General features: G+C 41.7%; 1 long non-coding RNA gene across 1 annotated transcript; it reads right to left on the bottom strand.

Annotated features, from left to right (window-relative positions):
* Positions 1-42024: 42024 nt before the first annotated feature.
* LOC310841089 lies at positions 42025-61197 on the bottom strand. Its single transcript, XR_014562341.1, has 2 exons — positions 61117-61197; positions 42025-42141 (listed from the first exon to the last, which is right to left on the bottom strand). It is a non-coding gene; the product is annotated as an uncharacterized lncRNA (long non-coding RNA).
* Positions 61198-72089: the final 10892 nt, after the last annotated feature.

Below are 72089 nucleotides of genomic sequence, written 5' to 3'. Positions count from 1 at the left end.
GCTTGTTTGGGGGATTTTCTAGTTTCTTTTTCTGGTACTTTGCTGGTCAGTAAAAATTTTAGGGAAATAGGACTGGGATAAAAAGGGCAAGGATTAAACTGGTACAAGGTACCAGTTTCTGGGCCTTTGAGAGAACACCTTTCTATGCGGAGTATAATAATAATAATAATAATAATAATAATAATAATAATAATAATAATAATAACAACAACAACAACTTTTTATTTATATCCCGCCCTCCCCAGCCGAAGCCGGGCTCAGGGCGGCTAACAACACTTTGGCTTCACAAATCTGTTTTTCATTGCTATATGTATTATTCAACTTCACTTAAGATTAAATAAAAGGATAGCAACAAACTGTAGGTATCATTTGTCAAGAAACAGGAAAAGGGTGCAGATAACTTTAAGGACGTTTTCTATGAGTTCTGGGTGTGGTTTTCCAGGCTAGTTAGGCACACCTGGTGATGTGTATAAAGAGAGAAGAAGCTGCAGTTTGCAACTGCCTGCAGAAACACATGCTTTGTGTTTGTTCTTTGTATAGTCATAATAAAACTCTTGTTTGAGTATTTTACATCAGTCTCATGGTTCTGTCGTCTGCCCCCAGAGAAAATTTGCCTCCAACACAAACGGCATATAATTAATTGAAGAGTTCAAAAAGACCAAATATATCAAGTGGTCAAATATTACTGTGTTTTGATTGAAGTGGTTGAGTAGGTACTTGGGCACATAGAGATCGGAGGAAGGGAATAGACAGAACTATATGTTCTCAGAGAGGTTCCATACATCTGAAGTGCAAAAGAAGAGGAAACTTTCATTTTGTGTGTTTAGAGTTTGAAATATTGTGTGCCTTATAAGTTTATTTTTTGTGTTAATTTTTTTTTCGTTTTCAATAACAATCTTCCAATTAATGACAAATTAAACCAAATCAATCCAAATTACAATAATAGCAATATACCAAAACATTTTTTTTCCTTCCAGTAGCACCTTAAAGACCAACTAAGTTAGTTCTTGATATGAGCTTTCGTGTGCATGCACACTTCTTCAGATACACAGTATCTGAAGAAGTGTATCTGAAGAAGTGTGCATGCACACGAAAGCTCATACCAAGAACTAACTTAGTTGGTCTTTAAGGTGCTACTGGAAGGAAATTTTGTTTTGTTTTGACTGTGGCAGACCAACACGGCTACCTATCTGTAACAGCAATATACCAATTATATATTCCAATTAAATAAAAAATTTAGGACTTCCCATGTTCCAGGTGTCTAGAGATATCGTCCTCATTCATGTTTCTGCATTTTCAACTATTTTTTCCAATTTAAAATAATTATCCATCCTTATTCTCAATCTGATCAGTCATTGTTTCTGTGACTCACATCTTCTGTAGCATGCTCTTTTGCTTCTGCCTTATAAGTTTAGTTATTTGTTCCAAGTAGTGATTCTCAGATGTGGTGCCTTGTATTTTACTGATAATTGCAATACCTAATGGATACGTTTACTTCAAAACAGCCCATATGGTGGTGTTTTCCCCCCTAGTATTAAGATTTTTATTAGTTTTTCACTAATTTAAATTTAAAGAAAACAGCTGGAAAAGAAAAAAGTTCCCACAAAGGGCTCTCTAATTAGTTTAATTATATGATGTATCAATTCTTGATATTGATTTCCCCCCTCTCTTCTTTAGTATTAATGTTTTCACTTTTCATAATACAGAAATATACAGATAACTAATGTAGATTTTTAAAAATAACCAGAAGGAAAGAGAAAAGAAAAAGGGGGAAGGTAAAAGAAAAGAAAAAAGAAAAGGGAAAAGATGCAATAAAAAAGGTAAAAGGGATTTTTGAGTGGACGTATTTAAGACATTCAGTCCCCTTTCTGTTAAACAACATGTCTCTAAATTATTGTTTCTTTCCCCATGAAAGAAATTCTCAAATTATTAAATGATGTATTAACTTTTGATATTCATCTTTTCTGTACTTTTCTGTACTTTTCTTTCTATCTTTAATAAAATAAAATTTAGCATTAAATGCAAAAAAAAAAAGTACAAGATCAAGGGCCAGGATGATGGCAGCCTCATGTCATGACCATTGCAATGGGTCATTGTTACTTTTGAGGTTCGTGGGGGATGAGTTGGGAGGGCTAAAAAGTAACAGAAAGGTTGAAAGTTCCCCATTCAAACTGGGTTAAAAGGTTACTGGGGAGACCAAAATTATGCACCACTTGCTTCTAGCTAATTTATGAGGCCAAAGCTAAAGCCTGCTGTTTTGAGACAATATAAGGTCTCCTGCTAGCTAGTGCCTGATATATGAGAAGAGATGGGGTCTCTTTGGTCTTTTGATAGGAAACCTGTGACCCTTCAGATGTTCTTGGACTCCCAACACCCATCAGCCCTAGCCAACTTGGCCAATGATCAGGAAGGGAGGGAGTTGCGTTCAGCGACGTCTGAAGAACCACAAACCTTAAAACCTGTTTTCCTGGGTGAAATGTAAGCTGTCTCGAGCTCCTCAGAGGAGAGATAGTTGACAAATGTTACATAATGATAGTTTTGATAAGATATGACTAGTAACATTTCCCCCAGCAGCTTCCATGCATCTGTAGTATCATTCCAAAGGAAACGTTTGCCTGGTGTGCGCTGGAAATGCAGGAATCCTGTCCTTTCTCACAGGACTCAACTATGACATGGATTGCTGCTACGACATGGGTGGGCACATTACATGGATGCCCTGGTAATGCCCAGTCTCTCACATTAAGAAGCTTTAGCAAGAAATTTTATATATGTGGCGTATTAAATGGTTAGTAAAAGGTTTGCACACAAAAATAGTGTATATCAGGATCAGACATTGCCAAAGATAATATTTTCTCAGAAGCATTCCTGGCAAAATGAGTATTTCATCAGGAGTAGAAGTGTGGAAAAAGCAACTTTTTTATCAACAGTAGAGTTACATAAAACATTTTATCAGGAATAGATGTCACTGTGGTTTAATTAAGCTAAGGGCCTACTGAAGGTGGAGTTTTGCTTGAGAAAAAAAATGTTCCATCAGGAGCAGGGCTGTTCCAAAAATAATGTTTTATTAGGGGAGGAGATTGGCGAGAATAACATTTTTATCAAAATGGGAGCGCTTAATGGAAAGATGGATTTAGTGAGAATAATGTGCCAACAGTTCTTAATTTTCAATGTTGGGGGGAAATTGCTCCTGAGAAAACATCATATTCACCTAAGCACTTGGTCTAGCTCAAATGCTAGTTTTGACAAGCTGCAAAGATGATAAAATGTTATTTTTGGCAACCCCAGCTCTCCAAGTGGTGCTTTAAGAAAGCCCCCTTCAAAGGAAGGAGGTGTAAATTGATTAACATACCTGTAGGTGAGCCAGGTATCTCATCTAGGTACATGAGAGTTCCTCTTATTTTACTACACATACAGTACAATCTTATAGATGTCTGAATAAAGAAGGTTTGATCTCATTCAGTGCCACTTATTTCCCAGGTAAGCATGTGTAGGATTCTTGTGTGATGTACTCTGAACCCTGAACTTGGCCTGGGAGCAGATTGGCAGCAAGTACAGATCTTGCAAACAAGGCACTACAGGGGTAGCTTGCTCCCACAAGGAGCCTAGCTGTCATGTTCTGTGCTAGCTGCAACCCCTGGAACAACCTCAAGGGTAACACCACAAAGAGCACATGACAGTAATTCAGCATTAAAGTAGATGAATGCATGAACATAAAAGGGACTCCAAGCCGCTAAGGACACCTGCACTTCCATCCACAGAGCTGGATCTAGGAGCACCTACAAAGCTATGTACCTCATCCTTCCCAAAGATTGCAACCCAGATGTAGAGCTAGCTGCTCCGGAACCTGGAGAGGCCCACATGCAGCGCACCTGGGGATGGGGCTAGCTGCCCACGGTGAGTGTCCCGGGGGGCAAGGCGGTGATGTCAGCCCCTTAGGGATGACACCCGGGGTGGACTGCCCCCCTTCCTCCACCACTGGTGCAACCCACCCAGGGCAAGCAACCAATGAACTTGCAAGACCCAGGAATTGCTCACCCACAGAATTTCCATCTTGTCAGGATCTTCCTTTTCATTCTGCAGACACAAGTCTAAAGAAGTTTACAGTGCCATAGACCTGCTTTGAAACAGTTTTTTAATAATAATAATAATAATAATAATAATTATCAAGCACTTTAAGAGAGCAATGAAAGCTATAAATGGGACTTTGTATGGCTTCAACTTATGTAATTTGTGACCCAAGAAACCAAATGTTGGTAACCAGCAGGGCTTGGTGGGAGTTTTGCAAGCTCACTCCAAGTGGATCCAACAGCAAAATCCAGACTCAGTTTATGAGAGACAACAAGGCTGAGCCAAATGGTTGCAGGTTTTTAAAATTATTATTATTATTTTCAAAGGAAGCAATATTTTCACAGATGTACAAGACATTATAAAATGTTTTTAGATCTTCTTAATGATTTTAAATGTCTTTACATCCTCTTAATTTTAAACTGCATTATTTTGCTAGTTTGTTGTTTGCTGCCATGGGCTCCTTTGAGAGGAAGAGCAGGCTCAAAATGTAATAGACAAACTGATAAATAAATACATACACATTTAATTCAAGTTGAATGGGGATTCAAGCCACATAAGCATGCACAGCCACAGGATTTCAGCCTGGAAATCTTAGGCTTGCATTGTTCTGTCTAGCAACCATCATCACATCTAGATGCAGCCATCAAGACCTCCCTGCTGTGCATATGGGGGCAATTAGCCACTCGTGCCTCTGATCATTACTTTGTTCCATTCCGTTCCATTCTGCCTGCTCATTCTTTATTCAGTTTCTTCAACTATGGTTTCAAATAAGATTTCAGTTGCAGTCCTACAAACCCTTACTCCAACTCAGTGGGGCTTGCACTGTTAAAAGGGACAGATGAATCTCTCAAATTTGTTTCTCTCAGGTTCTTGTTTTTCCAGCCCGTTTCTACACATTTCTGCATCAGGTTACAAGGCTTTTTGTGTTGTTGTTGTTTTAAAGTCCTGACGAGAATCCCTCATTTTAGTGTATTCCACCACCACCCTGAATATACACCTTTTGCATGCTTTTTGTAGGATATATGTATTTTTTATGTCCCCTAATATAATGCATTTTATGTTATTTTCACCAATATGTGCACTTTATCCACACTTTCCCCCAACATTTGGATTTCTGTATGAAGAAATGCAATTTTTGAAGTACAGCTGTGCTTCAGCTCATCTATTGCTTGGGAAAGTCTGTGTTAGGTAGGTTGGCATTAAAACTCTAATGGAAGAGAATTTCTACCTCGTCCTTAACTGTTATTCAGAAAATGATGGTCTGTGGTCTGAGTCAGCCTATCAGATGCCATGCATCAAATGCTATGGTACTTGCCTGCATTGCAGTGGGCTGTGAGTCCAACATTGCACCTCCCAGCCCCAGCTCCCATAGTTAAATATGATTATTCTTTAAAAAAAATATTAAAAGTTTTCTGAAACTACCCTCTCATGCTCCTCTCTCCCCAAGGTAGAAGTGAGAAAAATGATATGTAAAATAGGAGAATTGTTTTAACTCAGGTTCTAACCAAGGGATTGAAAACTAGATGGGAAGAGATGTTGTGAAGGGACACACTTGAGAAAGACGCAGAATGGCACTAAACATTAAAAGGTAGGCATTTGATCACAGCGACCATTTCAGAGGCACAAAGCAGGGCAAGCAGCACTCGATTCACAAACAATATCACCTGGCCCTCCAAAATGTTTTCAGCAAACCCTTAGAACACCAGGACTGCTCCAGATCCAGGGGTTTCTGGATTACAGTGCCTGCATTAAATGAGCACATTTTTCATAGCTTTTTTTTTAAAAAATGTAATTTGTATTAGTTTGATTTTAATGAACTTAGGCTGCAGTCCACAACCTAGCTCCATCAGGAGTACTTCCGTTTGTAACCTCTCCCTTCTCTTGTGAGATCAAGTTGGCTTTCATGCAAGTGGTGTCCTATGGATTGTACTGTGTGAGAGCTAATCAAAGGGCAACTGATCAACATCCAACCTAAACTAATTGAGGTTGAAGTCAAACTAATCAAAAGCAAAGTAAAACATTCCAAGGGAGGTAAATGTGAATTTGAGTATTTGTTAAAGAACACAAATACTCAGAAGTTTATTTATGAATTTGAAAAGCCCTTTTCAGGGGAGCTTTGTTTATTTTGGTTTTGTTCCAAGTGAATTTTTACCTCCTGAATTTCACATTAAATCTCAGGGTTAAGTGAACAAAAAATGTAATATAAATCCCACCTGAAGCTACCAAGCATCACTTGCTTTCACACTGATGCCATATGAAAACCAACTCTGCAAGCCCATGTTTTATACGGTTTCAACTGGAAAGGCATAAATTTGTTCGTTTGTGACTGTGCTCAACATTATGAAAAGGGGTTGTGAAATGAACAGCAAAGCTATCATAAATCCTGGAACAGAAGTTGGGTTCAATCTCTCTTTGCCTGGAAAAAAAAATCTACAGTTTCTTCAGAATAAAGAAACTGATGCAAGCATGAACAAATGGATGTGGAACAATTTTCTCATACCATTCCATCACCTTAGAATTCATGTGAGGATTGAGGATTGTTTGACTGAAAGCATTCCACATCAGTGCCATCTTTTCTGTTCAATGGAAAAAGCTTACATGTTAAAACAGTTGTGCTGGGCTTGGGGGTAACCTGTGAAATGCGGTCCAGGACTGGTCCAGAATCCAAAGGTTCCTCTGGGAGTCAGTCCAACAGGGCCAAGACAGGAAACCAGGCAAGGACAGGTACAGGATCTCAGGCAGGATCTAGCACACAGCAATGTTGCTCCCGCAACCTGGGGTGGGGTCCAACAGCCTTTTATCTTTGTCAGGGTAGTGGCCGGTCCTGATCCCCTGGTGATTCACATCCCTGTTTCGCCCGAAGGCGAGCACTCCTCCTGCGAGTATTCAGGTCTCTCCTTCTCTCAGACCTTAGTCTCTGCAGCTTGGGAGACATCGGTGGGTTACTAGACCTAGGGGCTGCCTCAGCCTCCCCTGACCAAATGGGTAGTGGAGCAGCTGTAAGTGATGGCCTAGCTGAAGGCAACGAGGTCATCCCCTCATCTGGAGCCAGGGCAGGCTCAGGCCCCTGACGCAGCCCAGCTGGTGTTTGTTGCAGAGGAACCTGTGCAGACTGGGACTCTTCAGAATCAGGCCCCAGACTTGGTTCAGATGATGCCTGAGGCCAGCGATCCAGTGCAGACTGAGACTCCTCTGGTTCCAAGTCTGAGCCCAAGTCCCAGGCCATCACAACAGTCTTCTAACATAGCATGTTCTCTAACATGCAAGTCTTGAATGTGGAACAGAACTTCAGCAAGAATTTGGGGATAGTATACCTGTATGGGAGAGCTGTACCATATTTAACAATACCTTGCTTTCAATTTCTCTCCATTTTATATGCATTTCCATGCATGTTTCTCCTAACATTTGTTTTCCATATGTAGTTTTGTCTGGTGCATACCATTTTTGCAAGCAATATCCCCTAATAAAGGATAGTTTTTAATGTATGCATTTTTGGTTGGAGAAATCATACCAAAGTCAGTCAGTGATTAAAAGTAAAATCAATGGAGGAAGGTGCAAAGTAGAGCTGATGAGGGTCATAAATTGGGTGGGTGTGGCCTAGGAAGGGTCTTGAGGGCCAGACTCAAAAATATTTGTAGGGTCAGATAAAGGGGAATTAAATTGAACAGGCGAGTGTAATTGTTTGGCAGTGGTTGCAGCAAAAGCTGAAGAAAAGCAATCTCAGAGCAATGCTGTTCTGTTGCTTTAAGGTGGTTGTCCAGAGCCACTTCTACTTCTGTTGTGATTAACTTAAATGGGAGAGAAGCTAATAGTGGAATCCTGTGCATTACTCACATTCAGCAGCAAGTCACATCGTGTTCACCGGGACTTACTTCCAAGTAATTGTACACAGGATTTCAGCCTTTTAGGCCAAGTTTTCACTGACATTGTAAATCTAAGTCTGGGGCATTGCCGGTTCAAACTGCAGGTGTGGCTCTCATAACTAAATATTCCTTCTGGTAAAAGAAGTTCTCTCAGATAGAAAACTAGACATAAGTGAGAGGATTTCTAGCCTAGCCTCTGCAGTGAAGCATCAGTGGCAGACATTCACGGGTTGCAGACAGGTCAACATGGAAAATGCTTCCTGAATGCACAAAACAACAGCATTTGGCTGGTGTTGGTCTGTTAGCTTTTGTGATCTTCTTTGTCTTGTTCAGTTGGTTTAAGATGGCATTTTGTACGTGTGGGTATATGCTATGAGCGGCTTCTTTTTGGAAAAGTAGTAATGTAAATATTTAAAATAAATACAGCATTGTCATACCTGCTTGCCATATTGTCAGTTACTAAATATAACTGCAGTCAAATAATTGGCTGGCTGAATTTTAAAAACTCAGCTCCTTCTCCTAGCACCACAACTTCTTGGCTTTGGTTGCCCGTGTAAATTTGCCAAGTCACAATAACAGAAGAATCAATACCAGACAGAATTTCATTCTTAAAGCCTAGACATTAAATTCAGCAGCAAGCAGTTCTTTGCTCCCAGTCCTCAATTTCCTCCCACCTATCCACTGTAAATAGTTAATCAAAGAATAATGGGGATTGTTGATTCCGCTTCTCAGAGCCATAATTCTCAGCACCCTTAACTAACCACTATATCCAGGACTCTTTGAGGGAAGTTCCTGGGCTTTAAATGTGCACTGGATGTGCTTTCAATGCCTGGTGTGAATCTGCCCACAGAAGAGCATTATCAGATGCAACAACCAGGACAGGAGGAAAATGATGTTGAACTGAGGACAATTCAGCAGATGCCTAAACCTCAAAACCTCAAGCGGCAGAGCCCAACCAAAAGCCAAACACCACAGGAGTCTCTTCTCTACTCCCAACCCCTTGGCCTTGTGTGCATTAGCAAGATTACTAATTTTACTTGAACTTAGGTTTGGGTGGTTTATATATATGATAAAGAGCTTATTACACAGTGATTCCTGTATATTTGGGTCAGCTGTGGCAGTCAATCAATGGACACTTTGCCTTTGGCAGCACATGCTTCCATTAAAAAAAAGAGAGGGGGGAGCAGGAGAGAGTATAATTCCCTGGCAGACCCCTGTTAGTTAGTAATGACAGAGTAACCTCTGTGTCAAATAATATACTTGATAAATTTTGCATGTGCTGTTGACTGACAGAAACTCTGGCTTCCTGTCGAAGCAGCACACACAAGCTTCAAAGAGCACAGAAACCCCTTTCTTCTCCCCAAGTGAAAAGCCCTAAAATATAAGGCTCAAGTTGAGCTGAGCAGGAACACGGTGCTTCTGAAGGGGTTGGTTTTGGTGGGGGGGCTAAAACTTTCCCACCCCACCCCACCCTTCTTTCGCTGCATTCGCCTGTCACTTGCAATCACTTTGCAACTCGGCCGGGGTTCTGATGGAGGACTTAGCATGTTCAATTATGCGAAATAACAGTCTGATTGAATGATCCTGCTGCTGAACTGGCATAAATCTAATTCACACACTCCCTCACTGGCCGAGGATTCCCTATCTTTTGAAATCGGGAAGGGTGGGGGAGCAGTAGCCCGTTTGTTTAGTCTGTGTGGATATGGTAATTGCGTGCAGCTGGGGCTTCTGCCTGGCCACGTTTTGCTTTGATTCGCTCCTAAGGTAATGCCAGTTGCAGCCCCTTTTGGATGGAGAGATATATGTAATTCTTAAACAATTACGGGTGGCACATTCTTGCATGCGACTCACTGTGCAGCCTACCTTTTTAACATGCAGTGCCGCATGTATATCTTGTGACAATTCCACAGGAACACAGGAAAAAGTAAAGATTGCAATTCCGACTGCAAAATTCAGCTTCCTTGCCTGTCCGTTGTTAAAAAAATGCACCTTGCCAAAGGGCTTAGAGTAACGTATCAGCAGTGACTGCTGACATTTGCAAAGGCAGCAGAGGACTGGCTAGTGAAAAGTCCCCCATGGTTTGGGGCATGTCATCAGCACCTTGCCTAGCTTCTTGTCCTTCTCCAAGGCAAAAATATTCCAGAATAAATTATGCAGCATTTGAGAAATGTGTACATTTCGCCTCATTTCCTTAATTTATAAAAGCAACATAGTTTAGCTAAGCTTACAGTGGATTTTTGGTTATCTGGTGCAGGTTTCTTTTTAAACAGGCGATATTAATTAACCAATTAAGACCAATTCTATAGCATTAAAAATGTTAAAAATCTGTAAGCAGTGTGTGGATGACTAGAACAACAAATGTTACAAAAATACATAATAAAACCATTAATATAGATCACACACACACACAAAGCATTTTCTTATCCTTCCTGTACACCTCCCCACTTAACATCTTTCAGCTTCCTGTCTCTCTCTCAGGGGTCCATACATTGACCCTGAATCTCACTCAGAGCCCAGATCACAGCCAAAATCTCACAGTGAAGAGGAGGGTTCCTGGAAGCTGCTGATTTTATGCAGCACCACCAAGGTTGATTTTACTTTCTAAGGGTGCCTACAGCTGTGCTCCGTTCATCCAGTTACATATTTATATAAACGGTATCGGTCAATTACATTCATGGGGTGCTTATCCAGACCTATAACTTCCGCTACCTGCTCTCACTCACTAAACCACCTCTCAGATATTTACTTGTCTTCCTAGCCCCTAACTGTTCTTGACTTAGCTTATTTCACTACACTAACTCAACCTACCCACAGACTCTATCCCAATTCACTCCCACTCCAACCAACCACTCAGCTCCCAACGAACTGTTCCCTTCGCGCCTCCCAGAGCTGGTTTTATAGTCCCTCTGACTCCACCCCCTGGGTTCTGATTGGGTAACTTGTTTAACTATTTCACCTCCAGCACTCTCATATGTTAACGTCACAGCACTTCTGTCCCAATTTCTAACCTTCCTTTTCTACTGACGCACCTTTTGAGTTATGGACCTGCAGCTTTTTGATCAACGCTGTGCTAAATTCTAAAAGACAGGAAAGAACTGTATACTGCAATTCCATCCCAAGTTTCATCAAGTGAAATCACACTACAAAAGCCCTGTGATTTTCCGAGTTAATGGGGTTGAAAACAGTCCCCCCCCCCCCAGGAAAACAATTAACATGAAGTTGAGCACTAGATTTTCAGAAGTTGCTTTTATATTATGTGAAAGATCACATAAAACATGGAAATTAACAGGTTAGGAAATGCCAGGAAGCTGAAATAGTGCTGTTCTGAATGTCAACTAAGTCACACATTCTGAAACAAGATGCAAACTGAAACACAACCATCCTCTGAAACACAACCTTCTCTGAATTTTGCAGTGGAGTTCTCTAGGCGTGTAATGTGTATAAGGATGCATGCAGTAAGGTAAAGTGGGTATAAAAATGAATATATTTGTGGAAATTAACATACAAAAATGCATTTGCAAAAAAAGAAACTGCATTGCAGAAATGTGTACAGTAAGCAAAACTGCACACACAAATGTGCATATTTGGAGAAATTTGCACTTCAAACAAAATTGCAAACTGATATTGACATGTGGACAACTGAACTTAAGACTGGAAAAAGGAAAAACTTGGAGAAACCAAAATTCACAAATTCACTCATCCTTACTCTTTCCAAATAGAGTAGACTCTGGTGCCTCAATCTTGTGCACACTTGGAGTAAGTCTTATCAACCTGGTCCAATAACATCTGGAAGGTGCAACCTTGGCTATCCCTGACTCATATTGCAACAGTCACAAGAGGAGAGATTTTTGCTTTCTGCTTGAACCCACTTCTCACTGAGGAAGCACTATTTTATAATAATAATAATTTTATTATTTGTACCCCCTGGGTTACCTCAGCCACTCTGGGCAGCTTCCAACATATATAAAATAGCCCTAGCAAAAGAGCACAATTTAACAGATTGGCTGTATGTGGAATTGCAAATGCTACAACTGGTGTTTCAGAGCTCACAACGGCACAATGCTTCTCGACAACAAATAGGCTGGTTCAAGTTTATTTCAAAAGGAACCTAAGCCACACTTATCAACAGATGTCACTTATGGTGCATCAGTCAAAACGATAGTGTTTATGGAAGAAGAAATTTAAAACCAACATTTGTGTTGGAGCACAAACAGAAAATGGCTTCTCTACACCAGGAGCTGAGATCGGTTTATCGCAGAACAAGCTCAAGCCTAACGAAAGCCATATAACTGCATGTTTAAAGAATCTCTCTGTAAAGAGATGACATTTGTTGCTTCTGAAACAGCTAATTTTCTATTCATATAAACACAGGCTAACATAAAGTATGAATTCCTAGGAACCACAAGAGCCAAATTCTTTTTGAGCAATGGCTGCAAAGCATGGAAATTGGTCTCTCTGCTTCCCCCCTCCTTTTTAAAAAAATAAAATCATTTTCTCATTTGTTGCTTTTAACCCTGAAATTTTCAAAGAGAATGCAAATTCAGCAACACTGATAAAGTTGCTATTATCAACTGTCTTTAGTATGAAAGATTATCTTCATTGTATCACTCCATAGGACCTAATTTCTTTAACCCTAAAATTTTCAGATAGTAGGCAAAATAAGAAAAAACTAATACTGATTATTGTTAGGAATGCTGATAGAATTGTTATCAACTGATAGATTGTCTTTATTCAATAGCATTTGTTAGAAGCCATTTATTCATAGCACATTATGACTTCCAGTTTCCGCTTGCGCCAGGAATGGAGGACTCCCTCAACACCGCAGGGAGATAAAGAATGATGGGGAAAACTCATTCTTTGAATGCCTCTCTGGGTGGGAGAGTAAAGGGCTCCCATTTGCAGATTGCCCTGTAGTCTGGCATTTGCTTCCTTTTGGAGTGTGAGGGCAGGCAAAGGCACTGGGTGCATGGAGCACTCTGACTGTTGTGACCCCTTGATCTGTTCCTGGAAGCAGAGGATATACTGCTAATTGGGCTTTAAATGGAGTAAAGTACAGGTGTGTGCTAGAGGCGATGAGATGACAAACTGCGGAACATCTCAGCTACAAGGATTTAGAAGTTGGAATTGAGATAAGGTTTCATTTGGTGCCAGAGATGATGGGGGGAGGGGAGCCTCTGGTTGTTTTTCAAAGCTTTTCTTCTACATTTCTGATTCGGCAACCCTCCCTGGAATGCAAGGTTAAAATATAACATAAAAAGTGAGGGTGGAAGAAACTGGATTAACATGAAATTTAGCATCAAACTGGAACTGTGTATGTGAAAGGAATGGAAAAGAATAAGGGGGGTAGTTTACCCTTTGAAAGGACTATGTTGGAATTTAGAATGAAACCACCCCACTCTCCATTATTTTCAAAGAAATGCAAAGGAGATTGAGACAATTTGTAATGCAATCTAACTGGAAAGATAACGGACTATAATTTTTTCAGCTGAAACAAGGAAAGGAGCCTGCCACATGCAAGGTCAGAAGTTTTCATATTAATCATTGGCGGTTGGAATCAGACCGCTCTATCTGGGTTGGGGAAAAAATAGCTGAGACAGTTTATTTGTTGGAACAGAGGCATCTCTAACAATCTCTTGAATCATGGGGCGAAGCGACACAGAGACTTTTGGGAAATTGTGAGACAGCCACTCATGGTGGGAAATATAAATGGATGAATGAAGGACACAACACCATATATGGTTGGGACAATATCATGGGGTGGGGGAAATTACCACACACAGGAAGGAACAATGATTACAGACTGAGTGTCTCAACTGAAACTTTATAAATTGCATATTAACATGAATCGAAACCATAAGATTGTAGCTGTTGTGTAAGGGATTACTATCTTGAAGGGAATGTATTGAAATTATTAAGATTTTGGAATGCAGAAAATTAAAAAAAAACAAAAACAAAGAGAAACCCATCAAAACTAGCAAGTGAGGAAGTCACTTTAACTGAATAGTATAATTCAGTATACAAATAATTGGTTTTAATAATTGTATTAGTTCGATAAGATTGGCATTGTTATAATGAGACTGTTATTGGAATGATATTGGAAAATCAATAAAAATAATGTATCCAAAAAAATTCAAGCATATTACAATAAAATAGAAGAAAATCTGTCCTTTTTATGATGCTAAAATTAACTAGAGGAAAGGAATTCTGATGCAAATTTCAGAAAATACACCTTCCTCTTCTGCCCTTACACCCAAATCTAGACTTATTATGCTATACTATGGATTTCTAGTATATCCATATGCAGTACTATACTATTATGGTATGGTATGGTATGGTATGGTATGGTATGGTATGGTATGGTATGGTATGGTATGGATTTGCATATATACTATACAGAAATCCATACTGCATTTTAAACCAAGCTGAAGCTGCAGCATGTTTACCTACAAGTAAGTGTCATGGTGTCCATAGGGGATGGAAATTCCTAGTGCTTTTAGGCTTGCAGCTTTAATTATTCAAATTCTTGTGCAGTAAATTTTATGGATTATATCAAAGTGTTCTTCACAGGACTGGAGGCATTCCCCTCCCCTTGCGGGATGAAAGTTTAAACCAACAACAACAACAAATACTGAAAAGCCTAAAGAAGCACACAGTGAAAAACAAAATAAAAACAAAACACCTACTGGCGCATACATTTCATATTGTATAATCCTCACCCAGTCGATGTGGGTTTTAACATATTTCCATAAGTTTAAATAGGAAAACATCTTAAAGCTCAGCCCCTGGGAAACCCAAGCCTGATTAGTTTCCCCTTTTTACTACAGCCTGCAGAGTGTAAAATGCAGCACATCAGAATTGAATTTGTCATCTCCAGACCTCACAGGAATTTTAGGAACTAAATAGTTAGGAAGCCATCCCGGTACTTCTCGTTGCTTTAATCATAGTTGAAGTTTCAATTTAAACATTCAGGAAATCTCCCTTATTTAAAGCAATCAACTCACTGCTGAGAGGGGTCTGGCTTTACTGTGTTTAATTTCTTGGCATCAGGCAGAAGTTGATTGGTTGCAGCTAGTGCATGAAAAGGTCCCCCTGCCCTCCCCCAAATAACGTTTAAAAATTCCAGAGTATTGCTGCATCATTCATATTCAGCCCTGCATGGACTTGTACATTGGCAAATCAGCAAGATAGTAACTCAAAACCTCAACTGGAAAATAGACATAATGCTTGAAAGTCTAGGGAAAGCCCAACTGTCAAACAGCTCTTAAAGCTGTAAGTCTTTCGGCTGTAAAAACATGATTGGGCTCCATGTTAAACTTTTTACCCTGTTTGGCAAGATGTGTTCCACTGTGCTATTACAGAGGCGGAGTGTTTTCATGCTTCAGCCAAACACACTGGAACTCACCAGATTGTTGACATGTCCTAAGACCATTAGCATCAGACAAGATGGCGACTGGGTTACTGGCAAGTGGCTTCTCTAATCTTCTTTTTTTTCTGAAATGTATTTGCTGTTCTAATACTAACGGGCCCCAGGACCTAGGATATTCCTAATGTGGGGAAAAAATTATCCCTTAGATCAAGTTATTCCAGAACAGAACAAAAGAAATCATGTGGATTTGCTGGAAATATAATGCTTCTTACAATTTGCTAAGGTACAGGGCATATCACTCTAGCCTTCATCTAATTTCAGATTTTGTATATGCATAATTTAACCACAGTTAAGCACTGTCATGTCCTTTGCATTTCATTGAGTTAATCATGAGTTTAATTTCATTCATTGAAATATATAGCACAATCAGAAGTACCTCTCATTTTTCCTAGGTATGTGTGTGTATAGGATTGAAACCTTGAAGTACTTAAAATTGCCTGGATCATGACCAATATTCATGTATACTTGTGCTATTGACTTACCTTTGCCTTCAAGTAATGATATGATGTGCTGTGTAGTTGTTGTATGGATTGAAGATATTAAATTACTCATAAGAAAGGGGCATCTGTCATGATCCAGGACTCTGACTCCTTCTCCTTAGGACACGAAGCCATGAATTCAGAGGACATAGTCCTAGATGTCCTCTGAGAGGATAATGTGCCCTCACACCAGAGGAGCACATGATGTCAGTGCCTGAACAGGTTGCACTGCCTTACTCACACTCCATCTTAGAGGCAATAGTAGAACCTTGGCCTTCTGCTCAATGGCTTCCAAAGCAGGGGGAACCCCTTTAAGAGCAAGAGGTTCCATCAGTGGGGTGGGACTAGGTGCTCAAAGGAAGCTACAATCCTATTTAAAGCTCAGTTTGGCTTTGCTGTTTTCAATATGCAAGCCCCTTCACTGAGGTTACAGCAAAACATGGAAAGGAAATTAGGGAATTGGAAGGAGGGAGGACATAGTAATGAGCCCTATCTCCAAATCATGAGTTGGAGATCAAGAACTGAAGGTCTGAAGTGGACTTTGATGCTTTTAGGCTGTGGTCAAAGAACGGCAAAATTAGTTCCATATCCCCAAGGGGCGCTTAGAGTTGTCTTCATCAAACTGCAACTCCTTTTGGACCACAGTAGACTGCTTCTAAGACTTAAGGCAGTTTTGAAAACTAGTTATTATATTGCATTGCGATCTGCTGTTCTTGTTGAGGAGGGGGATCCCACTGGCCATGTTTAAAGTGCCTCTTTAGATCTTGGCTCTAAATTATATCAGAATCTGGATCACATTTTTTCCCTTTCTGCTGTCTCTGTTGTATATTATTTCTTGATGGTATCTCATTAAGTCTATTTGCTTTAACTTGTTTGAGATGTTTGAAGCTGTGGGAAATTATCTTTTGAAAGGGAATACGTTACTGTAATCTTCAGGTTTACTATAAACCTCTTCTACCATTTTAATAGAAAAGTGGGATATAAATAACAACAAACTAATAATTTGGAGCCATCTTAGGCTGCCTATTTTGTGGGAGAGATTCAAGCAAATAGTGGAAATTTAGGTTTGTGGATTAAAGCAACTCTGTTGCTTTAGCACAACAAATCCACCTTTTGTAACAAAACAAACCCCTGGACTTTTTGTGGTTTAGAAAGTGATAGGGAAATGCACTGAAAAGTGTGGAATGTGTGAATGGTTGATATAATATAAACACTGCACAAGCAAATCATCATGTTGGCTAATTATTGCATAATCTCCCTGCAATCAAATCAAAATGAATACTCAGCAAAACCAGACATAGGCCAACACTAGATTTCTGGCAGTGTGAGCCATTCCCCTCCACAGGGTCCCTAGCAAAGAAAATTGAGAAGATCCATAATTGAGAAGATCTATTGGGAGGGATGCAAATTTTGGTCTCACACAGGGCGCCATATTACAAAAGATTACCAAATAGGCTTACCACATATTTAAAGCACACTGCTTCCCCTAAAAAATCCTGGGAACTTAATTTTACTCCTTTCAGCACTACAGTTCCCAGCACCCTTAACAAAACACTGGTTCCCAGGGCTCTTTGGGGAAAATAATGTCCATCAAATGTGAGTCTACCCTCCACATAAGCTTTGGGAAAGCAAATCAAGATGAATGTGCAATAAGCCTATCTTCTGGAGATGCCCCCTGTATCTTTGTCGAATCTTCTGGCCCGTCTTCTATAAAATGAGTTGCTGTGTACTGAATGTCAAACATCCTTTTAATATGAGATCCATTCCACATTTTCCTTTTTGCCCTTATGTGTCAGCCAGCATTCATCTGCTGGCTCAGCTTGTTTATGCCTGACCATTCTCCATGCTCACTTGGCATCCATATTCACAAGGAGCGGTCAAAGAGGAGAAAAGTCTTTCTGGTTGTGGTTCACAATGTTTGCAAGACCAACCCCCCCCCCAACCCTTTTCTTTTTTCCCTTTTAAAACCTTTATCCTTTTAGATAGTCTGGGGAAACTTTTTCCACAGCCACTATCTCACCAATTATAATTTTAATTCAGTACATGTGGGGGAGATATTAATCCTGAGCAAACCAGAGCAATAATAAGAGCATATGACAGATTCTGTTCCACAGTAACTATGTAACTCTTCACATCACTGTTTTTTAGAGATTTGTCATTTTTTAGTCCAGGCACAGCAGGCTTGCGAATACCATTTGCACTGCCTCAATAAAAAGGCATTTCTTTAATGCCAGCTCTATTGTTGCGGTTGCTGCTGTTTTTAAATGCTCCCATTCAGCTGAACATTTTTGTGGGGAAGTGGAATAGGCAGGAATGGAAAACAAGACAATTATCTGGACAGAACTGTTGTAGCATTTGAAGGAGCCAATCATCATAATTTTTTATTTGTATGCCGCCTTTCCACAGTTAAAAAAACAATGCTCAAGGCGGCTTACAGCATAACAAGATTTATGTAATTACAAAAATCAAAAATAATAAATCAACCACACTAAAAAAAACACACAACCAAATGGGAAACAATTTCCACATAAATCAAAATCTAAAACTAAGAATACAGCATTAATATCACAGTTTAAAATGACATAGGTAAAAAATAACAGCAATTTAAACAAAAACAATAAACAAAACGGAGCCCTCTCTGCCCAGCAGCAGCAGTGGCAGCAGTCCTTTATAGAGCCCATCAGGCCCCGCCCTAGGCCAGGTGTTGAGTGGCAGGACTGGGTGTAATATGTGGAACAGATCTCATACTGTACATCCATGTAGTAGGACTAGAAGTAACAATGTCGAACAATTTTTCACAGCTTATTATTATGGGATGTGGCATATTTTATAATCACTTATTACCAACAACTTCTTTTTAAAAGTTAAGGCTGGAAATTATCAGTTCTGTTCTTTGGGGGCAGAACAGAATGGTAAAGTAAAAGCCTGTCTATTTATTTTTTTAAAAAAACTGGCCACAGCTATTCATTATGAATAGAAGCTATGAATGTTCTTCTTTGCAGAGTTAACTGCCTTGATTTTTTCAGGTCTGTATAGAATCAAAAGTCAGGACAGACAAACACATTGGCTGTAAGGTAGAAAGAGAAGGAAAAGCATCATTGTGTGTGTGTATGCACACATGTACACACACACACACACACACACACACACACAAATGTTACAGCTCTCTCAAGGTGTTCTGAAATTGTGAAAACCACTATGTATTTTCACCCAAATCAGGAGTGTCAGAAAACATTCAGCAAAAAAGCATTGGGTTCTGGCATAAGTGGAAGCTGTTTTACTGCATTTCAGAGGAAAACCTTGACTGACACTCCAAAACAAAACAAAAGAGAACAGAAGAGAAAAGATATGAGAAAAAGAAGGAGACTAAAATTCCACCTGTGATTAGTGCATAAGTGATTGCAGCACATCTTTATAAAGATCACTTTGATTTTCATGGCATTATACATATGAACCATGTATTCTTGCCACATTGCTGTGAATTTATTCTCTATAGAATCATAGAATTGTGGAGTTGGAATAGGGTCATCTAGATTGTTTTCATGTGCCACCAAAGTCAAGGTGATCAAATGCAATTGTTTACTGATAGGTTTGGTTGCTTTCCAGTTCTGTAATATGATAGGTTTAGCAACTAATGTGGGTCTATTAAACCACACCTTGGATTCTGGCTCCAGGTTCTGTAGCTTCCGAAAAAGCCCCTCCAAAGCATACAGATGTCCCACTCTTTACATGAAGTTTTAAAAGAAATGTTCATTGTTTCCAAATAGGTGCAGCTATTGAGCATCTCCAGTGAATGAAGACTGCCTGTGGATGCTCACAGATCCAGGACTTGCCATCCGAGGGGGACAGTGTGAGACTGCTGGGCGGGGTGGAGGGGATGGCTTCTGTGTTAGGAGGGCAGTTTGAGAAGCAAACTAGTGGATGGAGCTAGTCATCAAGAGAATGGAGTTGAAAGAGCAAAGCATCAATTTTATGCAACATTTTTATATGCTATCATCCAACCATAAATCTCCTCCAATATCAATGTGAACCAGTACACTGGCCCTCTCAAAATATGTAACTCCCAAATTCCATCTGGTCAGCTGTGTTAGTCTGTTGCAGCAAAAACAGCAAAGAATCTTGTGGATCCTTAAAAACTAACAAATTCATACCGCATGAGGTTTCATGGACTGCCTCCAAAGGATAAGAATCTCATTCCAACATTGAGCTTTGTATTTCTTAGGGGTTTTGGTTATTTAGTTATTCTTGCCTGCATGAGCACTGAAACTTTGTGTCTCACGCAGCAGGCCCATTTTGCCACTTAGGAAGCAGTTAAAAGGAAAATTAAGGGAGTTTGCAATGATATAGGGATTAAATGTTCAAAAAGACACACACACACACACACACACACACACACACACACAAACAAACAAACAAACACACACACACACACACACACACACACACACGGCACATACAATCTTTGGCATAATCTGGAGTCATTCTTTTGATCCTGATCCATAGGCTGCATGCATGCATGAACATAACTCCCAGTATATCTGGAATGAAATATGTACCGCTATTAGATGGGGTTTGTATGGACACCCAACTCTCAAAAGAAAAGAGAGAGAGATAATATTAGCATTTATATAGTGCTTTGAAGCATTCAGAGTGCATCACATACCTAATTTGCAACACCTCTGTAGGAATACAGTGTTAGAGTGAAGCTGCATCTGAGAGCAGCAGGCGTGTGTATGTACAAATCGGCCTGCCCCATTATGTGTAAAGGAGGCATTGGGACTGATTAGCTTACAATGCAAAAGCGTGCAATAGCATGAAACCTCAACCACCCACTTCCTACTCCCCTAAGCACCACTTAGCAGCTTTTGCTCCCTGCTGGCTTCAACATGAACGCATAACGGAATGGGTATCTTCTGGCCAGTGGAAGTGAGGAAGCCTTGAGTATGGACTATGGAGTTAGAAAACTCAGTTGCCTGGATCAAGGTGCTCACTGCACCATGCTGGTGTCCATTGAGGCTCTAATGCCCAGAACAGCTCTCATGCAGTATGAAGACCGCAGTGCTGGCTTTAGTTTTTAGAATGTGGAGACTGCAGTGCTAGTCCCAAATGTGGTTGTCGGCATCCAGTCCACATAATCACCCAAAGCAGAGTGCCAGGGATGTGGTGGGTACTCCTGTATCTCACATTTGTCGTTGCATGGAGTCTTGGAGGATATCAGTGAACAGGTAGCCACACCAAAAGTGTATGAGTAGGAGGCTCAAGAAGGTGTAGGCCTTCGGAGGCGCTCAACAACAACAACAACAACAACAACAACAATTTATTATTTATACCCCGCCCATCTGGCTGGGCTTGCCCAGCCACTCTGGGCGGCTTCCAAAAAAATATTAAAATACTATAATACATCAAACATTAAAAGCTTCCCTAAACAGGGCTGCCTTCAGATGTCTTCTAAAAGTCTGGTAGTTGTTGTTCTCTTTGACATCTGGTGGGAGGGCGTTCCACAGGGAAGGCATCACTACCGAGAAGGCCCTACTAGGCCTACCTGGGGTGCTGACCTTAAGAAATGGGAGAGGATTTCAACATCCTATTGCCAGTAATGCACATACCTGCTCTTAAAACTGGATAATGTGGTTTTGTCTCCAGCACAAAGGCTGCTCATGCTCTGCCCAACCAGGCCTGACCATCATCAGATGATTTCTCCTCATTGCTTGCAAATTAAAGCACAGACCTGAAAGCCATTTTCTAACTAAACATATGGCTGTTCTGAATTAAAGCTCCATTGGCTTTCCTTTGTCGTCGTGGCATAATTGAATTAAGTGGGCCTCCTGTATAAGAATTTGTTCTCGTCTAACATGTCATAAGCAGTAGTGGTTACCAGCTCCAGCTGCTGTTGCCACATGAAGCATGCATTTGCAATAAGCAAGCAAATGCATAGACTTTCTTGGAAACCACAAGCAAATGCTGGGTGGCTAATTTGTTTCTCCATGTCTAGTATCCCCCCCCCACACACATGAAATCTAACAGCACTTGCATAAACCAGCAGGGATGGAGAGTACTGGGCAGCAATTTGATTCAGCACAGTTCTAATTTAGAAGTAAACCTACAAAATCTCTCTTCCTGAGTTCACCTGGATGTGGTGGTCCAATGAATTTCCCAACAAGAGAACCCTGCAGACTTTTTGTTTGAACTGATTTGACACACACAGTGCTAGCACTATAGCCAATGCTATAAATGCCACAGCTGAATGCAACAATACTCTGAAAGTCATTGTCTGACTTTTCATTTAGTGGAAGCAGGTTTCAGTCTGGATGGAGTCTGTTCCAGCCTGATCCTCCCACCACCACCCCACCCTAAAATGCCCCCCTTTTACAGGGTTTGCAATTAGGGTGTCCTTCACTCTGCAACCTTGCTTACAATAATAGACCACATAATGACATTTGTCCATAGGAAACCTGCACATGAACTCTTTAAAGGGCTGGCAACTGGAAGGAAACAAGGTATCAAATCCTGGATCTGGTTACATTTCAGTCCTTGCTGAGTGTTCGTAAGGCTCATGAAAGAAAGCCTTCGAGGAATACAGTGAATCATTATCTCAGAGAGCTGTTGGCACTGATCTCACTTGCAGCTTCTCTCAGGGAGAGAGAGGAAACCTAAGGTTTCACTGTCATGAAAAGACAGGGGTAGTTGTTTCATTGCTGTTCAGTGACTAAAGGTTCTGCAATTGCCTGAGCCAGTAACAAATGACTACCAGGGTCGAATGTCCTTTGAGTCTGACAGCAATTTTGTTCCTCGTGGAATAAATTGACTTAACAATATTCACAGAAAGAGATACACTGTGCTGATTAGTCATGTTGCTAGGACTCATACTTCTGAGCTTGGAAGCAGTGGAGTCTCAGGTGATGGTAATGCTCACCTCAAATAAGAGCGAGCATTATGGCCTCTGGATTTTTATCCAGGTTAGAATTTGAACCTAAGCTGGAAAAGAATTCCCTTCCATTCTGTCTCCTACTCAGATTGTCCCTGAGCCCCCACCATTTCACCCCACTGACCAGGGTAGAGAGGCAGGACCCCTGGAGGCAATGGGAAACTGCAGTAAGAAGGGAAAGGACCTTGTATCATTTCTTGTCTTAATGTGTCTCATCTCCTCCAATGCCTTACCTATAGTGTAGCTGAGTACCAGGCCAAGTCAAAGTAGCCTCTGAGAAATGTAATTGGGCTACCAACTTTACAGACCTCAGAGACGCTTTCCACCATTGCTGGTGCTGAAAGCAAAGCCTTGTAAGTGGAGTGGAGAAGGATTTGGGTAGCTCAAGAGAATGGTAAATTTGGATTGGCTGAGAAAGAAGCCAGCTCACAACCAGGTTTCTGAGAAGTAGCTTATTGTCATTTCTAAGCCAACCTGCTACTGTTGGTGGTGGGCTCAATAGAGAAGAAAGGGAACAGTTGCCCAGGGATGCCCAAGCAAAATGCTGGCATCTCCAGAACAAGTCACCCATCAAAGAGGATAAACATGTGTTTACTCCAAAATCAACAAGTGAAAGAGAGTGTGGCAGCTGCCAAACATCTGCTGTATTTTACTTGTCAGCATTTAAAATCCAAACAGTGTAGATGCTTATTCCATTTTTGGAACAAACTTGTAATTTTTGGAGTACCTTGGAATGCTTCTCATTTTTGACACACACTAAAATGAGGCAGTGCTTGCAATTTGCCTTCATTCAAATCACACTCTTAAATGAATATATGTCACCCCACCACCTCAAAATGGCAACATCCATTAAGGACATATCCTTCAAAGACAAGACTCCAAACTACAGAGCCACATGCAAGCCCCCTCCCACTGGCATAATACAATCAGTTAGATTTCACCTGAGTGCTGTGTGGAACAGATTTCACCTGAGTGCTGTGTGTAACAAAGAGAAAGGAAAGAAGGGAGATGGTGGCCATCTTTGGGTGATCCCTCACCCTGACTCCAATCACATGAGGCAGAGAGTGAGGGATGTACTCCCAGGCCTCACCACCTCCCTGTTGTCATCATCACCCGCCCCACAGCTCTGCAGGTATTAGGGGCTGAACCTCAGCCCCTGACACAGGGAGGGTTGCTGGAGCAGTGATGGTGACAAGAGGACTGGGGAGAGGCCAGGGAACACACACAAAGACACACACTTCCCCCTCATACAATTGCAGCCACATAGGGGGAACACCTGAATAAGGCTAGTATTGTTTTGTTGTGAATTTGGGCAACAGTATGTATGTATGTATCTGACTGTGTGTGATCATTGGCTCCATTGCTCCTTAAGAGGTGGATACTGGGATATAAATTAGCGAAGTCTTTACATGCTTGCTTTGGTGTCACATCAGTAAGTGGGGAGTGGTGAACGTCAGGCCCATAGGCTGAAAATGGACCTCCAGAATTATCTATCTGGCCCCAGGGCTGTCCCTCACCACCCATGCTCCACACCTTGCATAATTTTGCTTGGTTGGAATGTGTCCTTGAACAGCTATAATACCCATCACTTTCCTGGCAGGAGCATGGATGTGTATGCACAGAAACCTCTGGCTTGTGCTTGGCTGGAACATAGCTCACTGTACAAAGGGAGGAACGCCACCTATTGTCCTGCCCACTTTGGCCTGTAGTCCCTGCCCACCTCTGGCATGTGACCTCCAGAAGGTTTCTCATCAGGGAATGCAGACCTCGGGCTGAAAAGTGCTTCCCCACTTCTGATATGTACGGCCTGCCTGCTAATGCAGTTGTTTACACGATTTGAAATGTCAAAAGAAAGAAAAAATAGCAGGCAGAAAAGACTGAAGAATAAATCAGCAGACGTTGTTGCAGCCATTGTTGCACTGTGTAGGAGCTTCTGAGCCTTGACTTTCCCTCAGGGTACACAAGTTTTCAGGGAGCCCCCTGGGAAGGTGTCACAACCGAATTCTTTCCAGCTCTTGGTGGTCTATTTCAGGAGCCGGTTGGTGTGAGCTTCCTGGCCTGAACTTCTCCTCTCCTGCCTTTCCCTCAGGGCACTAAACATATTATGTTTATCATGTATTGGATACTCCTTACATGTAGCTTTCCATGCTGTGCAACTCACACACCTCTTGTCTAAAATTACTTGATTTATTTCCTTTTGCTAAGCATATTGTTCATGCTTGACAAATAAAGAATCACAGTAAATTTCCCCCAAGAATTCACCATTGAAAAGCTGCCTTTGTTATAACTGCTGGGGCTGAACACGGCAGCCTTCCAGGTCTCTGTAAATCAGAACTCACTGCTGATTTTATACATATACTTGTGGCTGTAATTTATGTGTCAGTTCATATTTAGTCCCTCATTTCACATTATCCTGTAAAACTAAAGGCAGATTTATATTCTTTTCCAGTGAGATTTTTAATTTAGCAGAGATTGTTCGTATCCCAAAATGAGTTATTGTTACAAGTGACAATGCTTTGGCTAGGAATAGTGCACTGGGGATAATATGGTGGGCTGTAGTCTTTGGTATGATGCTGGCTTCATTATTCTGGCTTCTAGCAAACTCACCCCAGTTGATTCAAGGACCTGTTTCATGGCACAGATGTAGGGAATACCCAGGAAAGGCCACATTTTGTGCATTTTAGGGCATGTCGGACAGAGCTTTCTTTCTTTCTTTCTTTCTTTCTTTCTTTCTTTCTTTCTTTCTTTCTTTCTCTCTTTCATCCATCTATCTATCTATCTATCTATCTATCTATATCTATCTATCTATCTATCTATCTATCTATCTATCTATCTATCTATCTCTATCTATCTATCTATCTATCTATCATCTATCTATCTATCTATCATCTATCTATCTTCTATCATCTATCTATCTATCATCTATCTATCTATATCTATCTATCTATCTATCTATCTATCTATCTATCTATCTATCTATATCTATCTATCTATCATCTATCTATCTATCTATCATCTATCTATCATCTATCATCTATCTATCTATCTATCTATCTATCTATCTATCTATCTATCGATCTATCATCTATCTATCTATCATCTATATCTATCTATCTATCTATCTATCTATCTATCTATCTATCTATCTATCTATCTATATCTATCTATCTATCTAATCTATCTATCTATCTATATCTATCTATCTATCATCTATCTATCTATCTATCTATATCTATCTATCTATCTATCATCTATCTATCTATCTATCTATCTATCTATCTATCTATCTATCTATATCTCACAACCCCAATATTTATACAGCAAAAGGGTTATTTTCACTTGTGGTGACTTTATGATTCTGGTTCCAAACATTTTTACTTAGAAGTGCCTCCCATTTGTTCCTAACATGGTTAGGATGGGGGTGAAAAGCTGGTTTAACTGTGAGACAAGAGTAAAAATCAAACAGCCTAAACTTCAAATATTAGACCTCTGAGCTTTAACTCCCTGAATTTCTAAAAAAGAAAGAAAATATTTTGGTTCTAATCCAGCAAACTGGGTGTACCCATTGAACTGGGGCAAATTTGCTGAGATCAAGTAAAGTCTTATCAATTTTAATGTGCATAATTTTATCTGGATCAGGGCCTTCATGTCTATTTCAGGGATGGCATTTCTTCTGTATGACAAGGGACTGTACACAAACAACACAGAAGAACCCTATTGGATCAGACCAAAGGCCCATCAAGTACAGCAAACTTATCTAATTTGTTCTTCCAGATCCAATAAATGAATTGAAATGCAGCTATTCTTTGAAATCCATACTTCTCCAAATTTTGTGATGCAAAATAGAAATACATGCATTAGTGAAAATAACATTCAAAACTTCATTATTCTATTGAACACTGTTTGCAAAGATGCATAAATTAGGCAAAATACTCATGCATTTTACTGCATTTTTTTTAAAAAAAATCATACACTGAGGTATGTAGAAACTGTACTTAATCAGAAACTGAGAGAAACCAAAATTGACACCTTCCTCTATCCTTCCTTACCACTGAGTGTAACTGTGGTTGCCTTGCACTGCCAGGGTTAAAATATACTATTTAAATTTAGCTGGGATACTTTGGGAAATTCACTCACCAATTTAATATCACCTGCCTGTAAGATTAACTATTGCATTGTGTTTTTATTTAAACATCATCACTGAGCAGTCACTCTCTAAATTTTTTAAGGAAACACCAAAAAATTGATTGAAGGTCACCAGAAGGATGTTGGTAGGTCAATATTACTAAACATTATAAAGCCTGGAAGATTTCATTTTAAGGAACTGTAATAACTCTGTTCTTTGGCATATGTAATTCAATATTTTATATTTATGAAGATAGACATTTCTGAAGAGGTTTAATGAGTAGCAATGTAGTTTTCCCATTAAAAGCCAGGGTCCTCTATGGTTTTTAATAAACAGTAAGTAATCCATTGCCATATGTGTCTGTGGCTTCCCAGCCAAGGGTGCAGCAACTGACTTTGAAAGCGGCCTTAAAATTCTGCACATGAGCCAAAACCACCAATAGGAAGCTGCTGTACCAAATACTTTTTTAAGGGTCTGTTAGATTAAAAATGGTTTTTCTAGACTTTTCTATCAAAGGAGCACAGAGTTTTAGATGCCTAATAAGTCTGAAAAATTCTTAGGTATCCTAGCGGTTTGCAAACACTGGAATATAAACTTTCTTGGATTTCTGCTACTCTCAGTTACATTTTCTTCCATGTGGCAAAATTGGCAGCTATTCTTTTTTACTGCATTTAAGAGCCCGTTCTCACATCTTTCCACTTTCCTGACCAGTAAACAGAATGTTTTCATGCAAAGCAGGTCTTCGCCACACAGCTACAACCATTTTAGTGTTTAATCTGTGTTGTAGAAACTAACAACATGTTACAGGAGATGTGTGGCTATTGCGGAGACCATGGGTCAGCAGTCGGGGTGGAGAAGAAATGCCATTCAGTTCACATTGAAAGGCAAACACAGCTAATTCATACTTTCTGAAGTAATATGCAAACTGAAACACAGCCATCTTTCGATAGTAGCCCTTCTCTGAATTTTGCAATGCTAGTTTCCATCCATTTATTGCATTGAAGAATGTAAATACCCCGGTGCTTTATAGTAGGTTTAATTGCCTTGCAAAAACATGGATATTGCCCCAAAAGTGCATACAAAAATGTATACTGGGAGTAATTTGCGCTGAAATGCTGATGAATTTTCTTGAGTACTTTGGAGGGGGTTCGTAAATTGATATGGAAATGTGCAGGATTGAATGGAAGGTTCAAAACATGATAAACTGAGGGGTGAATGAAATAAACAGATCCCCCCATCCCTAGACAACAGTTTCCATATGTCTCCCATATTGTATATAGTTCTGCCCTGGCTTTCAATGAATTTTTTAGCACGTGCAAGTGAAAAATAGTGTCACCCATATGTGGCTAGTCTTTTGCACATCCCTGCATTCCTCTCTAGCCTTGCACACTGACTGGGAGCTATATACTACAGTCTAGAGGGTGGGCCAGATGCAAAAGAGGACAGGGGGACCTGCTCATTCGCACATAATTTCAGCAGGGGCCAACCTCCATGACAAGCCACACCTGCTGAAACTGCCTCTGCAACTCATCAAGGGCCAGGTGTCCTCTTTGTTCACCCTTTGATCACCCTAGAGTCTTACCTTAGAGGAATATAAAAACACTGGTGCAAGGAGCTGTCCATTACATGCACATTGTATCTCGGTCACCACTTTGAGAGCTGTCTGTACTAGCAATACATGAAACTCTGAATGTGGCTTCCCACAGGTAAACTCAGGAGTTAAGATTATTTTCTAGCATTGATTCTCGCTATATTCTTCCAACCAGCTTGCTGAAGAGTTAAACACATTTTGTGGCTAAATTAATGCACGGATTTAAATTACCCTACTTTGTGCTGTAATAAATGCTGAGGTTTCTGTGCTTAACTTCTTTAAGATCAATCCTTTAAAATGAGCAAAGATTATCAGGAATATATAATTGGTAGGATGTGCAATACTGTGACAGTAGTCGCTCCCCGTGCATTTTAGCCTAAATCCAATAATGTTGAGGAGGGGGGGTGGAGGAGTAGAAATGAAAGAGAAGTAAATTTAATACAGATGTTTCAGAGAACTCCCCACACAGCAGAGGTGATGTGCTGAAAAGCTAGAAGTTGAACAGTGTGGAGACAGACAATAAAGGTACATCTATCAAAAACCGGCCATAAGCCAGATGAAGGACGTAGGAAGAAGAAAGTGGAACACTAACAGTGGAAATCTCCCAGTGCGTACATGAAAGATTTAGCTGAATCTTGACATGCAAAGACTTGGGTGATCCTGTTTCAAATTAAGCAAAGCCATTTCTGAATGTGAAAAAGAACATTGGGGTAGACATTAGGGATGGGGCCAGGCTGAGAAGACTAGGTAGGATATTTCAAATGTACAGTGGTACCTCGGGTTACATACGCTTCAGGTTACAGACTCCGCTAACCCAGAAATAGTACCTCGGGTTAAGAACTTTGCTTCAGGATGAGAACAGAAATCGTGCAGCGGTGGTGCAGCTGCAGCGGGAGGCCCCATTAGCTAAAGCGGTGCTTCAGGTTAAGAACAGTTTCAGGTTAAGAACGGACCTCTGGAATGAATTAAGTTCTTAACCCGAGGTACCACTGTATATACAGATCCTGTTCCAGTCCACTTGTGCCATTAGCTAACCTGCCACTAATTCTGCTTGCTATGAATAAGGTGTTCCTCTAGGCCAGGGTTTCCTAAACTTGGCCCTCCAGCTGTTTTTGGATTACAGTTCCCATCATCCCCAACCACTGGTCCTGCTAACTAGTGATAATGGGAGTTGTAGTCCAAAAAGAGATGGAGTTTTTGGAAACCCCTGCTTTACACTTCTGTGTGGGAATCAACATTTGTCCACAGGATGGTATGCAACTGAATCTTAATGCACCTGCCCCACAAATAGAGGAGCTCAATGTGGAGATACTGATTTTGGTTGGAATGCCAGGTCCTCGGGGATATATCAAGGCTGTTTACTCCTCCTCCACATCTGGCTTTCTCACCACCAGCAATGCCCCATCTGCTCAAACTGAGAGCTCCATTGATGCTACAGAAGCTTTCACAAACACTGCCAGCTTCTTAGCCTATCTTTGTGATAGGAGCCATAATGAAAGCACATCATTTGAGTGCTACATGAATGAATAAATAAAGCTGTGCTAAGTAACAAAACTAGACTTTGGTTATCTTTGGCTCAGTCATACCCATTGTGATCATATGGTTGGGCCAATAAACACACAATAATGTTTTCTGTGAATCTGACTTTGTTTAATGTTGGACAAGAGTTCGGGACAGAATTCAGGACTTGGAGGGTGTTGTCTAAATAATAGTATGGATATAAACCTAAACTTCCTTCCTCTCGCCCCATATTAAGTGTGAAATCCATTGAACAGAGATCAGTTTTTTACTTGCTGAGATGCCTCCATTAAGCCAAATTGTGGCATTGTTCCCAACCACCAGCAGTCCTCAACTATCCAGAAGTACAGAGATTTCTGCCAGATCCCTCTGTTCATCCTTTCTTGGTGACTGTCAGTTTGCAACCAAGATCTCTCACAGCTGTTGTGCAAGTGGACAATTCAATTCAAATCTTGCTTACAGGGGAGTCTGTTGAAATTATGAAATGTTAACTCCTCAGGACCCACTAGTTATCAGATAACACACGTGCAGCTGAAGTAGAAGAGATGATGTGTCGAGGAAGACTTAATACTCTTCAAAGGAGGATCTCTGTTACCATAATCACTTAGAGTGTTGGCATGGGAAGAAGCGGGAGGGGCAACTGTCCAACTGGTTCCTCTCCTCCCCATTGCACATTCTGCAACTATCAGATTAACGCAGCAGAAAGTGTCGGCTGCTTTATAGGCTCTCACAGCCTTCGAGTTAAATCATGTATCTGGCATGAGAAACATTGTTCAGCTCTGCTCGAACCTAACTCAGAGCAAGATCACTATTCACTGAACATGACCAGATTAACCTTACACACATGCTTACCAATTGGCAAGTAATCCATGCTGCTTGTTTACTTAGCATTTATCTGAAAGTGCATTAGTCGGGAGCACTGCATGACTACACAGTTACATGATGTAAACTTAGCTCCCTGCAGATTCATCACCATTTAGCTAACCCCAGTTTTGCAAACATTTGCTCTCCCACTTGTAAGGGAGCTGCATAGTATTCCAAAATTACTTAAGGCATGATTTTCACCTTATCACTTTCCTTCAAGATTAGCTTGATGTGAGCTACCAACTCTTTTTACCAATAATTCTATTACCGTATTTTTCGCTCTATAAGATGCACCAGACCATAAGATGCACCTAGTTTTTGGAGGAGGAAAACAAGGAAAAAAATATTCTGAATCCCAGAAGCCAGAACAGCAAGAGGGATCGCTGCGCAGCGAAAGCAGTAATCCCTCTTGCTGTTCTGGCTTCTGGGATAGCTGCGCACCCTGCATTCGCTCCATAAGATGCACACATCTTAGGAGGGAAAAAGTGAGTCTTATAGAGCAGAAAATACGGTATTTTATTATCTTTGTAAACCACTTTTGAGGTTGTTTAAACCAGGCAGCGTATAAACTTTATGAAATAAAGAAGTACTGGGTATGGCATGAGCTTTCTGTAGGGAGCCAGGAAGTGGCAACGCCTTAGATCTCATCACTTGAAGATAATATGCATTTGTTTGAAATGCTCACCTCCAGAAATGATTCACATCATGGCCATTTTGCCTGGTTCCCCTGCCAAAGAGTGCTGGGCTTAAGGCAGATTGACACAACTGACCCAAGCAGAAAACAAGCATTTTTATTATCACCTGCCAGTTGACTGCCGACTTAACAATTGCCACTTTCCACAATCAAGCCACTAGCTGAGATTTACCTTTTCCCATCTATAAAAGTGGTTACGTAGATCAGCCTTAAGACCCCCACCGCCTGCTTTATACAACTGCGTAACTAACACATTCCATCAGCAAACCAAACATCAGAATGAAGAGTGCCCTTAAGTAAGGAACTGCTGCTGTCCCAAAAGTTTAATGCGCTTTGTACACCTGCTGCAATTACTAATGCCATCAGCAAGCCAAACACTGGAATGAAGAGGTTCCTTAATGAAGCAGAGACTCCCTTGCCCCTAACGTTTAATTCTAGTGCAGCTTTGACCATATGCTCATCCTCTCCAGCTTTGGCTCCACATTACTACGTTGCACATTCTAGTCATGCTAAGACTCTAAGGAATCAGGGAAGCTGGAGTCAGCCTGGCATACACAATCATTCTTCAAGTGCTCCAGTGTGTGACATGAAGGATCATTCCAGCATCTTGGCTTGGCCTTCAAGACTTTGTGTAACAGGTGCAAAGGATGAACTTCTCACACGGCCTGCTTTGCATGTATGAGACGGAGCTGTCGCCAGTCCTGGATGCCAAACTCCTTAGCTTCACCCTGCATAGCTGGGCCATTGGACATTCACATGAATAAGCAGTTGCAGAATAAGGGGCATGATTCAACAGGGTGTCCACCTGCGATTTACCCAGCCCCAACAACCGGTGTGCATCCAAGAAGTCCAAAAGCACAGGCAATGTGGAAAGAAATGTCAGGTTTGTTTCTTTCATATCAGTTTCCACAGTATTGAAATGATTAGAGGACCAGCTGATTGCTCAATGAAGCATTACAAGATATGCCTCTTAACTGCCCTTCTTTGTGCTATCAGAATATGGATCCTTATGTAGCTAAAACAGCACCATCCACACAAGAGGCATCATGGGAGGTATCAGCAGATACTTCACAGAAGTGGCAAAACGTTTAAGGGGGAAAGCCCGCAGGGGAGATGGTGACTACATAACAAGAAAATGGGGAACTGGGCATGCTCAGTGGATACAGAATGCTGGCTGATGAAGGGAATGGAGTGAAGTGTGCTGGAGGTAGGCATTGCTGGCTGTTTGGAATCTTGCACAGGAGAAACGACACATGCAACATTCAGCTGCGAGCCTCATTTGCACCAGCAAAAATCCTGCACAACTATTAAAGCAAAACTCTTCATTTCAAGGGCAAGCAAAACTCTTCGTTTCAAAGGCAAACATGGAGATCCTTAATATGACGTGTACACTTGAAATCGCCCTTGTGAATGCTGGCTCTTACCAGTCAATATGGATCCCTCTTGGTAGTTTATCTGCCCTCAGACACTCAGGGAGTGGTTGCCTGGGACAGGGCCTTCTCTGGGGCAGCACCTAAGTGGTGGAACTCCCTCCATACAGAGGTGTGCCTGGCATCTCCAATGTACAGCTTTCGCTGAGTGCAGAAGACTCTTTACCCTGGCTTTTGACACTTGACGTGTATATTTTTTGGACCCACCTTCTTTCTGTCATTGTAAATTGTCTTGAACTTTAAAAAATATTGTTTTTTAATTGTTGTAACTCACCCTGGGACCTTAGGTTGAAAGGTGGATAATGAATGATGATAATCAAAGAGTGAAATCAAACCTTTTACTGAATGCACACCATGGTTCTTGAGATGTTCTGATGAACATCAGAAAGTATTGTTTGCACCATTTGCACCTGTTTAAATATACTTTGGTGATAAATGGTACAAAGATGAAAAGAGGAGAATGGGGTAATCTACTACATATACTTGACTGGCCTTCAGTTTTACCTGTAAATGTCCTGAGATTCCTGACATTACTTAATGGCCTCCTGGCATCTTAAGAATAGACAGTAAATATGACACAGATTTTCTCAGATTTCCTAGAACATACATATATGGGTGCAGTGAAGAAAACATGAGTTTTAAGCAGGGATTTACAAAGAGAATGCAAGAATGCAAAACATGATCTAATCAGAGTTCAGTATATTCCTGTCCTAAAAGCACATATCTCAGGGATTTCAATGGTCTGTTCATGCTTCTTGGTCTCATAAGGTGCTATGGGTTTTCAAAGAGTATAGCCAAAATTTTGCTAAAAGCCAATAGCATTGTTTACAGAGCATTTGGTCTTTGTGTCTATGTATATCCTGTCCGGCATTTATATGATTTATTTCAACAGGTTTTCTTGTGTCTTTTCCTAAATTTGCCTTTAAATAAAACAATGCCTTGCTATTTAGGCAGGGGAAACATTCCTGAAAAGCTCCTTCATAGCTCTAGCTGATACATTAGTGATGAAAATGAACAGCTGGCAAAATTAAATCACCCAAGAGACACATGGGAAATTCTGCTCACTGGCATAATTTGTTTACATTGTGGCAGTTAGATGATGACTGATATTTTCCCTTTTCTTTATCTCCCAAATTCATTTTAGCCCGCCTCTCCTGCCATGACATATGGAGATTCATCTGAAATAAAGCAAGACTTAATAGTCAAAGAGCAAAACGGAAGCTGACTCTAAACATTATTTGGAAAGTTCCCATTTCTATATGTGCTGTAGAAGGGGAATATACCATGGAGGTCTTAGAGAACACTTCATTGGAGGTCAGCCCCAACTCTTTAGGGTGCAATCCTAACACTGAGTGCTGCTTGGTAGTCCTGAATGGCCACTTAGCACATCCCTAGTTGGCAGTGTTCAGACCCTCATAGAGCCTGATGCCATCACCAAGGCCAACTCAGGATCCATCGTATCTTGGGAAGGCTCAGCCCCTTCCCTCTCTCAGAACAACCAATTTTGGGGCAATCCCACCCTTTGTAAGGTCCACTCTTACAAAGTGACAGTGGTGTCTCTCCACAGCAGCAGGTGGTAGGAGGCCCGTGGAAGTTAGCCGGCCCTTCACTCAATCCAGTCCTCCTAGATCTTCAGGAAAAGATCTGTCAGTGTCTTAGAGGCACAGAATTCAAAAAAGAAAAAGGAAGCTCCCAGCTTTAGCCCAAAGCTTCAACAGCCAATGACACTGCCAGCTAGGGACCTAAATTTAATTTAAAGCAGGCAATAGTTAAATACTGCAACATTGTAAATATCTGGAAACTCAGCTGATTCTCCACACAATTCTAATTCACAATGGTTTATGGATTACTTGATAGAATGGAGATGGCTCTGATTACTACCGTCACTGTTAGTTTTGCCAGGTAGCTCTGGCATAATCTCAGTAGATAGATTTGAGTGTTCATGTTCTACATCTGGGGATTGCCTCTTCTCAAAAATCAGAAGGAGACATCTGTTTATGTTAAGCTCTCCATCCTAAATCTCAGCTGGAGGCCCACTCTTGTCTACATGGTATACTAATTACATTTGATTAGACCTTGATATTCTTAGTTGATAAGAACCATAATTTCTTTCCTCATCATCTTCTTAATTGTTTGTGGTACCACAACATCATCCATTTTTTGGATGTAAGTCTATTCCTAACATCCTATTCCTATTGCACATGTTCAGCAAAGCACTTTGAATTGTTTTCTTTACCATTCCTAAAGTACTCATCTAGGTATTTTATATTGTCAGAGTTCTTGAAGTTCTGGGTTATTTTGGGCGGCTGTTCAGATCTGTTCAGCCTGTTGTCACATGCTGGAATGGTAGATTCCACTGTAAATCTCCTCCAGATGGGAGGTGCTTACATGGATTGGGGTTTCACGACAGTGTTTGTGCTGCAACCAACTCATAGAGATGTTAGCAAATCAGACTGTGTTCAGGCTTGGTTGTGAGACTGGGGGACTTGTAACATATTTTCCTCACTCATTTCATTCCAGCCCCAACACAGTTAAGGAGATGGTTCAGTTTATGAACTTTTGGACATACCCATTTCAACTCAAACTGCTTCTTTTTTGTAGACTGTTCATCTGAGGAAGACTGATGAAGACTGTCTAGGTTGGCTCCTGAGCTACATAGAACAGTTTCTGCTTTATGCATCATGAGAGGATTCCAGAATTCTTGATAGGTCTGCCCTGAGATAAATGTAGCATCTGCTCCTGAATCTATCTTGAAGTTAACAGTTGTCCCACAATTTGTTAGGTTTATTTTCCATGGGAGTTCAGGGTCTGTACAAACAGAGGGTCTTAAGAAAAACTGGTCTTCCACTTCCCTGGTCACTTGATGAACTATCTGTGTACAGCACACAATGACAAAGTGTAGATCATTTCCTGCAGTGCTGGACTATTGCGGATTCTTCCACATCATATTCATGCAGACTGAAAAGGTGCATTTTTGGTAGCATCATTTAAAAATGCATTTTCTGGGCTTTCTTTAACGTTGGGTTTGAAGTTGTATGACAAACAGTGCTTTTTTCCTTAAAAAATTGGGTACTCTCATTTTGACTCAAGAAAAATAAATACAGTAAATGGACAAAAACACAAAGATTCACAAAATGTTTAGGGATATTCATACCCCTGCGCCCCACCAGAAAAAAAAGAACTGATGACAAGTAGGTTTGCTCTTTTCAAAATGGCTGCTCTAGTTGCTTCTAGTATCATTGTATACACTTGTATTATAAACTTCAGCATGGTTTCACCAGCTTTCACCTATTATCCATCCATTACTACCATAAATTATAACCCATGACAGACACAAACCAAGGTGCATTAGTCCTCCATTAATTATTGCATCACTATACCTTTGCCTCCTTCAAAAAACATGCCTATTGTCCATGCATGCTATATTTGAGGGTTCTGCCCTCCTTAAAGATAACCCTTTTTGTTTTGAAAACAGTAAGCCTGAGTCAAGCTGATTGAGAGAAGAAAAATTACTGTAATCTGCATTTCTGATTGTCCAGACATGAGTGTGAACCCATGGATGTCTTTTGGAGGTGACTGAATAATACATGAAGAAGTAGGGCCATTTGATATGTGTGACAAAAATAGCAATGGATTTATTCCTATATTGCAAAATGCAATAACAAATATTTCATAAACAGTCATAAACATTTGGAAACCTTATGCTTTAAATATATATATATACAATTTTTTATAGGTTTTCATTTCAAAATTCAACCAAGACCAATCCCTGGCTTCTATAAGACAAGAAAATAAGACATCACAGTGAAGGGGGGGGCAAAAAGAAGAAAAAGGATTTTGTGAGCTCATTGCCATATTCCCTGAGGAGATCTTAGCTTCAACTGGAAAGTTTCACAAGCTGCCCATGAAGATCAGAGAGCTGGGCCTCTCTTGGGCTGCGGCTTTGGTGAGTCAATCTGCTCACACTTCATCAGGATAGCCTTGGGATCCTGATAAAATGATAATGATGTTGTGGGCAAGCGAGAAATGCACATAAATAAGCTACCTAAGTCCGCTTTTTGAATGGTGCTTTTTTCCTTTCTTTCCATCTGTTTCAGTCATTGGACGCCAGCCCTGTCTTCTCATTCAAATAGATGGGATTAGCTCTTGAAGTGATTTTATATATGTGGTATATTTTCAGATATATTGAAAACAATCATAAGTTGTTGCACACGTCCCCTCCATCCCACAACAGTTACTTTGGATTGAAACTAATCTCTAGGAGCTCACTCGTGCAAAATGTTTTGATGAATGAATTTTCAAAACTTTATAAACAGGATTAGGAGAGAATGAATTGGATTTATTTCGAGAGAGACAGAGACTGTGACAGAGGAAGGAAGACACACACAGAGAAAGAAAACCTGCTGGAGCACCATCTTACTGTGCTAACAACACTGTGTAGATGGGTCTATTTGTAGGTCTGTTCCATACCACTTCTGCATTAATCTGCATCAATCCACATTTAAGAAATCAGACATCATGCAAGTAGCACTCAAAAGAGACAAAATACCCAGGTCAGGCAGGGGCAGAGTATGAGAGCATCCCAACTGAAAATACCAGTAGCTACCAGTAGTATACAACATGGACAACAGGAAAAACTGGATATAGGGACTTGCATATCAAAAGCAAATCCTCTGTCAGATGTGTTAAAGTCTGAGCTCTATACACAATACTGGACCCCTAGAAGAATGATACTGTGGTTTCAAGTGCACAACTTTCTAAATATTCTCCTGAGTTAGCATACTGGGATGTTTTGAAAGGACCTGTGTGTCATTATTACATTAGATTTCACCAGCCAGTGGTGTGAGGGCGACAGGGCACATTCTTTACCAGAGTTTATACCAAGTGCAAAGACTTCAACAAAGCTGCAAGGTGGATGGTGTAGTGATTCACATGAAGATCCCTCTAGTTTCCTTTCCATCATGAGCAGGAAAAAGGTGTCAATTGAACAGCAACTTAATAAGTCATATGCAAGAACTATAGAAGAAAATAAACAGAAGCTTCACTCTATCTATCTATCTATCTATCTATCTATCTATCTATCTATCATCATCTATCATCATCATCTATCATCTGTCTATCATCTATCTATCTATCTATCTATCTATCTATCTATCTATCTATCATCTATCTATCTATCTATCATCTATCTATCTATCTATCTATCTATCTCTATCATCTATCTATCATCTATCTCACACATTTGGAAACAGACAGTGCTAAGTACACACCTGCAAGAATGCAGAATGAATTAGTCATGTGGTGAAATTCTGAGGGAAGATATTGTTTGTGAAGCCTAAAGGTTTCCCGAGATTCTAGTTTTAGCAGATGATTCTCAGCTTTAGCAGATATTTCTGGTGTAGAACAACTGTACCTAGGTGTAGGATTTGTGGAAGAAAGTGAAGGGAATGCATCTGTACAGGAGGAATTCATTGGGCTCATTTTAATCTCAGACAAAAGGACAGTAAACACAGGCAACACAATCCAATCTGCTTGTTGTGATTTTGAACTAGATCTCAGTTACTTAACTGGTCAAGGATACAATGGCTGCTAAACCATGGCAGAAAAGGAAGGTGGATTTAAGCATAAAGCAGGGCAAATATAACATAAAGTTGGCTGTCAGAGGAAGCAGTCTGAATGGAGCAGGCCCTGATGTTGTCAGTGACCATGAGTGTCTGCAGAAATAATACTAAGAGAGGGGAAGCAAGATCTATGACTTCTAACTGCAGGTAATTGACTTGACTATTTGCAATCCTTATTTGACTGGGAAGCCCCCTCTCCCCCAACACACACATACCATTACATGATGCTGAAGAGAAGAAATGAGAAATAACGGTTGGCCATGCCCGTTGCTGATTTACTGTATTGTAAGGGATTAAATATTTCAGAAATAACTTCTAACAAATTTCTTTATTTGTCCATTTAACAATGACAGGGTAAGGCACTAAAAAGACATGCAATTCAGCAATACTGTAGGACTCTATACCAAATCAAAAAGCCCTAAGGCAGAATTCCTCTCCTTATGCACAGAATCTGCCTTGGCTGTAGTGAATGCCAGACGTAAAGTCCCAAACCTGTCAGACTTTTTGGTTAATGTGTGTCTGTCTGTGATATAACGTAAAATATGACAAAACAACCCCTTCATGGATCACTGCCTTGCCGTGGCGAAGGGGCTTGAATAACTCAGAGAAGCTATGAACTATGCTGAGCAGGGCACCCAAGATGAACAGGTCATAGTGGAGAGTTTTGACCAAATGTGATCCACCTGGAGGAGGAACTGGCAAGCCACTCCAGTATCCCTGCCAAGAAAATTCCATGGACAAAAAGTTGGATGGTGTTCTCGAAGCTACCAGCATGAGTTTTGACCAAACTGCGGGAGGCAGTGGAAGACAGGAGTGCCTGGCGTGCTCTGGTCCATGGGGTCACGAAGAGTCGGAAACTAGTAAACGACTAAACAACAACATGATAATACAAAGCGGATCATTCATTAGTAACAAAAACTTAAGCCATTAAGGGTCTTGGCCAAAATGGTCTACACTTTTTTATGAATTTCTCCTTGGAATAAGCATTCAACTTTTCTCTATGGACACCCACCAAATACAAGCCAGACAATCGATCTCCACTCACTGTCAATCATAGCCATGCCTTTCCCAGAAATGCATTTCCATAGTAACCTGCTGAATTTCTGCCTGCCACATGACTGTTAAGAGCATAGGAGACCTGCTCTCCCCCAGTGCCAACCGCAGACCATGCCAAGAACTCAAGTTACATGAGTTGTAAACCTGTTATGTTACTGCAGGCCTTTCGTCAATTGAAGTTAGGCTGGCATTGCTACATTCAGTGCAATGACGGGTGTGGTATTTCACATGGCACAGAGTGCATGTCAAAAGTGATTTAGGACTGCAGTCAACTTAACTCCCAGCCCCCTACCCTCCTGAATTTCTCGAAAAATAACTGAACACACCAAAATACTGGATAATAACACTGGACGACACTGCTGTGTTGACATACATGAATATATCCCAACTCCCCCAACCCCCAGCAATTCTAGTCCAGCCGTATTGGCTACATTGCAGGGCTAATGTAACCCATGTTTTCTCAACCACAATGCCCTTCTCTATGAAATATAGATCTACTAATGATTTCTTTGCATTGACACCAGCAGGGTAATTTTTCTTATCATTTTTCTGAGCATGAAAATATATGTTTAATGCTATTAAACTGAGTTAGAAAGAGCACAAACTCCTGCCTTTGCTGCTACCTTTTGCTTTCGGATGAACACACTACTGCTGTTCTCACACATGGGCAGAACGATGCAGAATATTCACCTCGATGCACTGATAATCCGACTCAGTATTCCCTTCGAAATAAATCAAGTAGTCCTTCTTGATTGTGTCAGTCTAGAGAGAGAGAGAGAGGAAAAAAAAAACCAGAGTGACACATACACCAAGGCAGGAGTGGCTCACCTGGTGGTGCAGAGCCCTAGCAGTACCACCAAGCACTAGTGTGCATGCCATGTACCAGGAGAGGTAGGGCTAAGGCAGCAGCAAGATAAGGGCTGCCAATACACCCACGCAGCCATGACCTGCTACTGTCTCACCCTTCACCTCCCAGGAAGTAGAAGCAACAGGGCTGCCCAGAGGCTAATGTTGCGGCTTTGCCCTACTGTGTGAGCTGCTCCTGAACCAAGAAAAACTCAAACACACCTTCAAAATGCACCAAGAAGTCCCTTCTCCACTGTCTCATCCATTATTCCACTGACTTTCTGCCTGTCACACAATTTTTGGGACTTGCACTTGTTGTATGACTCTAAATTTCTCTGTTTTCAATTCCAGCTCTGACATTGCTCATTGGCTAAGAAGAACACTGTAATGTCTGGGCAGGATCCTGTCTCACAGATTGGTACCTGCACCTTTTGTTTCATAAGGTTTGGTCTAAAGAGAATAGCAACTTTAAAAAATAATAATAAAGAGTTTGTCCCCAGTTAGCTTTGGGCCTGGAACAGATGTACCCCTGTACTTGCCTCTCTGTAGATCTGTGCTCAGTCCTGGCTCATATTCATTTGTCTTCCCAGCTAATTACCTGGCTGGAATTTAATAAAACCAAGCTCATTCTTTCAGGCAAACTGGAAGAAATTAAAACTTCACCAAGTTGCTTTAACCTATCACCTGCACAGAAGCTTCTTCGAGGGAGACCCAACCAGAAGAGTGTGCTCAGTGGAATCCTTTGTTCCACCAGGGGCAGGGACTGGAACACTGTGGGTCTAATTCAGGTGGTGTCATGTGTGGCCCAGACTCACTGAAATAAATTAGGTTTAAGTGCTTCTGTCAGGTGATTATAGTGGGACTTAAGCATATCCAACTTTGGCCTTAGCATTAAATTCTACATAGCAGTGGAATAAATAAAGCTTCAAGACTAGTTGGAATAATATCCCATATGGATGTGTCTCGAGAAAGGGAAATAGAACTGCAAATGAGTGCCACGTGCAAGGGATCTGTTGCTTTCCTCAAACGTCCAAAGTGTTCCTGTCTCACTCTGTATATTTACTCTCTGCAGGACTGAGCAAAATTTAGCTCTGGTGTATCCCTGGCATGCAAGCTGAAGGTTTCAAATTACTGATGAGGTCTTCTTTAAACGTGGTATTAAGAGTACCTTGGAGTTCTGAGCGATATCATCCATCCTTTTTTAGATCTGTCTGTTCATCACAATATTGTGCCAGAGTTTGTTAGGTAAACATGATTGACAGATACCCATCTTTATCCTTTTCACTGCTGGAGGTCAGAGCTGGGGAAAGGTAATGCTTTTTTAATTAGCTGTTGAGCGGATTGAATTTCCTTTGTGTGGGGCTGCAGGCTGCTGTCCTACGAGGCAGCGTGTCTGAAGAAACCAGTGATCATTTTCACGTGTGATACAAAACAATCCCCTCTTCTTGCACTATCTCTGTCACTTGTGGAAATGTATTCTCGTGGCTTAAATACAAAAGATGAATGTGATGCATATGTCAAGCAACACAGATTTTATTTCTCATCGTAGATTGGTCTAAGCACAAACAGATTTGAGTCCATGTGTGAAAACCAAACAGCCTGTGGGTTTGTATTCAGTTCTTTGGCATCATGTGCTGAAATAAAAACAGCAACACAGAATTAGGAATCCTATGAACAACACAACCTCTCTTAGGGCCAAAATAAAGCTTCAATCTTTGGAGATAATATAACAATGCTGAAAGCACACGAGAGCTACAGAAGCCAGATGAATGCAGTATTGAACACATATTTGACTGCACTTTAATAGAAAAAAGAAATGTAACTTTAGGACATACAAACTGTCTGTAATAGTAGTTTCTGCTAGTTAAACTCCAAAGTTAACAAAAACACTCCTGGTTGACTTGGCAAGCAGCACCAAAGCAACAGTCTTCCTTAGCAGATGCTTCGTTTAGGCCTTAGGTCTTTTCGAATCTTCATTCTACATCAAAAGTTCTGAAATTTGATCCTTGTGAACTTCTTTAAGACATAGTACAAAATGTTCAAATCTCCACATTTTAGTGCAAATTCGAATCACAGTGTTCCAAAGCAGTTTCCCCTGATATAATGCATTTTGCACTACTAATGCCATCAGGGCTTTTTTCCCAGCTAGAACTCACCAGAACTCAGTTCTGGCACCTCTCAAGTGGGCTGCACTTGGTGAGTGTTTCTAAAAATAATAGTACATCATGGACCAGTTGCATACGAAGGAATTGTGGGAGACACCAGCTGGGGAACCCCCAAGGGAGGAAGGCTCAGAACCTAGGGACAACGTTGAGTGGTCAGAGGGAGAAGACTGGGAAGAGGAGGTGTTGGAAGCTAAAGGGGTAACAGGGCTTAGTGAGTGGGGAGAGTCTGGCAGAGAAAAGTCCAGAATCAGAGGCAGAAACAGAAGCAGGAGGGGAGGGAAGCTGAGAGGCAGAGACGGGTTAGACTTGTGAAGAGGCACAGGTGTCTCCTTCTCCTGCTGCTGTGACAAGCTCCTTTCCCAGAACCAGGAGACACATGAAGCAGGAGCAATAAAAGACAGGCATGCAGACAAAGTCTGATTGCTTGGAGAAAAGCCTGGAGAGGAGCAGACAAAGAAGGCGATGGGGATGTGGGGATCCTTTAGTCTCAGCAACTGATCCATGGGGGCAAGACCTGAGTTGTTGCGCTCATTAGGTGTGACATTCTTGTGCAGATCCTATAGCGGTACCTCTGGATGTGAACGGGATCCGTTCCAGAGCCCCGTTCGCATCCTGAAGCGAATGCAACCCACGTCCACGCATCTGCGCATGCGTGGATCGTGATTCACTGCTTCCGCACATGCGCGTGATGTCATTTTGAGTGTCTGCACATGCGCGAGCGGCGAAACCTGGAAGTAACGCGCTCTGTTACTTCCGGGTCACCGTGGAGCGCAACCCGAAAATATTCATCCCGAAGCATATTTAATCCAAGGTATGACTGCATTTGCTAATAAAGAGTTAGCTCCAGTTGGCTTGGTGTGATTTGCTGTTGGCTTGCTCCTGTCATATTTCCCCATGTGCGCATATCCCCTGGTATGTGCATTTTTGTACACATTAGTTGGCTGGAGAACTGCATTGCATGGACAGGCGGAGTCCCCAGATCCTGAGCGGTCCCCCCCGCCATGTGGAATAACGACTCAAGACAACGTGCTATGGGATTAAATTGGCCACAACTTTATTAAATTTCAAATGTGCGTAGACCTTGGCTCAGGCATTGGGTGTTCTCCCTCCCCATTCCCCAGCTGGGGACCTAGGGAGCTTCAGGGTTATCCAGTGTGTGGGGGGGGGGGGCCAGCTCTGGAGAACATATGTTCCAGCCCCCGTTACGCCGCCACCGCAGGGGAGAGCAATGACGACCTTTCGGCGTATGGTCAAAGCCTCCCTTCAGAAACCCCTTTAACGGGGAACCCTGGTATCGCCGCCGCAAAGAGGAAGATGGACTAAAGGATTCCGCCCAAGGCCTGATACCGCCAAAGTTGTGACGTTTTGCTACAGGAAAGGTGAAACCTGTCAATGCAGGGAAATTCCTTTCCGGCCCTTTAACAGCGACCTTAACGTAGCAGCGCCCGCATACCTGTGAAGAAAAGTTAACCTGCAAAAGAAGACATTAACTGAGGGTGGGTAGGGTGGGAGAAGCTCTGGAGCCACGTGAGGATTCCCAGGTAAGATTCTCCCTCTATTGTGTGGGCAGGTAATCCCTCCCCTACCTGGCCTGGTCTCCTTGGCAACGCTTCCCCCAGGTGGGATTGGACAACTGACTGAGGTAGGCGGAGACCTCCAGGTATCTCACCTGAGGGAAGGCGAAGCCAAGCCTATGCTGATGGGGCTGCTCCAGATCTAGGGCTGCGCCCGTCCACGCAAAGGGTGCCCCCCGTTTTAAGCGGGGAGCGATCATTGCAAAATTTAGAGAAGTATGGTTTGCAAAGAATGGGTGTGTTTTGGTTCACATATTGTTTCAGAAAGTGCCAGTGTAATAAGATTTGCCTTTAAATGTATGCTAAATTAACACCCCCCCTTAAATGACCTACCTGCTAGTATTATAGCCAAAAATCAGCACTAGATAATATTTAGCACAGCTCTATTGGAAATGAATGTGCTTCCTGAAACATCTTCTCCTTAAGAGGCAAATCAGCAGAAGACGGCAGCACAGGGACATGTGTATGGTGTACTTGTTACAAATGAATGAGTCTGAGTAAAAAAATTAATATCCCTAAGTTAAAATTTAGTATGGCCATTGGGGCTAAATAACGTGCGTTGCGGTTACGGAAGGCAGCGAAATTTGATACCATTTTTATTCAAAGCTGAATCTGTCAAATTCACATTTTCCGAAACAATAGGAGATCTGAAACGCAACCCTCCTTCGAAGTTCACACTTATCTGAATTTTGTGATGCTGTTCACCAATCGACCAGTGTTCACAAATAATGCACGTCTTAGGTGAAATTTGTATAGAAATGAATATATTTGTTAAAATAGCATACAAAACACAATATATTAGCAAAATTGCTTGGAAAAATATTACATTCGTCAAAAACCGTGTATAAAAATGTGTTAATTAAGAGAGACCTTCTTACTAAAGTGCTGAAGAATTTTCATGAAGATTTTTTTTAATACAAATTGCTGCAGAAGTGTGGAGAACTGTGTTTTTGACTGGAAAAATGAGAAACCGAGAGAACTGAAAATTGACAGATTATTCCATACCAAGTTGGGGTACAAAGCCGGTTTCCAGCTCTCTAGTTGATCATCCCTTAGTTATAGACCTAAATTGATGGATGTTTACAGCGAAGGATTTTCTTTGGAGTGCTTATACACACAAAAGAAAGGAAAGAAAGAAGAAAAGTTATTTATGCTAAAGGTACAAGCAAATCTACCCTCGGGCTTCAGGCCTTTTCTTTTGAACTGTAAATGCCACGTGTCTTCTTTATATTCTGTGATCACAGAAGAATGCAAGTAATAAGAAATGAGTTTTTAATTTGTCTGCAGTTGTTGTTAGTCCTACTACTGCGATTCCAGCATTTGGGGAAAGGCAGCCAGAGGGTGGGTTCTTCTTTGAAATATCATTGTCTCAAGCTTTCCAGCCCACTTAATTGGCCTGAGGAAAAGGTGGGGGGGGGTTATGGGCTAAGATTTATAAACAAATAGTCCATTATGCTTCTCATTAGTTGGAAGAATACCTGTATAAGTGGAAGCTGTCAGTTACAATAAGCACCCCCTCTCTTTTTGCTTATATAATAATCCTAGCATTCAAAAGACTAATCACTACACACTGATCTACAAAGCATCTTATTTCCTCATCAAATTTCCCTCCTCGGCTTAGCCATGCTTGTCAGCTTCCCAGCGCCCCTTTTCAATAACTGGCTTATTCTTAGCATCCAGCCAAGAAGCATTCCTAGGAGTAAACCATGGAAGAATGAAGACCTAATTTCTTTATCTCACTCCAGGAGAGATTTCTGCTCACGCTCATGGGAAAGGTCACACAGGTAATTTGGGCTGCTGGTTCGCATTAAGAGGAGGAGGCATATATAGCACATTGAGGCCCTTTGTCTAAGAAACCAGAGGGCCACCAAGGATGAAGGAAGGACATAAATGGGCAGCAGTGAAGCAAAGGTCCCCCCCCCCTTAAAGATAATCACCCATTTTATTTTTTAAAAAAATTAAGGAACAGTATTAAATAGCCTTAAGTTGAAGGGGCTCATTCCCCTCTTCTTTTTAACAATAGTGAATTAAAACATTTTTTTATAAATGAAATGAAAGCTCTAGAAAGAAAGAAAAATCCTGAAAATTTCTGAGTAACCACATTAGGGAAAATCTGGAGGAAACTCTGCCTGCATAAGTCCCATTAAAGTTAGGGAAGGCATGTCCTTATGAGACTGGGAGTGTAAGGCAAGGGAATGGAAATCCACTTCCAATTGGAAATTCAGAACTTATTACACCCATAACACACAGACTTCGGGCATACTGTGTTTTGGGACTCACAGTTTGCCTAAAGTCCCTGGGTTATGGGTGAAATAAGTTCTTGTTTTGGAACTCTGGTTTCCAGAAAAATGGGGGAAAGAACAAAAAAATGTAGAGCCAGATGTGACCCCGTGGATTGAAATGGCTCTGGTATCCATGCGTATTGTGTGATACAGTGCTAGCATTCCTGCAGGGATACATTCTTCACTACTATAACCTGCAGAACCAGACAGAAAGGGTAGATTTGCCATTATTCCCAAAGGGAAATAAAGCTGTGATTCCTTTATTTATATTTAAGTATATGTTTGTGGGGGGCAGTTGTTTTTCTCATTTTCTCAATGTTTTTTTCTTTAATAAATTTGCACCCACTGACACCCACCCACCCATATATATTGAAATGCTCTAAATATTTATGAAACTAAGTAACTTAATGAAACAGTTCGCTGAAGCAAAGCATAATTGCTGTGGCTGGTTCTGGAAAGAATATTTGCAAATCATACCATTATCCTTTCTTTTACTTTAACTGCAATCCTATTGAGTTAAAAGGGACTTACTCCCAGGTAAGTGTGTTGCAATCTTATAGTAAGTCCCATTGAACTTAGTGTAACTTACTATGCCCATTGGCTGGTTGGGCTCACCCCCTGGGGAATCTCCAGACCCAGATCTGCCTGCCATTAGCTAATCTGCAGACAGGCCTGCCATCCTCCCCAGCTGGCTGCCAAGGCCTGTGGCCAGGTGGCAATGCCACCTGACCATTGAAGGTAAGCTGACATCTTGGTAGGCATGCTTAGGGTTGTGCTTTTAGGTGTCTATTTGATTTTCATTCTGGAAAATATTTATGGCCAAATTAAATTGTGATTGTGTATTTTATGTGTGTTGGGTATCTCTCACTAATTTAACTTGCATCTTGAATGCAACTATTTTTACCTGACAATAAGTTGGGCATCTCTAGACAGCTGTCGTTTTTGTGGGCTTCAAATGTCAAATCTCATAAGCAGTCAACTGTCACATACTGTCAAATATCCATGGCTTCCCATTGGATACAAAATGCTGTTCAGTGCTATATACCACTGCACATTATGTATTTAATGCTATCAAGTATAAAATGCTATTAGATATAATATACCAGTGGTTCATAAGCCATATTCTGAGCAGCCCTTGGTATTTGGAAATTGATCAGAGGCTCCCAAATGGAAAACCAGTAACTGTCACTATTTTGTGAGAAAGGTTCGAGCGCATACCAGAGCTTTAGGTTTGTGCAATTAAAGTGGCTTAAAGGGCTCTGTCATCTTAGTTCAGTAAATCCACACTGAAAAAGAAATGGACTTATTGCAGTTTGGAAAGTGATGGGAAAAGCCTTTGAGAAGTGTGCAATGAGAAAATCACTAACAGGAAGATGTGTAAACACCCTCCAAGCAAATCAGGGTGAATGTTCACAATCTAATAAATGCCCTGCAAATAAACCATAGTGAATGTTCAGTAAAGATGGGATATAAACCACTTTGAGGTGGGTTTCTTTAATAATTAAGTGGTATGTAATTTATGTGAAATAAATGAATAAATGAATAAATAAATAATCAAGCCGCCAGGTAAGCTTTGTACAAGCAAATTATTATGAACGTTCAATAAGCCGGTCATCTGGAAGAGCCTATTGTGAAGAAACCTTCCCAAATCCTCTCCACAACTGCTTCTCTTCTGCAATGCACAGCTTCAGCTGAATGCTGGGAATGTTCTACAGCACATTCTCAGTGGGTGATGGTGTATCAACCTAGAGAATATTCAACAGTAAGATTTGGCAAAGGAAAATTCTGAGAAGAATTTTCAGCAGCAGAGAGATTCATTTCAGCTGCAGATTCTTCCCACACAATGGTAGTATCACTCTGTCATCAGCATCACAGAGAAAGCAGGGGGGAAACAGAGGTGTGGCATAATCTCTACTGTATTTCTCAATGCATAGGAATGTAAGAAGAGCTCTGCTGGATTGGACCAAAGACTAATCTTTTCATGCCTATGAGAAGCCCACAAGCAGCATATGAGGGCAACAGAACTATCCCCACTTCTGTTCCCCAGCAACTGCAGTTTATAAGGGGCTGGTGAAATCAACAGAATACTCTATTATTATTTTTAAGAAGAATTTAAAGCCAGGGCTTGGAATGGAAGATACCATTTTCATAATTAGATAAGTTAATAATGACTTTTGGTAGGCTGCCTTGCATAGGTAATATTACACTTCAAATGTGAACATTCCAGACAGGACAGTAGGGGAGCTTCAATGCTGCCTGAATAATATTCTGGCCCAAGCGAGGGATTGACAGAAGATTAACACTTTAAGCAAAAGCTCCTGCCTGCAGAGATTCTCTTACATAAAATAGAAGCACCAGTGGTACTGAGAGGAGCAGCAAAGTTGAGTGGGGTCCAGTTGCTATGTTACATCAAGAAGAGTTGACTGAGATAGTTATGCACATAAGAGACTGATTTCAGACGCTCAGCAGTCTATAGAAAGTTCTCTGCACACTCTCCCTTCTGCTCTTACCACACTCAATCCAGGAATGAGCTCTCATATGAAAACACAGTCTTTACTATTAAGAATACATTTTATTGCTGGGACTTCCATAAGCACTGGTTCAAACTATGTCCAAGGAAGCTTATTCCTCATGGTCCAGTAAGCTTGCTGAGCTCTCATAGGTCCAAACTTTAGAATGGGTGGCAATAATGTCATTATTATTTCAATCAATGGGCAAGCGTGGGCAGAGGAAGATTTAGGGCAGTGCGACCAGTTCCGTTGTCCTGGGTGCTGAGCCTAGGGAGCTCTGCAGGGCGTCACAACTAGGACGTAGTGAGTTGAGCAGAACAGAAAGTGAGAGGCGGGGTAGGTGAATTTTGGCCTTGCACAGGATGCCACTGAAATTTGAAAGACCAAAGTCCACCCTGGGCGTAGGTATCAAGGCCTGGCCCATTTAGGAAGGTCCAATTTCCCCTAATCTGTCTGATTAATCTTTAGTTACATACCTTGGCAAAGAACGTATTTTGAAGCCTCTGTATCTAGCAAGTCTGTATATTTATTTTCCATTTGTACCTTCATTAGACTAAGCTAGATTATTTTGGTGTGTAAACAACATCAGAATATGTATTTACAACTCTTGAGCTTGGTATGCATAACAATTGCACTGCAGTTTCTCAGACTGAATAGGCTTTTGAAAGATGTCTTCTGTGAACCAAACCAGGACATGAATAGCACATCCAGAGATGTTCTTGATGGCTGCCTCTAAAGTTAAATACTTCCATTCCCCTACAGTCTGAACTTGTTAGGTTTTCTTCTTCTTGAGATATGGTAAGGGTGTGTGTGTGTTGAATGGGCTCATATTAGTCATATTTTACCTGTTTTATTAATGGTTGGGTATACTTTAGTGCTTCAGTGCCAGCATTTTGGCAATGATATTCCAACAGCTTGGGCATGCTGGCATCACCATGCAGAAGAATCTAGTGTTTTTGATGCCCAAAGAGAGCACAAGAATGTCAACGCTTGATCTGTAAGTTGCCATTGGGTGCCCCTCTCATTGGGAATGATGCATCAATGGTCCTGCATCATTGTGTAAACCGAGCGGAGCAAAGCTAGCAGGTACAGAAGAAGCTTGCAAAGTTGTATTGCCTCTCACTTAGCCACAAGGCGCTATCCACCCGTCAGTGAAAAGGAGATCGCCCCAGGGGCCCTATGACAATACAGAGGCCACTGGGAACTTTCCCAAATGGTGGGACACACAAATGGAGTAGAGGGAGTAGCATGTGAATCTCTCAGATTCCTTTTGGCCTTCCTAGTAGTGCTTGCCAAGCCAAAGTAAGCCAAGCAGGAGTCACACTCCGTTTTCTCTGCTGCTACATGGAAAGGGTGAAATGGGTAGATAGAATAACTGGGTCTCAGCAAGACCTGCCATGCTGCTTCCATATCTACCCTGCTCAGAACCTTTGCCACTGGGCAGGCTTAAAAATCTCATTGCATGAATCACAGCCTCATTTTCAAAAGCATTGCCGGTGAAGAAATTGCCTGAACGCTGATCTAATTTACCACAAGACTGCACAAGCAGGTTGATTTTCTTCTTCTGGTTTGGGAAGCAAGAACAAAGCAGAGACCCAACACCTACTGCACAGCTTAAAAGCATTCTCACTACTCTCAGACTCTTATCTCTTTCTCAGGTTACTGTAGTTTGTCCCTGTCATGCCACTGCAGTGAGTGCTAAAGCCTGGTGAGATAATACTTGGCCCAGTCCCAGGCAATCATTTTTGAGTAATTCATTTGGGCACCACACACCCAGCCTCCACATTTTCCAGCCAAGGGTACAGTTACCCGTTTCCTTGTTTGTCTTTGGAATGCTGTGGCATAGAATTCAGGCCCAGCCCATCTCCAGCACTGAGCAGGGAGTCCAGTGGAATAGAAAACATCTTGCAAGGAAAAGCATGCTGTGCCCAGGCAGGTTTTTTGGATAATTTCTTATCATGCTAGGTGCAACGTATGTTGCCTTATCCCTTAGTACCAGTCATGTGCTCTGAATACAGAGCCACCAAAGCAAAGCCACTTCCAGAGGGGCAGCCAGGTTAATCTGCAGCAACAAAAACAACGAAGAAACTCGTAGCCCTTTAAAGCCTAACATTTTTATTATGGATTCAGCTTTTGGAGGTCAAAGCCTGCTTGATCATGCATCTGATGAGTGGCCTCTGGTCCAGAAAAATCAGTGCCATATTAAATCTGTCGAATTGGCCAAGAAACCTTGTCATGATAAATGTTCTGGTGTTATACATGCCACAAGTCTCTATATTATTATTTTTTGTAAATGGGACAAAGGCACACAAGTGATTTGTATATGTATTCCTGCACATAGGCAACCTCAGCCCTCCGGATGTTTTGGGACTGCAACTCCCATGATCCCTAGCTAACAGGACCAGTGGTCAGGGATGATGGGAATTGTAGTCCCAAAACATCTGGAGGGCCGAGGTTGCCTATGCCTGACATACGGGCTCTGCAATCAACATAATGAAGGAGTATCAAAGAGACTGCATGCATGACTACATCCTCTATTGAAGTGAATGTCCAAAATGTTGCAGTATGAAGTACTTATTGCTTTGGATTCCAGCCCTTCCATCCCACCTGGTTTTCTGCTTCCCCCCTCCAACAGTCAAGTCAACAATCTCTAGCTACCAAGCACGCCCATTCCACATTTGATTTTAGGGCTGGTGGCAGGTGATTCCTCCAAAGAGCATGTACTTCTGAAAACTTTGAGCCTGCGGAAATCTCTCTTTTGCGCATGGACAGTGCCATGTTGACTCCACAAGCAATGGCCCTCACCGAATGAACATCAGAAATAGAGGGAACCAATGGGGCCTGGCAACAAACATTGCAGTTTGGGATGCTGCTGCTCGGTCTTCTAGTCAAGCAGCTGTGCCTTCTTTCAGGAAAATCCATTCCAGTTCTGCTTCTACCTGGGTTTTGTCTCTCCCCACCCCCAATAATGAGTCAGTATGCCTTGCCTACTGAGCACACTCAGTCCTCCTTGGGCTTATTGGGGGGGTGGTCCTTCAGGTTTTCCTCCCTAATGTTTTTCATACTTCTGAAAACCTTGGGTTTTTCTTTCGCTAATGGATGAGTCTGTCTTATGTGTGCATGTTTAAGTTGTGTAAGATATGGGGTGCTATCTAACTAACTCTCCCAATGGCACACACATTTCTATTTATGCAACAGAACTTACCCTCATCTCCTCCTTCTGCCCCCCCATCTCTTCCGGTTTTCCACCCCCCCAACCCTCCAGAGCAGATTTGGGGAGGGTGCAGGGCACATATGGAGGCAGGAGAGGGGAAGTTCTTAAGAATTAACTCATTTCAGCATTTTATCAGAGTGCTAAAGAATAGTCCAAAGGAGGTTTTAATATCCCCCATGATAGTGTGTTCATAATTTCAGCCATATGAATTTTATCATTATCTCAACTGTTGCCATATTTATACAGAGATATGTGGGATAGGTCGTGAGATTTTATTCTGGATTTCTTTTTAATTAGTTTCATTAACCAAGGAACCACTGTTGCTGAAACAGATGTTGTGGTCCATTAATAGCTCTCAGCTGCCTGTGGCAAACTGTGGAGCCATGCATGGAGAACTCCTAACTCAGAAGAGGAACAAGTGTAGTCTGCATAATAACATAAGTGGCAACCTATGAATTATTTTATTTTCTTCCAATTTGTGCATTTTTCATCTGGCTCTTTCCCCCCCTTTGGCATCTTTCTCTCTCACTCACTCTCTGATCCGGCATTTCTGCTGAAATTTGCTGGATTTATTTGATGCAATCTCATCAAGGGAAAATAACATGAACATGAGGCAATCCTCTTTTCTTAAAAAATTATAACCTCTCCAAATAGTTTCATGCAGCATGCCTTTTGCTGTTCCCAAGATAACTCATGCCACAATATTTTGTTTGTGTTCAGGATCTTGGTATAAGCCAATGTGTCGTGTAATTTCCCATAAATTTGTATTGAGAATAGAAGAGACAATCAGAGCCATTCTATGAAGGGTGGAAGAAGAGTCTGTGGCAGATGAACCACTGCTTCCTAAACAGAGCAGTAGCTAGGTGATTTTGTGCCCCTGGCTGAACTGTCCAGATTGCACCCCCTAGCCATGGACAAATTAGCTCTTCTTTCTGCCTCTCCTCCAACCCCACCAACTCAATTCACCCTCTATTCAAAACCTTTTTTTATGAGGCAATAATTGACATATTTATTTATAGACATATTTATGGACATATTTTAAGCTGATTTTGCACACACCCCTCACCTGCGCCCCTGGCAGGGGTCCACCTCGCCACCCCCTAGCTACGGCCCTGTTCCTAAACCATGTTAGGCTAACATGGACCAAAGTCAAATATATAGAGTGGTTTTTTAACCTCACCTCTGCCCACTTTTCCACACCTGTTTTTCATTCTTTCTTTTTGTCATGCCCCCATTTGGGTTTCCTGAATGAGTGGGACCTTATACATATGCCAATAAAGGTAAAGTTTGAAAAAGGTAATACATTTTAGATGCTGTGGTTCAATTAGTGCTATATAGCCAGAAAGAGACAAAGTGTTTGCCTCCACTTTTTAAAATCCTTACATACATTTCCCCCCCAAAATGCACCATAATGATCAAAAATTTAACCTATTAAAAAATTTGGACATCTAAATAGCTATTTTTTGTGCAACAGAGAATAGCATCCAAAACACCCAACAAAGTTGATGGTGCTTCTGGAGGAATACGGTGCAAAAGTGAGAGAGGTGTCAGTTGGCAGAATGGAAAGAGGAGGCATTTTTTTGAGGGAGTGGGGGTGAAGAAGCAAGGGTGAGAGGAGTGGTATCCTGAATGAAGGATAGAAGAGAATCTACACGCATGAAGGAACTGTCCAAAAGAGGACAAGGCATTGCCGCCACAAGCAAGCCTGCAGGAGGCAAGAAGGCAAGCACAGCACCCAGATTCAAATCTACCACCCCTCCCAGACTGCCACTTGAGGAAACTGCTTCAGAAAGCCTCCTGGTAGCACCAGCCATGGCCTTCACACATGCTGGTAATTTTAAAATATAGACACCTTTTAACTTCTTCAAATTCCAGGATAAAGGGACACAAGGAATCACACGACAGCAGTTCTGCAGAAGGGAGAAAACCCCAAGATTCTTGGGACACAACAGGATGCCTTCCAGATGTTTTGAACCACAACTCCTATTAGCCCCAGCCAGCAAAAGCTCCTGGCTGGGGCTGGTGGGGCTGGTAGCCTAAAATATCTTGCCAAAAACTGGGATAGAACATTTATTCAAAATAAAATGTTTTCTGGAACCTGATGAGGTTTTTCTCTCTCCTTGAGAGTGCTCAGGGCTAGTAATTAACCATGAAGTTTAACTGGTTAGCTGGCTAATTATTGATTGATGCTGCTTTGTATGATTTCTTCATAGACACCTGTTTTAGGATTTTATTTGCTGCATTTTATTTTGATTATAGTACTTATCCTTCTCTACTGCACAGTAAAGATACATTTTCCTTTGTTATAACAGCAAAGACTTCTGCTGGTATCTTTTTTCACTTGGGGTGTGTGTGTGTGTGTGTGTGTGTGTGTGTGTGTGTTTAAAATCTGTATGCTGTTCCATTTCCAGTTGCTGGAATCACTAAAACTGCAAATTGCGTGTGACACACATCCTCTCAAGTGTTTTCAAGGACACTTGGTTGTCTTCCATGAATTAAACTCTCACAGTTATAAAAACATTTCGTTGCCAGGCTAATATTTCAGTGCCTTCATAATGCAGAGGGAAAACAGATATGTAAAAATGATTTTCTTCCAGAAATGAAAAGCTGGACTTGTTTGGCTTTTGTAAACTTTACATTGTAGCAAGGCTAACGTTTTAAAATGCTGCAAGAAAAGCTTCAGCTTTCTTTGAACCCTATATTGTGAAACAATGTAAATAAATAAAAATAACTGGAAAAAACATCTCGGCTACGCATTTTTGCAAGATATTATGGGAGGGTGTCCTGTTTGTAGTACAACAATGATGTGTAATTCCATTCAAGAAGTGACAGGAGTCTGTACAACCTGGGAGGTTTTCACTCCAAGACAAAAGTGTGGCAGGTTCCTATCTGAGAGAAGATGTTTGCAAATGACACAGCCTTGATAGCACATTCCAAGGAACCTGTAGAGCAGCCTTTATGGAGTTCCGCCTCACCACCAGCCTGAAGAAGAAGAAGAAGAAGAAGAAGAAGAAGAAGAAGAAGAAGAAGAAGAAGAAGAAGAAGAAGAAGAACATCCTGGGTCAGGACATTGCCAACACTCCATGCACCAGCACTGGTGACCCCACACTTGAGGTGGCAGATGATTTTGTCTCCCTGGGCTCCACCATAACCAGCAACCTCTCCATTGATGCAGAGCTGGACAAGCATTTTGGCAAGGCATCTACAGCAATGGCTCGCCTCTCCAAAAGAGTATTTGATGCAAACAACAATTACTCAGAGGAAGGTCTATCAGGCTTGTGTGTTGAACACGCTGCTTCATGGAAGTGAGTAATGGGCAACTTACACTCGCCTCAGTGACACCTCAGTGCCTTCCATCAGGAAGATTTTGAGCATCACATGGCAGGACAGAGTCTCAAACAAAGATGCGCTCTCCCAAGCCCACATTCCCACCATGTTCGCATGGCTTAGTCATGTCCACAGAATGGAAGATGGCAGGATCCCCGAGGACGTGCTGTATGGGGAGCTGGCTTCAGGCACCAGGTCCATTGGCAGACAAACTCTGCACTACAAAGATGTCTGCAAACATGACATGAAGGCTGGCGACATCACCCCTGCTGTATCATAATCCCTTGCAGATGATCACAGTGCCCACATGGACAACTGTTTTGCTGTCTGTCCTGAACGATCTTTGCATTAATCAAAGGTGTCACCTTTCCTATATAGTATTTATATATGTTATGAGAAAATTGAAAAACATGGGCAAACCTATGTATGCCTGAGCAAAATCTGGAAAATTCTACTTTGACTTCAGACAGCTCTTGAGACAATAACTATTAAACTATTAACTATTAAACACATTTCTGAAGGATCTGGCACAAATTATGTTGTGTCACAATGTATAACACCTGGGGCAATTCAACAAACATGTGGTCAAATCCTCAAATCAGTTGCAACAGCTATTTTGGCTTCTACACTCCCCCAGACATTCAGCTCCCACCACATTTGCCTAGGCATTTTCTAGATGTTCAGGATTCAATGCTCACATGCCCCGTTTTAATCTTATCTAGAAAACGAATACAGCCTACAGACATACATATTTGTGCATTGTGTTCCACATGATTTTCAGCCTGGTTAAAGCTTACACAATAGTTATCTCGCTTTTTATTGTTGTTGTTTTGTTATGAAGTCATGCCCAGAAAGCGAACGGGCAGCTAGATATCATGTTGCATAAGTGCTCAGTGCCATGTGGAAGACAACGACATGAATCAATAATGCCGTCTGGGAAATGGCTTAGAATAAAATATTGCAGGGGAGAGTACAAAACATCGCCCAGAAGGAGGTTTCGGTGTTGATTAAATATGGCTGCCTCAGCTCTCTTCATTTCAATGACAGATGAGGAGTGCTTCAAACTTCAGCTTTTGCTTCAGCATATTCTGAACAAGGGGCTACTCAAATTGCAGCGAAAACACATGTTGACCTGCCCAGGTATGTGAGGATTGTCTGACTGCCTTGGGCTGCCCTCTGAAGGCTGAACTTGTGTACACTGTGAAGAAGAAAACTTCCCTCAGTTTGCTGACTTCTAAACAATCAAATTCAAGCAGACTCCCAGATCTCCTTAAGATATTTTTGTCGAGAGGTCCCAAAACAAACAAAAAGGACAGAATTGAAAACTCTATTTGCAAAGGTTTGCAAAGCAGTCAAAAAGCTCAGGAAGAACAGGACAGGTAATCTAGAAGATTTGGGGCGGCGGGGGGGGGGAGAGATACCTCACAAAAGAGTATTCTATATGAAAATCATCATAGGAGGTGAGGCTATAAATGAATACTTTAAAACATATGTTTGTGCTGACTATGGCAATAAGCTAAGTTAGGCTTTTCTTATTTCTTCCATGTGTAAGTTTGCTTGGCATTCAAAACATATGGTGCCACTTGGAAAAAGAAATATAACCTGTTTTAGCCCACTACCCTGGGTATACAGCTGAGCCAAAGAACCAAGATTGTTGTAGAAGCCAGTTTGTCTACTGTTATTGACACCACTTGGGTTGTCAGATCTAAACTAACCATATATTTTAAATCTTGGATACCTGCCTTGTCAATAAATTATCTACCAATATCGGTAGGAGAAACAAACCCACTTGCATCCAGCACTAATTACCACAGGACCTGAACTCACAGCTACTATTTTTTAATAAACCAGAGTTTGCTCATTAATGAATTACATTTAGCATCTCAAGCCTACTAATAAAAATAAATACTGGCGACTGTGTTGGGTCCACAAAATTGAAATAAATACCTCATTGATGCCATTTTTTTAGTTCTTTTAATTTATCTATCTATTTAACTAACTGTATATTACAATGACTAACAAACCAGCTATATTAAATTATTGTAGAAAAACATTACAGCTTCCACTTTCTTCAGCTGATTGGATGTGAACCAAAGGATGCTGTCTTTTTCCTCACTTTCTTCTAAGCACTATTATACTTCTGTGTGTTCCTATTACAGTGGTACCTCGAGTTAAGAATTTAATTCGTTCTGGAGGTCCATTCTTAACCTGAAACTGTTCTCAACCTGAAGCACCACTTTAGCTAATGGGGGCCTCCCGCTGCTGCCGCGCCAGGAGAGCATGATTTCTGTTCTCATTCTGAAGCAAAGTTCTTAACCCGAGGTACTATTTCTGGGTTAGCAGATCCTGTAACCTGAAGCGTCTATAACCTGAAGCCTCTGTAACCCAAGGTACCACTGTACTGACAGATGTGAAGCCACATCTGGCTTCAGGGTTTGAGGATCCCCAGTCAGCCTGGTCTTGATGAGCCACCCACTTAATTCGTTCATGGGCAAACTGCTGGTTTGCCTGCCCACTCATAGTGATGATGGTGATGTTAGAGGTGCTGGCAAATGCTAGATGGACAAATGCCAGTTCACAGCAGAAATAATTCAGAAGAACCAGAATGAAGAACATAGTCTAGGCTTTGCACTTATTTCTGAATGGTATCTGCTATTATTTGGGCCTCTAATGCAGTAGCCCAACATCAGACCTATCTGTTACCCCCTTTAGCTATGCACAGACTGAGTCAAGTACATTTATAGCTATGCAAGGCTTCCATTTGATCCTAAAAGCTGTTAAGTGCATGCACCATGACATCCATGGCCAGCAGGATCTTACCATGCATGCCCCTAAGTTACATAATTTCTGCATAGGGATTTTCATTCAAGTTAAAATGTAACATCGAGCTCAAAGCAAGCCACAGTTGAACTATTCGTAGACACTACAGGCTTGTTAAGATTAGTTCTGAAAACTGAAGGAAAGTGCTGTCCTCATTACAAGCTTCTCATGGACATCTGGTTGACCACTGTGGGTATAGGATGCTGTGCTACATGGGCCACTAGCCTGATCCAGCAGAGGTATCATAATGTTCTTAGGTGGTGATCAAATATGCAAGAAGCTGTGTTGTGCAGAGGTAGCCTGATAACCCATCTTAACTAGTACTGGGAGCTGTTCTCCATGGTCCATGGCGCCACCAACAAGCTATGTCAATCAATCAGTCAATGTCACTTCTTTCACCAAGTTGTATTAGCCATGGAATCATTTTTAAACACTGTGTGCACATTGCTGGTTTCTCCATAGTTTATAGATTGCTTATTGGAAGAAGAAAGTCTTTAGCAGGTACTGTAAAGACAACAGAGATAGTGCCCAATATTCAAACCTAAACCTCTAAAGAACCAGCACTGGTTCTTTAGTCCATTGATGTATCCACAGTACTCTGGCTGTATTGAAACAAGGACACACTGAAGGGAATTTCTGACCGGACACAGCTTGCTGCAACATGTGCCTATATGGTGGGAGTCTCATATCTTCAGGTTGTGACATCTGAAGCAGCTCTTCATATCTCATAGGGACTTATTATTTGATTGCTCAGAAAACACAGGAGTCTTTTGCCTGATATTACAGGATGTGAGTACTGACAAGATTTGATGGATTGGACTTACTGTAATTATTCATACTATCATCTCCTGGATGCAGCATGTAAAAGTGGAAATCCTTTGGCCCCAGTAATGTGACCACCAACATGAGATGGAAGGAAATGTTGCCATATTGTCACTGATATTCTGTTGTATCATATTTTACTTCCTTCCTCATAAGGAGAGCAAATCTGTCTACGTATTGCTGCCTAGATAAAAGGCATGCTACACTTCAAAGCAGCTGAAGTAAACAGTAACATTTCCTTCAATGGACATAGGAGCTAACTGTGAGTAATAGAATTACCAGGTCAAAACTGGCCACTTTCTTTTGTCTTGAATTTATGAATCCCATGGGCGAAAATGAGCATTTGGCATGTCACTATGACTCCCCATCAGAATTATTTAGTGAATCTGGTCTCATTCAGAAATACGAAGGTTTCATCTTTGCCACCCTCCCCCAACCAGGCACCCTTCAGAGGTTTTGGACTACAACTCCCATCTGCATGCTAGTTGGGGCCGATGAGAGTTGTAGTCCAAAGCTACCGGACAATACCTGGTTGAAGAAGGCTGATCTGTGCAGTGCATGGTGTGATAAAGCTTTTCAAACTGGTTTTATTTCCCCACACCCAATTGATGTCCTCGACAAACCCTTTTGCTTATTTATTATTTCCTGTCTGGGGTGCTGTGTTTTTGGTGAAAATAAAGAAGAGTTGGGTTTTTTAGAAGATAGAACCATTGTGTCTCTTACTTCCATAGCATCTGAATAATATTGCTGCTCCATTGACCATACACTTGCCACCATATGTACTAAGAGTTATGTGTCATGCTGGCAAGTCCTGGATTTGTGTGTGTATGTGTGTCTATGATAAGGAGACCAGTATAGAATTTCTGTGCCCCCAAAACACTTCTAAGATGCTTCCGCTATCAAGGGGAAATATGTGCACCATATGTGTGACACACACAAACACAAACACCCCCCCCCCACATATAGTTTATTGGTCAGCCTTCTTCCAGTTTCCATCAGACAAACAAGCAGAGCCAAACAGGATTCATACCAAAGCTACCAGCATACATCTGGGTAGCCTGAGCAGTCTTCCCCAGTATGAACTGTGGGCAGGAATTTTCAGGGGGTGGCTAGTGAGTAGGTGCTGGGGTGCTTAATCCTTCATGCATTCACCACTTTTTCTTTTTAGCCCAGATGTTTTGCACTGCAGGGAGGAAGCAGCAGGTGGGCAGGGGTTAAACAGGCCATCCTGCCCACTGCCCTGCCCTACTATCACTGTTTTACAGCAGAGGTGGGCAGCCAGGATTTCCAAATACGCATCTGCTCCCCCCACAGCATCAGCAGATGTGGTTCTTTTCTTGTACCCCACCTGCATTCTTTCAGCTATTCCTCTGACATTACCAAACTAGCTTAGAATGGCTCTGCTGGGGAAACGTTCCACTGGCAGAATTGGGGCATGCTGTCAGCATCATGCGCCATTGTGGCAGTTGTCTCTGGCATCCCACCATCATAGTGAGGCTTTGGCTGAATCCTATAGCTCCTCAGCCAGCCAATCTTCAGTAATAGATCATGCATTTTGTGTCCGTGTTCCCCCCACCAAAAAAAGCCACACACCAAGAAAGTCTTGTCATGCAGAAAAGCATTTCTAACTTTCTCACTGGCACTACTGACCAATTTTGTCCTAAGTGGCAAAATTTTGAATCATAAATATGAAAAAAAAATAGCACGAAAAGTTTCTCTAGATTATCATTTTTCAATTGCTTCCACCCCCCTTCAAGTCACTTCCTGCTGTCTCCCACCCCCCTCAGTATTTCTCTCTCTCCCCTCTCCTTTTTAAAAAATACAATTTTCTTTCAAGTCCTCTACAGTTACAGTGTTTCGGCCATCAAAGTCCCCTCCCAGCCATTTTCATTTACCTTGTGACTCTGACCCTTTGTGAGGCTGAGCATTTTCAGAGTAAACTGATCCTGAAGGTCCCCAAGGATGTTATTCTCATTTATTCACTCAGCCCTTTGAATGGAACGGTCTGCATTTGGCAGTGGTTCAGCAGAGTCAGATTCAAAGAACACACTATCCTCCAATCTCTCCCTCCCTCCCTCCCTCCCTCCTCCTTCCCTACCTTAGTTTCTTCCTTTGCAAAAATAAAGATTTTTTTTAAAAAAAATACAATTGTAGGCTTTTTCTGATATAAGGCACAACGTTTGTGAAGGAGCGTTAATAGATGTCAATCATTTAACACGCTGCATTTCATTCATAGCTGCCGGTGGGCACGAAAAGAAGAGAAAGAATAAAAGGAGAAGGGAGACATGAAGGAAAAATTTTGCAGTGGTGGTAATGCTACATTTTAGCAAGCACTTCCTTACCACCCCTTTCCATGAATCAGGAGTGTGGACTTCACTCATTATCTGGAAGCTACCATCCAACCATGGGAAAGAGCTTGAGTTTGAGGTCCTTGAATGAAGATGAATCCCTTCCCCGTGGTGGGTTTTTCTCACCCCTCCCTCCCCTTTAAGATATTATTATTATTATTTTCTTCTGTTCAAAGCACCCATTTAAGCACCCAAATGAATACCAAATATGACATTGGAGATTTTGGAATTACAAAATATGCTGCTCATGTTGACCAGTGGAGATGTGTGGTGTGTGAGAGCCACTCGCATAGCATTGGGGGGGGGGGGCACAGGAGCAGTTGCCCCGGGCACAAAATTGTTAGGGGTGCAAAATTTCAACACCCAGTGCTGCCTCAATACAGCTGCATGCTTCCACTGGGCTCTGTTGAAAATGACTTCTCCATGCAGACCAGGAAGTGATCTCTCTAAACAACGGAATGATTCTTATTTTCTTATCCCTGTGGCTGCGATCTCCTGGGAGACACAGACGCTGCTAGGCAGTTGAATGCGCATGCGTACTCCACCCATTTCACTTCCTCCCACCTACCCACTCCGCACAGCCCTGGATGCTAGCAACCCATGCTTCGCTACTGGTGAGATAGCAGCTTAGGGCACCTGTTAAAATAAAATGTGAAAAACAAAAATGAAAGCAGAACTAGTTTGCTGATTTAATATATGAAATATTTCTAAGGTTACCTTCAGACTATCAATGCTTTGCCGAAGCGATTACAGCGCATACAAAAACTGAGCTGTGTGCTGTTAATGGGTGAAAGGGTGACAGAGCCACTTTTAAAAATCCCTGCAGTACATGGATGTACTATGACTCTATGATTCTATATCTGCAGTTTGGAAACTGACCCAGAAATGCACTGAGAAGTGTGGGGTGGAGAAGGGATTAAGGGGAAGATGGGTAAGCACCACACAAGAAAATCAGGATGAATGCTCATTATCTTATAACTACCCCATAGGCAAATGAGAATGGATGCTCCATAAAGACCTACTCTGTACATTTAAAGCACATCCAATGCACACTGAAAGCACATGACCTTCTCCATAGAACCATGGGAACTGTAGTTTCCCCTCACAGAGCTACAGTTCCCAGTACCCTTAGCAACTACAGTTCCCATGATTCTTTGGGAGAACTCGCATGCTTTAAATATGTGTTGGATGTTCTTTAAATGGAATGGTGTGGATCTGCTGGCGGTTTAAGCTCTACATAAGCTTTATGGACGCAAATAAGAATGAATTCTCAATAAACAGATCATCTGGAAGAGCCTTAAGTTTAGAACAGTGAGCAGTAAAAATAGGGGCAATGGATCATAAGAGTGTCAAACAGGCAAAGCACCCGTCCTTGTTTTTATTAAGGTGGGTTTAGAAGCGGCGGTGTGCTAGGACAATACCATCATGGGCATGGGTGGGGCTGTGGTCTAAACTATGGAGCCTCTTGGGCTTGCCAATCAGAAGGTCGGTGGTTCGAATCCCTGCAACGGGATGAGCTCCCGTTGCTTGGTCCCAGCTCCTGCCAACCTAGCAGTTCGAGAACAAGCCAGTGCAAGTAGATAAATAGGTACCACTGCAGTGGGAAGGTAAACGGCCTTTCCATGCGCTCTGGTTTCTGTCACGGTGTCCTTTTGTGCCAGAAGTAGTTTAGTCATGCTGGCCACATGACCCAGAAAGCTGTCTGCAGACAAATCCCAGCTCCCTTGGCCTGAAAAGCAAGATGAGCACCACATCCCACAGTTGCCTTTGACTGGGCTTAACTGTCCAGGGGTCTTTTGCCATTTTTTACCTTGTGAACAGCAATACTGGTTTACACACTTTTGTGAGGAAAGAGGTATCATAAAATGACTTCAAGCTATGCCTTTTGAGGCAACACAGCCTTGTGTCAAGACAATTGTTTATGGGGAACCCCCCCCCCCCGCTCCTAATGCATGATGCCTTAGTATCTGTAGTAGTGTCATCTGCATGTCCATAGGCAGTCATTACCTCTGATAGCTTGTCCCTTTTTTCAGGACTTCAAAATGTCTGGGAAATATCCCTGGAGACTGAATGAGACAGAGGAGCTCTATAAGTATCCAAAAGGGAAGGGAAAGGGAGAGACAGTCTCATGCTTAGGTACTACTGTACCTGCCAACTGGTGTGTCACAAAAGAGCTAAGATTACCAGCTGGTCAATTATCTGATTAAAGAGATTCTTTCATTTGCAGGCTTTTCTTTTTCCTTCTTTTTTAAAATCCTGACTGAAAGCAAAATCTGTAGTAAGTTACTACACTTCTTCCTTGGCAGCGATTAGCAGCAGGTTTTTAAGGGGAAATAAAAGAGGAGGCGTGGAGGGAATCAGTTTTTTTGTGTTGGCCAAAAGCCATGCATTTCTTTTCCCCCCCACCCCCTTCCTTGCTAGCATTAATCTCATTTATCTTGTTCTCTGTAAAAAGAGGGAGGAAAAATAACTGACCCAAAGTTCTTTATTTGTTTTTAAATGTTAAACTCAATCAATTAAATGAGAAGTCCCCCCCTTTAAAAAACACACACCAAAACACACACACAACCATTCAGATTTCATTAATTTACAACTGCCATGAAATCCCTTTGAATTGCAGAGTGCATAAATTATCATTCTGCCAGCCCAACATCAGAAATATGTCTTCAGGGCCCCTGGACTCAGCCACAGCTGCCTGAGTTAGAGGATGGATGTGTGACATGTTGGTGTTTCACTGGCCACTTAATGAACTGTCACAATACATATAGGACCCATGATGGGAGTCCACAGATTTAAAGCTCTCATTCTAGGCAACTTAGCCACTAGACTCACAATTCAGTCAGGTAGGTGTGTGTGTTTTTTTAAATTAAAAAACCTTAAAATAAAGTCTTAAAGATCACATAGAAATATGTTGTGCTTCTGTAAAAGGTAAAGGTAAAGGACCCCTAACAGTTAAGTCCAGTTGCAGACCACTCTGGGGTTGCAGTGCTCATCTTGCTTTACAGGCTGAGGGAGCTGGCGTTTGTCCACAGACAGTTTTTCTGGATCATGTGCCAGCATGACTAAGCCGCTTCTGGCAAATCATAGCAGCACACGGAAACACCATTTACCTTCCCGCCGGAGCGGTACCTATTTATCTACTTGCACTTTGACGAGCTTTCAAACTGCTAGGTTGGCAAGAGCAGGGACCGAGCAATGGGAGCTCACCCCGTCGCAGGGATTCGAACCGCCAACCTTCTGATCAGCAAGGCCTAGGCTCTGTGGTTTAGACCACAGCGCCACCTGCATCCTTGTGTTTCTGTACATGGAACTAATTCTGTACTAAATTGGATGGCGCAGGGTCAGAGGGTCCTCCCAGGAAGGAGAGTTGCCCAGCCACAAAGAGGTTTAAACTGCTTGGGGGGAGGTTTTCCTAAATGCTTTGAAGTTAAGGAAAGACACACACACACGCACGCACCTTGGGCACTTCATTAAGCTTAAAGGTAAATGCAAACCCACCATCCCCCAGCCAGATACTTCAAAATTAAAATTTTGCTTGAAGAATTCTACCTCCTACTACTACATTCTCAGAGGGATGCTTGTTTTGCCTGTGTGCAAAGGTTCAACATAGCACAAGGTGCTAGGCAACCAGAGACATCTTATTGCTTAGAGGTCAGAGGGGGTTTGATCCCCAAGAATTCCTACTGAGCCACTCCAAGAGCCAGAGGTGTAAAGCGCTTGCCCTACTAGGGGCCCTGATGGTGGCAGAGCCAGGGAGCCTTACAACACAACCCCAGGCATGTTTGCTCACATGGAAGTCCAACTGAGTCCTGGAATGTAATTGGATTAAATAAGATTTTGGAAGCAAAATTAAATGAATTTCTCTTTCCTTGAAATCTAGCACGCGGGAGGCCATCCAAAAAGAACAATTGGCTTATCAATTGGTTTATTTTTGAATTGTAATTGTAATTTAGCAATGTTAGAATGTGGCTTATATTGAATATATGTAATTGAAAGTTAATAAAAATTATTTATATATATATAAAAAAGGAAGTCCAACTGAGTCCAAAAGTGCTCACTCCCAGGTAAATGCGTAGGATTGCAGCCTTAATTATACCAACCCATGAAGGGAAGTTAGGTGAGTGGATGAAAAGTTATGAACTGGCTTTTAAATATATAGATGGCCAATTCTGCAATAATAATAGTAATAATAATAATCCTGCTAACTCCCTGCCACAGTGGCAGAAAGTTCTAAGTGCTCCGTTAATCATTGCATTCCTGTTTTTATGTGGAGGTCATGGAGCTGTGAATGTCCTCCTGTCTGTCTAGCATTGGGAAACGATGCTCTTTGAGCAGCAGCCCCAACATCTACAAAGGATGTCTAAGAATAATTAATGATCATTTCCTGTACTTTCAAACTGCAAACCTTTTAGATGAAAAGGGGCGCATTGTCCACTGCCTGTGCCCAGAAGCAAGCCCAGGAACACCAAAACCATTCTTGACAAATGTTTATGTAACTTTTTTTTTACATTTCACAGTAAGAGATTTATCCACACAGCCCCCCCCCCCCCCCCGGTGGTTTTCCTAGTGCCTAATTATTATTGCACTAGTAGGAAAACCTTCCTTCTGTTTCTTGGGATGCTACAACAATCCAATTAGACAGACTGAGTCAGCCAGTGATCTGATTCCAGTGTTGCCCTTTCTCAATTCACATCTTTGGATCACTCCACCTTAATGACTGAGCGTGTGCCACAGTCTTGTTTTATCCAGTCACTATGCTCCTGAGTTGAAGGGACATTTTAGCCTGTGCTGTTCCTTGATAAAATAGGGAATTTTCCCCCTCATGTTCCTTCCACCTTCAGTCAGGTCTCACATGTCACAGGACTCTGGTATTGGCGTGATTGCAACAAACAAAGTGTTATGTACAGAGTTGAATAGGATCCAAAATGCAGCAGTCTGATTGGTCCTGGAACAATAGGATCCAAAATGCAGCAGTCTGATTGGTCCTGGAACAATGCAGCAGTATGATTGGTTCGCAGGAGCCACCCAATCCAGCTCCAGATGGAAATGAATCCACAACCTGATTGGCCTACAGGAGAATCCCGGAATTAGCCAATCATGTGCAGCCCATTGTAGATAATGTATATAAAGCAGATATTTTGGGGAAACATTCATTCCTCCTCACTACTATGACCTGAATAAAGAGCATGAAATCCACTCTCGACTCCGAGTATATTTCACTAAGGCAACTAGGGGCAGAAGCATAGCTCAGTGGCAGAGCAGCTGGTTTACATGCAGAAGGTGCCAGGTTCAATCCCTGGCATTTCCAGGGTACAGCTGGGAGAGACATCTGCCTGAAATCCTAGAGAACTGCTGCCAGTAAGCATACAGAATACTGGGCTAGATGGACCAATGGTCTGACTCGGTATACAGTCACTTCCCCTGTTCCTACTGACAACATATATGAAAGGGTGGACTCCACACTTTGAGTAGATAGTGAATGGTCCAAATGCAAGAAGGGATGGATGCTCCACTACCTCTCTCTCTCTCTCTCTCTCTCTCTCTCTCTCTCTCTCTCTCTCTCTCTCTTGCTGTTCATCATTTTGTTTTTATAGTTCCATTTTTCCAAAACTTATTTATACTTTTCAAGTTTATACATTTCACTAATTTTACAATCATTTTAACATTTCAAAACTTGACTTCCTTCCCCCTCTTTCTGCGGTTCCTTAAACTGATCTTTAATATCCTCTGCATATCCAAATTAACTTAATTTGCTCATTTATTCATCTTCTTTCAATATGCACTCTTATAAAACTGCAGGTTATTATAATAATCCTGCCAATGATCTTAACTGTTTACAATTTATCTGTAAATATTAAATAAACCATTTCCATTCCTTTATTAAAAAGTTTGTTATCTTGATTTCTTACTCTTCCGGCAAGTTTCGCCATTTCTGCGTATTCCATAAGTTTTTATATCCATTCCACTACATATCATGGTGCAAAGAGTGGAGAATGAGGTGTCAACCCCATTGCAGGCGGGATGAAAAGTACAACTGGGAATTGAAGAACTCAATATGCAGTGTTAAGTGGTTTTCTAATGGGGCAGAATTAGAGCTGTCTGAGTGGTGCACATGATTGGGCACTGAGCCGAGGGGGCACCATCTCAAAGCCCAATAAGCGAGGCCCTGGGCTTCCAGAAAGAGGCATGAGGCTCTAACAGGGTCCTAGAGTCCACCCACCTCCTTCCCAAAGCCTACTTGGTGCTTTCTGAGGGTTTGGGAAGGACACAGAAGGGCTCTGGGCCCTTGCACTTCCTTTCCAAAACTTACTCATTTTTGGAAAGGCTGTGTGAGGACTGGGGCGGAGGGGGAGGGACACACCAAATTTTGGCCTCGCACAGGGCACCATGGTACCCAAGTCTGCCATTGTTTCTATCAAGGATGCACAAGGCAACCATGGTTTAAAAACAGGTGACAGCCACCATTTGCACCATGGGCTGTGCGTGGGTCAATAGCATATGGTGACAAAATAGATGATGACAAAAATGACCACCTGGAAGACCTCCAAGCATAAAAATGGGAAGAAAGCAGGCACACGAGAAAGGCAAATTGTTAGCTCCACTCGTCTGACATGTTGTTTTTAAGCATAAAATCAGCAAAGCCTGAAGCTTTAATGCTCTGAATTAGTTTTGTTATATTTTATTAACCTTTCCACAGCTGGCACACTTGAAAACCCTCTTTCATCACATGCTTAGCAGACGTTCAAGTGCAGCTGAGAGCCGAGCCAAACTTCTGTCTGCTGGACTCACTGTCAGTGCGCCATGGCTTCCCTGCTAACCTCCTGTCCTCTCAGACGCAGCCGGTGGGATACAGCAAAGTTGAGAGAAGGGAAATCCCTTTCAGGACACTCTCAGGCCAGTTACTCCCGGGAAGCCTGCCACAAGCCACCAATGGCAACATCTTCATTTTGCCAATTAGGGTCAGTTTTATTTTCTGCCTCAACATAGATCAATGATTATCTAGACGTCAGTTAGATTTTTGTCTTTACCCAAACCCATTGGCTTAGCCCACATTTACATGTGAATTTTTGGGCATGAAGAGGTAGAAAGTTATTGTTTTTAAGTTTTGGACTATATGATACTTCATCAAATATTTGCTTTACTCCAAAATACAAGTGTACCACTTATTGATAATGTGGGGACAGCAGGTATTTAACCCATCTGATTCTCTCTTGCAGATGCTCTCCAGAAATTGGTCTCCCAGAGCTCCCAGAGCTCAGTGGGGGGAAACTGTGGGGAGGATCAAAGTGTGTGTGTTGAAGGAAGGACAAAATGGCAGCAGGTGAAGCGTTAAGTACTGATTCTCTACAGCAAATGCCTCCTCAACCCACATTGGGATTAGGCTTGTTCACATTTACAACTGAGCATAGCTGTCTCTGCACATAAACCAAGTATTCATAGGAAAGAGTGCACACTTGTTGATATGCACATCTCAGTTGTTATGTATACATGCCAACCTAGCAGTTATGTATACATGCCAACCTTAGCATGCCAGTGCAAGTAGATAAATAGATGCTGATGTGGCAGGAAGGTAAACGGTATTTCTGTGCCCTCTGCCTTCCGTCACAGTGTTCCATTGTGGCAGAAGCAGTTTAGTCATGCTGGCCACATGACCTGGAAAGCTGTCTGTGGACAAACGCTGGCTCCTTCGGCCTGAAAGCGAGATGATTGCCACAACCCCATTGTCACCTTACCTTTACCTATACATGTAACCAGACTGTATACTCATTGAACATTACATGTGCATAACTGTACAAATAGCTCAGCTATTTGCACAAACAGATACGCAGATTGCACACTCAATGAAAGTAATGTGCAAATAATATCCCTAACGTGGGGCAATACAAGGTTGGTCACCCCATTTTTTGCTTTGTGTGCAATGCGTAGCTCTGGCCCATCTGCTCAGGAATCTATGTACTGGAGGCAAGATGAGATGGCCAGTGGGTTTTGGTCTAGAATAAAGTATGGGAGGGTTGCATATCAACAGCATGAAATCACCAGAACTCACTGACAGCTGCCAGTAAGGTGACAGCTGGCTGGCATAGCCATGGAAATGGGGAGCAAGGAAGGGAAAATTCATACAAGACCTTGTGGAAGTGCAACAGGTCACAGGCATTTTGGAAAAAGAAGAGCAGCTAGGAACAAATGCTTTAAGATCTGGTCTGGCAAACCTTTGAATTTTTTACTTTGACTCAAGGACAGTCTTGACAACCTAGAAGTTAGATTCCTGTACTGTATTGCCCTTAGTGACTGTCTAGAAGTTGCAGCTAGTAGAGAATGTGGCGGCCCCATTTCTGATATGAGTGGGCCACCAAACTACTACTTTACTCCAGCATGCTTATCATTTTTGAGGTGTAAGTCATGTTTCAACCTGTAAAGTCATAAGTGCTGGGTAATAATAGCAAATGCTTATGAAATGAAAATTGTAATTGAGTGTTTTCTTCTGTTTGTCCTGCATTAGGTTCTGTTTTGTTTGTTACTGAAACAACACAAAACAGCTACAAGAGCATAGATTCAGTCCCAAATTTAAGCAAACTTATCAAGGCACTTTCTTAAACCAGCTTTCATTATTTAGTTATATACACCCAAGCATAAAACTATTGTTTGAGTTATGCTATTGGAGGGTAAAGTGAAATGTTCTATTTATTAAGGGTTCACAAAAGAAACTCACTAGCTCCTATCTATGAACCGCTGCTCTCCAAATCCTATCACCCTTCCTGACAGCATGGTTAGCTTCGGGCCTGTGTGTCAGCATGGTGGCAGCATTAACATGAGCAGGAGGAATGGCAGCAGATTTCGCTGTTGGGATCCAACAGCTTAATGCATCTGATTGGAGTCTTACAAGAAAATGAATACACACAGGCCAATGTTGTATAAAACTGCTAGTCATGTAATGTCATTGACTCATGGAGAAAGAGAAATATTTGATTGCAACTAAGATCACTTCCAAACCATTCTTATTGTTGGATGGGAATCAGTCACATGCTAGTAAATTCAGGTTGTGCAATGAAAGTTGGTTTAGAGGCGTTGAGCAAAAATACTACAGTCATACCTTGGTTTTTGAACAGCTTAGATCCCGAGTGGTTTGGCTCCCAAACACCGCAAACCCAGAAGTGACTGTTCCAGTCTGTGAACTATTTTTGGAAGCTGAACATCCGACGGGGCTTCCACAGCTTCCGATGGGCTGCAGGAGCTTCCTGCAGCCAATCAGAAGCCATGCTATGGTTTCTGAGTATTTTGGAAGTCGAACGGACTTCTGGAATGGATTCTGTTGACTTCTAAGGTACGACTGTATTTCCTCACTCCCAAAATCAGATTGTTTTCTGATATGGAACATCATTGGGAAATTGCACTGGAAAGTGTGGCGTAGTACTTAGTTGATCTGACATCGCTGAACCTCCTTGCAAGCAAATCAAAATGAATGTTCCATAAACAGCCATTGTCATCTTACTTCCCAGCAAACAAATCAGAATGAAGGCTCAGGAAACAGGTCACTGGGAAGTGACCTAAATAACTGTGAGTTTCTAGTGGGAAACGGCCTCTAGCACTGACCCACAAATGATTGCCTGAGTGTGTGCTTCAGACTTCACACACTGCTCTATAATAGACAAGTTCTCATGTTTGTGCAAGAGCATCTCCCCCCTCCCCCAATGCAATGCTTTGTGAGCAGGAGATACCTTTGGATCTCACCCACTGTATTCTTTCAAACACAGGAAAATCTGCCTGTGTGCACTGGACCTCAGCTCCATCTCCCTGAGAAACATACAGCTGCCAGTGCCCCAAGATCAGTTTTCAACATGTTACTTTATCCTCACTTGGAGAAAAAAACATGCAAGACAAAGTACGGGGGACAAATAGTTGCGATTTTGAAAAATTTCCAAGCTAGACCAAAGTATGCCTCATTGCATGCGTGTTCAGCATTAGGGGGAAAATAAATGTGCTGTTTTCAAATTTTTTGCTTCAGGGTCAGCCAATATCAGTCTACCATGTAACAGCTTTGGGGAGGGGGGGAGCTTCGCTTAATGATAGCACTGCCAGAGTAAACAGTGCCTCAAACCAGGGAAATCTAAAGCACATGCGTTATTGTCAGGTTTGGCTTTGCTAGTTTTGCTAATCAAAACAGCAGCTTTGCTTTTAAGAGCTATTTCTGTTAAGGCTGCTAGCAGTTTATCAGGACAGGAGTGGGCAGGAATGTGTATTAAGGTTTTGATCCATGCATTGTAGAGAAACTGAGAGGTCAGATTCAACTCTTTTAAAAGAAAAGGTGCCCCATGCCATTCTAAGCTACAGTCCTGTAGATTATGCTTTCTGCACAAATTTATTTTTATTATTGAGCTGTCTACTAAGGTAGCTTAGCGCAGCAACAAATACTACTTGACAGGTACAAAATTTCCTCATGAACAGTGAATATAAAGAGGTTACCAGGAAGTTAGCCTACAGTACAAGGGCAAAAGAAGAGAAGGGGGAAAGAATTGCTCCTG

The sequence above is a fragment of the Podarcis gaigeae genome, assembly GCF_964106915.1.
Source record: "Podarcis gaigeae genome assembly, chromosome: 3".
NCBI lineage: Eukaryota > Metazoa > Chordata > Lepidosauria > Squamata > Lacertidae > Podarcis > Podarcis gaigeae.
This window is presented reverse-complemented; position numbering and strand designations above follow the sequence as displayed.